The following is a 72,089-nucleotide window of genomic DNA, read 5'->3' as shown; positions in this document are numbered from 1 at the left end:
TTCAGATAATTAAACCAAAATTCTCAAGCTGGTCAGTGCGACCAGAATTCTGACGTGAGTCACAAACTCACAATCGATAAAAATATGTAAAAAAAAATTTACCAAAATCCAAAAAAATATTACAAGATAAAATAGAAAATGAAAGATTACAAAAATAAAAACAAGCTAAAATGATAAACAAAATTAACAAACTAATTATTTTTTTTTTTTTTTAAAAAAAAAAAAACTTAGAAATTTTTTGGCCTGGTGAGTCATTTGACCACAGCACAAGCCAAGTCCGCCCTGAGCTGGTACAATTTCTAGCCAAATTCCCCAATTTTCAAAAAATAAAAACAAGAAATAACCTGCATAAGAAGCTTAATTCGATCAAGCGGAGCAGTGAAAGTCTTAGCAGCAGCGCCAGCAATAGCGCCGGCGGCGAAAAGCGCAGCGTCTCTAGGAACAAGCGCAAGCAACGCGAGAGGGTGTTCGAGCAACTGGGTAGTAGTGGGTTCAAATTCTCTCTCCTCTTTCTTGGCCGCCATTGAAAGACAAGCAAAACCATAGTTGAAACATTTGGGTTTGGAATGGGGGTGTTTAAAATTAGCCATTTCGATTGGAGAAGAAGTGACATTGCAAGTTTCAAGGCCTGGAATTGCTCGGTAGGTTACAATGGCTTGATTTCGATTTGATTTCATTTTTGATATGGGGGTGTTGTTGAAATTCTTGGGATTTTGGAAATTTTGGGAGAAAGAAGAAGGGTGAGAGTGAAGATAAGGTAAGGGAAGAGTTGTTTGTTAGAAGGGAGGGAAGAGTGGAGAAAGAGAGGGAAAGATGTCAGATTTTGGGGGGTTTTACATTTCTTTTATTAGAGGGGAGGAGAGGAGGGAGAAGAATGGGCATGGGCCGAGCCGGCACGATTGTCATTTGAGTCACCGGTCGTGCCCATTTGACAATAAGTCTTGGCTGCATTATGTTCTAGCTGTACCATTGTCTATAAAATAAACATGTAGTAAAAAAATAAAAATGAACATTCAGTAATAATAAATGAACATTTAGTATTTAAAAAGTGAACATGTTAAAAAAACATTATCAATTAATATATTAAAAATGAACATGATAAAAAATGAACACTTCAAAAATAATTATGAATATTTAGTAAAAATAATTATGACACTTAAAAAAAATAAAAAAATAAAAAGAACATTTAATAATAAAAAATGGACACTTCAAAAATAATTATGAACATTAGTATATTAATTAAAAATGAACATTTATCATACAATCATAAAATAGCTAGACCACACCTAATACAATGAACATTTCATAAAAATATATGAACACATTAAATAAAATGAACATTAATATAAAAAAATGAACACATCAAAAAAATTATGAACATTCGTAAATTAAAAATGAACATATTTTTTCTATATTCAAATTCATTGTATATAACTATTAACAGGATAAAGAAAAAAAAAATTGATAAATCAATAAAAAAAATGTTCAATTTTTATGTACTAGATGTTCCTTTTTAGTGTACTAAATGTTCAATTTTAAAGTACACAATATTCATTTTTTTCCAAAAATTATACACAAATATTAGCAACTTAATAAATAAAAAACATCAAAAATCGTAATAACAAATGAATTCAAGATGCAACAATTCAATAATTCATCACAAAAACTCATCAAGTAAACTAATATTCATAATAAATTCAATTGAAATATTCTAATTCACCGGCAGATTCATCTAAAAGTTAATTGAAAGTCATCAAACTCCTCAAATTGAAATTCATCAGATTATAAAATCAGAAAATCAATTACAAATTCAGCCAAAATCTAACCTAATTAAAACTAATTAAAAATTAATGACACAAAAACTAACCTCCATTGATAATCTCTTCTGAATATCAACCAAATCCATAATGATGCAAAAAACAAAAGAAAGAAAATGTCGAATGAAAGAGAAGAAAATGGAGAGAGAAAATTGCAATCAAAATTATTATGAAAGTGAAGAAATTAAAGAATCATAAATAAAAAAAATAAAAATAAAAAAGGAAAAAACTAGAGTTGGAATTCGGGCCAAGACGTGCTGTCGTGGGCCGGGCCGTGTCGGGCTGAGGTGAAGGCGGGTCGTGCCTTACCGGGCCTTCAAATTACACACTCTAGCCCACGGCATGGCACAATCCATGTGCCGGGCCGCGTGCCAGTCCATGATTTTTATTATTAATTACATAATTTGATTATTAATTAATTTTATTATTTTTATTTTTACTATTTATAGTTCTTTATATTATTATGGTTCCTTTTATTATTATTATTTTTTTATTAATTTATTATATTTCTTTTTATTATTTTATTTTTATTATTTATAGTTTTTTTTTATTATTATGGGGGTGCCGCCCGCGAGTTCGTGCCAAATTATTATTTATTTCACGGCACGGCCCACCACTCGTTCCTCATGCCGTGCTGGGCCGCTACTTTGCCGTGCCCATGGCGGCCACGAGCCAGCCCGACCCATGCCCAGCTCTAGAAAAAAAACTAAGAAAAAAGAAAGAAGAACACTGCAGGAAGGACATAAAGAAAGACGGAAGAAGAATGTAGCTTGTGTTTTGTTAATATAGTTGCGTTTAGGCGTGATGTAGCTATCTTTAGTTGCATAAGGATGTAGCTAAGAATTTGCGCCCGTTTTAACCCACTGGTTAGCGGTTGGGTCGAGTCCATTCGGTATTAGTGTGGTTTTCGGTTTTTTGGATTTATTGTTACTCTATCCGTTCTTAAATTAACACAGTCAAACTTGAGACACATCTCTAAAGTACTAGTTTGACCTTGGATATATACAAAGTACTCCCTCCATCCCCAAAAGTTCGGCCCTTATGAGCAATTTTCACGGGTATTACGAAAGTTAGAAGTAGTATAAGTACATTGGAAAGGTAAATTTACATGGGGACAAAGTGACACTTTTGAGGACGGAGAGAGTATAATTTAATATGGGTAAAAAAATAAAAAAAATTGATATCATGAAATTTTATATTAAATGTATTAAATGCCTATGTAATAATAATATAAGAAGACTATTGAATGGCTACAATAAAATTGTAACCATAGTAATTAATTTTAATCTTGAGCCTACATTTTAATGATCAATCTTGTCCATTCATCCAATTGGCTTTAATTTTTAATTAGAAATGGGGAAAAGAAAAAAAAAAATTCTTAATTATGATTGAAAAAACAGTTTTTCAGTTTCTAAAGCAAAAAAACTGAACTTTGCCATTGACGCAGACAATTTCTAAGTTCAAAGTATTCTAATCTCCAATCTTCATTGAAAACCAACATTTGATTTTAGTTTATTAACAATAAACCTAGTACTCTACGGTATTATATATTACAAAGTCCATAAGTTTTGCATCAAATTTATCAATAAATGAATCATCCTCCATAAAAGAAAACCAGAAAAAACGGTGGAGAAAAAAGAAGAAGATGAAGATAAAAAAAATTGTGAGATTTAACTCTCCTTTCAAGAAACCAATCGACATTAAACATAAGATTTGAAAACATAAAGTGAGATAAAACTTAGAAAGAAAAAAGAAAAATTATAAGTTTAATCCTTCGACCAGATTTACAATTATGTGTGTGTGGAGCAACCATATTTAACAATTTTTTTATCTTATGTGTTGTAATGTTTATTTTTTTTTTTTTTTTTTTAATTATAAGGTGTACTAGGTTAGAACCCGTGTGATGCACGGTTTATATAAAATCTATTTTTATAATTTGTACATTTTTTTTTAAAAAAAAAGGATAAATATAAATACACCTTGTACAAAAATATTTGTAATTTTAAAATTTTAGATTTTCATCAAAATTATGATATATTACCTGTTCAATGTCGCCTAATACATATTTCAATGTAGGAGTCCATTTATTAGTGTTCTATTTACAATTATTTCATTTTTTTGGATAAATTGATAGGTTGTAATTATAATGTAGAAGGTTCTAATATTCAAATTTCAAAATTGTTAAATATGATAACTCCACACACACACAAAAAAAAAATGACATCATCTTATTAGAGTTTGAATACATTTTGTATTGAATAGCAAAGTAAGTATTTACAACTATATATAGAGAAAGCAAATAACCTACCAAAGGAAACTAAGGCCACGGTATAATTAATCAAAGGATTATGCCTACAATTGTGGCTAAGAATATAATTGACCGTAAGAAAGGTCAAGAAAGGCTAAATATAAGAGCTACAAATAAGGGAAGAGGATAACTACTAGCTATATACAAGGAGATTTGATTATCTCTTAACATTCCCCGCAAGATGGACGGTCGAGAGACGAGGCCAATCTTAGAATACAAGTAGTTAAACCGGGAGATAGCAAGAGGTTTAGTAATGACGTCCGCAAGCTGGTCATTGCCGAAAATGTGCCCCCGCAACATGGACGACCAAAGGGAAAGTCCAATATTGAAAGATGATTTGTGGTTGTAATAAGAAAATGTTGATAATGATTTTTTCATTTTTTTTTTTTTTTTTTTTTGTTTGTTGAAAAAAAAGAGAGTAGTGGGTGGGTTTCTCCATAAGAGTTTGGAAAAATAAGTTTATGCTTGACAACACTAGGTAGATAAACTACGGGTTGTCGAAAATGGTTTTGTTTCTCCGTAAGGGGTGTGGAGAAAAAAAAAATTGATAGTTGGCTATCGTTGGTAGAGAGACTACATGGTGCCGAATTATGGATTTGTTTCTCCGTAAGGGGTTTGGAGAAAAAAATGATAGTTGGCTATCCTTGGTAGAGAGACTACATGGTGCCAAAATGGGTTTGAGCGGAAGTTTGATTTGGGTTTGAAACTATCCGAGAGGGAAGTTGAATATGGTCACCATCATTTGTCGGTGTCAACAAAGGGTTTTGATGGTGTAGCCATGGTAGTAGCGGATGCGGAAAAAAGTTGGATCAATAGCTCATGATACCATATTAGAGTTTGAATACATTTTGTATTGAATAGCAAAGTAAGTATTTGCAACTATATATAGAGAAAGCAAATAACCTACCAAAGGAAACTAAGGCCACGGTATAATCAAGGATTATGCCTACAATTGTGGCTAAGAATCGTTAACTACCAAAAATATAATTGACCGTAAGAAAGGTCAAGAAGGGCTAAATATAACAGCTACAAATAAGGGAAGAGGATAACTACCAGCTATATACAAGGAGATTTGATTATCTCTTAACACATCTTTGCATTTAGGCGGGAAAAAATTATTATGAGAGTGACATGTGGACAGTGATGACGTCAGCAACGTTTTGTTTTAGTCGTATTTAATAGATTTTAAAGTCAACTAAATGGATGGATATGATGAATTTTATTAATTGGAGGGCTAATATTCACTCAGTTACATTGACCACAATTTTATTGTAGCCATTTGAAAACTGTGCTAATAATATAATTCATGATAAAAGACCGAGTATTAAAATATATTCATGGACCTCAACCATCAGCTTAAGCTTTTGGTTGAGATGGTCCTTTAACATGGTATTAGAGCCAGCGTGACATAAAGATCACGAGTTCGAATTTCATCACCCCTATATATATTAAACGCTATATACGTTGTTACTAAAAAATGAAAGTCATATGTACCGTAAAAATAAAATTCTTAAATTTATAAGAATCAACATCAATTTAAAAACTGGTAACAAAAAAGTCCAAAATCACTTGTTGTGGTTTCTTGTTTTCTATTTTTGATTTCAAAAAAGCAAAAAGTGAAAACAAAAACAAAGACAAACGACTACTTGTTTAGCATCGTTTTTATTTTCAGTATTCTGATTTTTTTTACAAAAAAAAAAAAAAAAGGGTTAAGTATATTTGTATAATCAATGAGTCCAACTTTTTTTTCTTTTTTTTTTTTGGGTTCATAGTGCAAGCTAAGATGAACACTGTGACTCTAAATTAATATATTTGTTGCCATTGAGAATGATTAAAATAGGTAAAACGAATGAATTTCTATTAAAAAAAAAAATTAACAACGGAAATAGATAGAGGCGAGTTAAGTACTATATATGTGTATAAATATTTTGATGGTTTGTTCGTTAACATTATTTAATCTCCTGTTAGAAGTGTGAGCCATGATGGTTAATTGTATTGCAAATAAACCGGAAGAATTACACTATTTTTACTCACTTTACTTTGTATAAAGTACCATTTATTTTAACTTACCCCCTCCACCATCTAACCTCACAATATTTGTTGGTAAAATAATTGTTGAAATCAATAATAAATATACAATTAGAACTTTTGTGGATTGAAGATCTCAAACTCATAGTTGCGTCCCGGAACATAATTCACTGCCTTAGAAGCAAAATACGCCACCACCAGTATTCTAGTGACGCACGCCCTCCATGTTTAACGCAACTCTCCTCATAATTTGTGCACCCGAACCCGAATAGTGAAATTACTCAAGAACTGTTCAGATCTCAAAGGGTGGGTTTGTGTTTGTATGTTTAGGTTTTCAATAATGAAAATAATGTATGTATGAAATAAGGGCTAAGGAGAAGTATTTATAGGAGAAGAAAGAAAAAAAAAACAAACAAGGCTAGCCTTCCACGCAAAGCCCATACTTGCCGCAAGGTTATGTGAGCAGCGAGCTATAGCTCACTCGCATGCTAGCTCTCGCTCAGCCCAGCCGCAAGGCATTGAGAGCAGCAAGCTATAGTAGCTCACTCGGCCAGCTTGTAAGAGTATATACTACTAGTACAATTTTTTTATTTTTAATTTTTAATTATGGATATCTTCAATTGTAAGAGTATATACTACTTATTGGTAAGTGGTAGCAAGCTTGTGGGCAATGTGGCTATTTAATTTTTCCATCATTACAACAATAAAATAATTCAGGCACAAAAAGTAGAATCAAATTAAATTAAATTAAATTGAATTACAGTGTCGTTTATTATTTTCCAAAAAAACCATACTCAAAAAAATAAAAATTACAAGCTTTCTTCCATTAAAAAAACTCTCCTTACCCAAAAAAAATGAACTTTTTTTGTGTAATATGGAGACTATAAAATAAATTCTTGAAATGCATATATATACGATTATATGCGTATCTCCTTCAGCCTTCCTTTGGCTGCATTTGTAGCAACTTTCCAATAATTTTCGATGTTTGCTGATCAGAGAGTACATTTTTTTTTCTTTTTTTGTTTTTTTTTTTAAAAAAAATATTCCCATCCTTTTATTTGGCACCAAATAATGTAGGTGAACTTTGATGAACTCCATAATCGATCCGTACGTTTAGATGAAACAATCAACAGATTCCTTTTTCGATCCTTGGATCATCAACATTGGTATTTTTTTTTCCTTGGCGCCCGCTTGGAAAAACCCTGTATAACGTAATCTCATCAATCTCTCTACAATTCTACAATGATAAATATAGAGATGATCGATATTTTCTTAATTCGAGGCCAATGTTTGAACCCTTAACTTTTAGATCATACTAAAATTAATTAGTTAAAATATTACTTCAACTTTTCATTTATATGCAATCGATGTAATTGGTATGTGATATAAGCTAATGTAAAAAAAAAAAAAAAAAAATAAAAAAATGACATACATAATGTTATAATTAATAATGTGTATCTTTGTGTCAAAAAAAAAAAAAGAAGTGCTATGATGAATTTCTATATTAATTGTTGCTTTTATGGGTGTGTGGATAAATTATACAAAAATATACAATATTCCACAATAAAATATCACATTTTTTTAAAAACAAATAAAATATTATACGTAACTACTCTTACCTCTAGAAAATTTGGTCGTTGGTAGATGCATTTGCCACGTTCATGATATTTGGTTGGCCTGTAAGCAAAAATGTTTGCACATTACACACCAAACAATTATTTGTAGTAATCATGTTTAACATACATTACACTATTTCTGTCTCTTTTTACTTGAATAAGTGTATTTAAACTCCAATTTTATTTTAGAAAAAGAGATTACAGAACTCAAATACGAGTAATTTGAGACATCTTAATAAACGGCGGTGAAAGTAATAATCTGAATTGGAGGGAGTATTCAAATTACGGGTTCATTAATATAAGTTATCGATAAAGGTGTAGACTCTTACTTGGAGGAGTTCGAAGGACAATGAAACAAGCCCCCATAACAACGTAGCAAAGCAGCAGAACTAATCCTTTCATGTAGTGAGAAGTTCCATCCTGCGCAAATCATAGAATTTGGATATTATAAATTATTATTGCTAAATTAATTAGCTAATTGGAACTTGATTCGTGCTAAATTAATTTAATGGAATGAATTGTTTTAATTACCTGTAAAGTGAAGGCAGTGACAATTATGGAAAGAGCTAGACATCCGGTTTCAATTGTGTTGAAATTAAGATCCATCTCGATACCCATTATCCAAGCTACTATAACACACAATGGAACCTGCGAGATCATAATAATAAATCATTAAGGGTAATACGAGAATTCATAGTTATATCAACATAATCTATAATTAAAGTAATTTAGTAATTGAAATAACGACCTAAAGTGTACAATACATTATTTAGGGACCGAGGAATTAGTATAGCAATAACACGGTTCTTATCTTTTAAATTTTATAGATCTATACATCAAAGTAGTGGTACATTGTTTAAGAAATGTACTTACCAAAAACATGGAAATTTGAGTAGCTGATCCAAGAGCAACACCCAAGGAAATATCCTGTTCAATTTGAATACAATAGAGTTAGTGGATTAAAAATCAAACATTAACCGTGATTTTGTCATGTTTTTATAGGAAAATACAAATTTTAAAAAAAGTTAGAAATATAATATGGATTAAACAATAATGATATTAATATAAATGATAATGTTTATAATCATAGGAAAATTAAACATACCAACTTGTTCTTAAAAGCAAAAATGACAGCTCCAGCATGTTCAGCTGCATTTCCTACAATTGGTAGCAAAATTATGCTGATGAAGCTCACTGATACGCCCCATGAAACTGAAGCAGCCTGCCATGCATCCAATTGTCACATACCACAACATAACAGCATTCAGAATTTGTCACATGCAACACAAATTTTGCTATTTTTTCAAATTTTATCTTAATTGATTTAATTTGGAACGAATTAAAATAGAAATGGACATACTACATCCATTTCATTACAGTTAACATTGTATATTACATTATTTATACTCTTTACATTTGCTAATGCAAAATTTTGATAATTTTTTATAAATATGCCTACTAGTAAAAATATATATTACCTCCGTTTCTTATTTTGTGCAACAAAGGGGTATTATTTGTGAGACATAAAATATTCCTTTGTTGCACATAATAAGAAACGGAGGTATGTAGTACAAAAATTTGTAGTTTTGAATTAGACAATGAAAGTTTTTTTTTTTTTTTTTCATTTTTTTTTTATGACCAATACTGAATTATAAGTTATACAAGTAATATTGTTGGAAGGTACACGATGGGTGATGGACCTTCGGCTAGGCTCCTATCTTAGGGATGCCGAGGGCTACAAATCGTGAACCATGGGTCCACCGCAACCAAACCCGCTCCCCCCACCCCAAACTTGAGCTACGAGTAGTATTTTAAAAAGTTATGGTTTATTTGGTATCATTGTGATTTTCTTGTTGTGTTTTACAACTATATGATATATGACATATAATGAATTAAAGTTTGGTCAAACTTATTAAAATCATGATAATTTTAAAACTTGACAACAAAAAAGTGAAAACACCTTTTTCTTGTTTTTTGTTTTTGGGTTTTTTTCTTTTAAAAAATTAAAAAATTGAAAACAAAAAACAGTGTCATACAAGTCCTTAGCTAAATACTTCAAAAAACAAGTAGAGGATGAAGGGAGCATTTTGTAATAGATTGATAAATTACCTCAATAGTGGCAACAACATACTCAGATAGCAATGCAATAACAGCAGTCATTCCAACCAACCAACCAAATCCACTCCAAAAACCAATAACAGGAACTTCTTCAGTAGTTTCTGCATCATCATCAGAATCCTAATAATAGTTTCATAACATGATCAATTAGTTAGTAATCAGAATCATACCAAGTCCTTAATTAAAATCAAATATTGGCGATTCGAGCACGAATGATTGAGTAATCACCTCTTGAGCCTCAAAGAATTGTCTGTGAGTCCATAATTGGAAGACAAGGTAAGCAAAGTAAGCCACCAGCATTACTATACTGCTTACTCTTGATAGGATTAGTGTTGAGTAGGACACAGCTTGAACAGATTTAACACCATAATTGAAGAGCAATGGCAAAATGTGGCATAATAATCCCAGCAATAAAAGGAAGCAATTTACATCTGCTTGTTTCTGTAGAATGATTAAAACAAAACCATGTTAAACAACTTTATATACATAAAAAATATATAAAACCCTAAGGTGTGGTTTTTTAGTACCAGATCTATCAATAATAATCGATTTTCCTTCAATTCTTCTAGTTTCCAAATTCTATGTGGCTTCCTCCGTTTTTTTAAGTGTTATATAACGATTTTATATATGTTTTACATTGTTCACGACTTTTCATATAAGTTTAAGTTTATTTACTTGGTAAACTACTTTCATCAATAGGACCCCTCGGCACACTAAATCAAAACAGCAGTGACAAAATTAGGTTTCCCTTTACTCATATCAACAATATAATTTATCTTTAATATATAGTCATATAACATTATATCGTTTCAATTTTATCAGATTTCTCAGAAGAGACACAATAAGGCATCATATATACGAGCGGGTTTAGTTGTTATTTACCCTATCATACTTTTGCTCCTTGTTGAGATTGGCAAGGCCACCACAAAAGAGGGAAGTACCAAGAACCAAGAGAAGGTTGGAAAGAATGGAGCCAAGAAGTGAGTACTTCACCAAGGCTACTTTATTCTGACTTAGGGCAAGAATTGCTATTATTAACTCTGTAGCATTTCCACATGTTGCATTCAAAAGCCCTCCCACTGCAAAATTCAATTTTTAATTATAAGAAAAATAAATTCTAAAGACTAACGGCATGTTAATTAGAAAACAGAATTGAATTTATAATAAAGTGAGAAATATATTAATTAAATATTTATACCTGTTGGACCAGTGTAACAAGCAATTTGTCTGCAAGTCGTAGACAAATAGACATATAATAAGAATAAATATTAGGGGAAAAAAAAAAAAAGAATTGAAACAACCAATAAAAGAAGGTGATTTAATAATACGAAGTATTTTACGATAGCAAATAGTAAATAAGAAAGCATGAAATTATAAAGGGCTAAAAAGATGTTAAAGTTCATTGTATAAACATGTCTTAATTTGTAGAGTTGGATATATGATTAACTATTTTTAAACATATAAGTAGTTAAATCTAATAAAAAGTATGCATGGTTACATTATCAGTAACAACAAATAAATAAAATAAGGAAGATGAAGAGGAGCTTACTCAGTTATAAAGCTCACACGCTCCGCGAGTGGTGTAAGTGCAAGTAAACTCAAAGCAAACACCCATTCCTGCCCACAAATATTACAAGTAAGATTATATTAATCCATATAAAACTTGGCATGTTTAAAATCAAATGATTTTTTAAACAATCAATTATATAATTGTGTATAATATTGTGCTTCACTATGCATATTATAAGTAATTAATGTTAAATGATGCAATTTTATGTCATAAAGATTTCGTAGAAGCTTTATTGCCGAATTTTAAATATTGTTTTATCGACAGATACCCATCGAATAATATTACATCGACTGAACTAGTTATACATCACAGTTAGGTTTATTTCCTGATTAGCATATATTATTAATGACACTACTTCTTGTTCAATATCTTTATATGCACTTTAGTAGGTTATTATTGTTACACTTGGCCATTGCTTCTTAGATAATGTAATTGAATAAGGAAGTGGTCCGATACAACTAAAATCCTCTGACATACATAATCTCGTGATGGGCTGTTGCATAAAACAAAGTAAAATCAACCACAATCTCCCCCATAAAAATTCTAGTGTAGTGTATTACTTGCATTGATATGATACTCTTTCAACAATTGATTATTGTAAATTTGATATTGTTGAGGAAATATATACGAAGTATCATTTTTTTTCCTTTCGTTTTCTTATAATTAGTTTCGATGTGTGGTTCTGTGTACGTTTTATCTATAAAAAAAAAGTAAAAATATTGTATGAGTCTGAATCATGATAAGACAAATATAAGGTTTTTATTTATTTTTATTAGACATTTTATTTATATTTTATAATATCTTGACTTTTGAAATTTAGATATAGGTTTTTGGAATTTATTGAACTTTTTTTTTTTTGGAATTTTATGTATTATAGGTGGGTGAATCGACTCACAATAAACAAACACACCCAATACTTAATGAAAATATTTTAAGTCCCATCATTTTTCTCTCTTATCAATTCAACTCAACGAATCAAAACATAAAAATAAGGTAAAATAAGGTTATAGGGCAAACAATTCGGGAAAGAGTAAGATTAATGAATTTAACACTCCCAACACTTGAATTAAATGTGCATGCATATTGAGAAATGGCAATTAACATGCTTAATTTGTTTATCTATATTTTTTTTATATGTATATATATTCTATGAAAATCAATTATCAAAAAAATAAAAAAAAAAGAAAAAAAAAACTTGTTGATTGGTTCTTACCCTTCCAAAATTGTAGTGATGAGCAGCAATAGCCAAAGGAATAGCAGGAAAAAGAAGAGCAAGCTTAGTACCCAAAAACACTTCCTGTAAATTCGTTAGTATATTTTTCAGCAACCCACATTGAACCTTATTAATGAGTTGAAGTTCAGATTTTCTCCTGAGAGAAGACGAGGACATGTTATGTGCCGTTCGCCCCGGGCGGACGACTTCCTTAGTCGCCGTCCCCTTCGATGCTCCATTCTCCAAACCTGCCCACACTGCATCTGGTGTACGTGATGAGGAGTCCATATTTTTCTCTTCTCTACGTTGTCGTAGTCGAATACGAATAACCCTAAATGACGAATTTACTCGGTCGTTTCTAGAAACCAAAACAACAACAACAACAACAACGATTATAACTGAATGATATAATTAAAGTTGGTCTAGTAATTAAGAACTGTTATGTACATTGATATATACTGCTACGGAATGAGTATTTCTTAGTAAAGCTTTTTCCGCGAAATTTCTCAGTTTTGTCTGTAATATACTCTGAAATCTAAATGTATATGTATATACTGCCTTATTTTTTTAATTTAATTTAATTTAATTTAATTAATTAATTAATTTTTTTTTTTTTTTTATGGATATAGTCTATTAGTCTCCAGGTGTCAACAACACAAGGACCAAGCTTATAAACTAGCTTCGTTCAGTTCAAATACGGAAGTTAGTAACTCGTAGCACACCTCAACATGAAGTTAACTGCAACTGCCAATTCACTTCGTTTTTAAATATTGGCATCAATTTGATCGGTGAGAGTGAGGGATAACTCAAGTGGTTATGTCTTTCCTTCCGATCTTAAGAAATCTTAGGATCGCTTCTCATCACCTGCCCTTGTGGCTCTCTAAACAGCAAAAAAAAAAAATCAATTTGATCGGCGCATTACTGAGGTATAATTCCGACCATTAATATATTAAATTACTAGATTATTCTCGTGCGATGCACGGTTTGAACAAATTTAGAAAATTAAATTTTTTTCAAACCAAAATTAAAAGCAGAATTTTAGAGCTCATAGAAAAATTGAATGATAAAAGGGGTACCTGAGGAAGAAAAATTAAATTATTATTGTTAGAAAGAATATACTGTTTTCGAAAATTGATACAAATAATAATATAGCTGATCAGAATTTTAAAAAAATAAAATAAAAATCATAAAATAATGACATCATTTATAGTTTTGCAAGGAAATTTTTTAGTGACAACATGACATTTTTCTAATTTTAGGATCCGATAATGTCAGTGATTGCTATTTTAGTATTAGTATATATTTATAGATTAAACTAGTTTAAATCCATGCAATGCATGTTTAACTTTCGGTTAATGTGTTTATTTTTAATGAATTGAAATTATTATTGCGTTGCTGAACATAAATTGGGTTTATTAAACAAAAATCATTTTTATTAAAATAAAATTATGTTTATTGAATTTTTTTTTAATAACGTGAAGAGAACATGACATGAGATGGTAAAATTTTTATGTTATACTTCGTATAAGACTATTCCTACATATTTTCTTCAAAATTAAACCAACTAAAATTTCAAACAATAAATTTTGATATAAAAAAAGAAAACCTCTTCTTTTGACATTGTGATTGTAAATATTACAAATTTTTTTCTCAACTAAGTTTGTCATGATTCAATAGTAATTGACATTTTAATGTATTTAGTTTGATTTTTTCTTCGTATATACATAAAATTTATATATTTTAAAGTGTAATTGCATATAAATCAATTTAGTTTATATCTTCATCTTATTTTAACATTCTATCGTTTTTTTTCTTAGAGAAACTTGGGGGATAAAGAATCACGGTAGTATATAACTTGATTTTTTTCAATATCTATATAAAATTATATCCATTGTTTTAAGTTAGGAAAAAATGGAAAAATAATCTCACCTTTTCCCCATTTTTTCAAAATAAAAATCTCACCTTTTAATTATTCCAAAACAATCCCACTTTTTATACTGGATTAAGCCTAAATATTAATGATCATTTTTCTAATCATGTATTTCATAATTTAAAAAATTTTAATTTCCAAGAATTAAATGCGAAATATTTACCTAAAAAAAAGTCTCTCAAATAATCATAAAACGTATCCATTCAAGTTTAATTTTACTCTAATACTTTTATTAAACAAAATAGTATGTGTATGTTCAATAATTTTCATGTAAAGTTACAAATACTCTTTTAACTGTAACTTTGATAATTTAAAAAAATTGGATTGAATGATTAAAGATAATCTACCTATAACTATATACTAAAGGCAAAACCAGGAATGTCATTTTTGATTAATAAATCCTGTCAAAAGAACTTCTTTTTTCCAAAGCTTCTTAGAGAATACTTAATACTATGGAATAGTATTTTCCTTTCTATTTGGTAATTATATTCCATTTATACACATTCAACAAAATATTATTCTTTTATTTAATACTATGCAATAATATTTCCCTATCTATTTCTTCGTGATGTAATGTAATCAATAATTATTTTTATTAGTCACACATGTAATTAATACTCCATCTTTTTTAATTTCTTTAGTATGATATAATTTTCTTTTTATTTTGTAGTTACAAAATTTCATCTTATTTTGCAATTAGATATAAAATATTAATTTTATAATTAAATATAATGTTATACTAATGATAAACAGTAAAAATTACCGTGTATGGTATAGGACCTAACATAGTATTCAACTATTTTAAGGCCAAGATGGAATTAGTGGTGATAACTACTTTCTTTATAGCCACACTCTGAGGGTTGTGGATGGTAAGAAATAACAGAGTTTTTGAAGGCCACCTGGTAGTCACATGTCGATGCCAGCTATTATTTCAGAAGGGTTAAGACAACAAAGCTTGTTTATAACGAAATTAGGGCCTTCGGAGCAAGGCTTGGATCATCCACTGGGATTTATGAGGGCTATTTTATAGAATGATAGTGGGGTTGGTGCTTTTACTACACCAATATTGGTAGATGGCTCGTGGAAAAACATATGCACATAGTTTGGGAATGGGGTGGTGCCCAGAACCTATGTAGATTGGTATTCAAGGAATGTTGGGGGGAGTGACCTACGTATTCGCTCAATCGGCCTTACATGTGGAGCTGAACGTATATTTTGAAAATCTTCGGAAGGGGTCAAAGTATTTATTGCAGGCTATTACAATTTACAAGGATTATGTTTCTTTGGTTAGGATACTAAGCAGTGGCGGAGTCAGGATTTTTCACATGGGGGGACGGACTAAGGTGGTGTTTTATAAATGGACAAAACCTTTTAAACATACATAAATTGTATGGACTATGCTTAATACTTATAAATAAGTTTAACAACCCGGAAATCCATACTACAACCAATAATTTAATTTTGGCAATGGCGGATCCAATAATTTTATTTTATAGGTTTAAATTAAAGCTTTCAAACCTAGGACAATTTAATTTATATTGAGATATATGATAAAATCAAATACCTTTGCCTGAAATCCATACTACAACCAATTAATAATTTGGGGTTATAATTTATGAAATTATCAAAAAATTTATGTAATTACTAAGGTAATTTAGAAGTTAGAACATGATGCCATTAAATAATACTCCGTAGTATTACTTCTAATTAAATGTGTGAAGTAAGGAAACAAGCAAAAAAGGGAAAAACTTTAAAATAAAAATAAGAAGAAAAAATGTTGGATAAAAGGATTGAACCCATGACCAAAGAGAAAACTAGTAAGCCCTTAAACCATTGAACCAACTCTTTTTCTAACTTTTCTTGCTGCACATAATTCCTTTTAACTAAAAACTTTTTTTTGAAGTGGGGGACAGTACCCACCTGGCTCCGCCAGTGATGCTAAGGGCTGGAATTAGAGGTGGGCACCGTGCCGTGCCGGGCCACAATTTGGCACACCCCAGCCCACGCCACGGCACGGCCCACGTGCCTGGCGTGCCGTGCTGGGCAACGGACCGTCACGTTAAATTTTTATTTTTTTTTTTAGAAAAAGAATTGATATATATATTTTTGATATATATATATTATTCCATGCCTGCGGGCCGTGCTTTTGGGCCGGCACGCGGGCCATACGTCGTGCCGCCCACCCGTGTCGTGCCGGCCCGTGCCGTTTTCCAAAAAAATTGTCCACGGCACGGCCCACGACTAGGCCACCGTGCGGCCGTGCCTGCGGCGGGCTCGTGCCGCCACCGTGCCGTGCCCGTGCCGGCATAGCCCATGCCCACCACTAGAACACTCAGATCTTACGTGCTCTTATGCTTGACACTGCCTGGAATTGTCACATATGTCACTCTTAGATGGACAGTAAATAATATTTGCCGAACTAGTAAGGCAGTTGCTTGGTGTAGCATCCACAAGGTTCAAAAGGATCGGAACGAGTGGACAAGACGCATATTTTCGTGACCACGACTCATAGTAGTTTATCCTCTTTTAATAACGTGATTTAGTCGGTTTGTTTAAACTCATGTCAAAAAAAAAAAAAAAAAAAAAAAAAAAAAAAAAAAGCCCGAAGTCCCTAGCCTACTTGTGGATAAGGTTCTTGTTGACCGAAATATGTAAATACATGTATTGTTTGTTACTTGTTCATTCTTAGCTTTTATATTTACTACATCATCAATTACCATTTTGCTGACTATTGTTCCACACAAATCAAATACTGTAACAATTTACACTGTATTTAATAAACAATTTATCACACAAATCAATAACGTAACCAAGGCGATTGTTTTTTTTTAGACCGAAACAAGAACTAATTTAGATTATGATAAAAGAGGATAGAGAAAGAAAGATGACAATGCATGAATCGTAAACAATACTAAAGCAACCTTATACACACGAACTTTCATCGAAATTTCATCTGGTTAATCAACAAGAAATCATGGGTCCCTTTGTCTTTTACCTTAAACTAGTTTTATAAAAACAAGCTTTTATACTGGATTGAGCTAGATTTGAACCTCGTTATCATCTAAAACAAAAGCTGGTCACATGATGCTATTTATCGTATCTCCCTTAGCTTCACAAATTAAAATAAAAGTGGCAGAAATTCTTTTTGGAATCAAGTTAATAACGATCAACTAAGTTTTACCTATAACACTTGCTTGATATATAAAAACCCCACCTCCTAGGATTTTTTTAAATAAATGCTTCAATTAATCTAGTGGGTCAAATGAGCAATGTATGTGTGTGTCAATTTTCGTTCTTAAATAAACGTCTCTTTTGGTTAATGATTCTTATTTCAAAATATATAAAAAGAAGAACGAAGATAACATTTGGTTGATACAACGTAAATATAAAGAGAAAGGAAAAAGTGCGGTTTGGTTTGATCAAATGTAAGTAAAACAAAAATTTCAGAGTAAGGTTCGATTGATCAATATAAATAAATCAATACAAATTTACAATGGACTTTTGCTTTTCAAAATTGCAAATAAAAAAAAAAAAGGTACCAAGTACAATTGGTGTAAAAAATAAATAAATTAGAGTTAAGAAATATATAGCACTACTTAATAGACCTGGCAAACAAGTTATTCAGGTCGGGTCATTTCAGGCCGGGTCGCTTTTTGGGTCAACAAATATTCGGGTCGGGTCGGGTCACTTCGAGTTTCGGGTCATCACTTCGGGTTGAGTTCGGGTCGTGTCATTTCGGGTTGGGTCAGTTTGGGTCGAGTTAATTTTTTGGACTAGTTTTCGGATCGGGTCAGGTCAAGTTCGAGTCCAATCGCCAAAGATAAACTCACTTAAAAAAATTGTGGGAAAATTCCCTCGATCTTATTTTAATTATAGTAGTAACTTTTATATAATAATTAGAAACTAAAGTAACTTTCTTTAAAAAAAACACCAGAAAAAAAAAACGTGAGTACCTATCAGGTCACTTCGGGTCACACTACAAAAATTTGACCTTTTAGCGACAGGTGAAATCCGTCACTAATTTCTAAAAATCCGTTGCTAGACTTAGCTAGCTACGGATATATCGATAGGATCACTCCATTAGTAAAAAGCTTGTCGCTAAATAGATTTAGAGACAGAAAAAAAAATCTTTCAGTAAATTTAGCAACGGGAAAAAAACCTATCTCTAAATTTAGCAACGGAAAAAAAAAAAAAAAAATACGTCGCTCATATCAGCAACGGAAAAAATTTCTCAAGAATGGCAGATGGTAGGTGTTGAACTTGTGACCTCAAAGTCACGTGCTGATACTCTTACCAACTATACCAAATATTATATTTGTTTACTTATACGCACATAATTGATAATAAGTGAAAGAAATATTAGAGACGGAATTTAAAATCCGTCTCTAGTTTACATAATTCGTCTCTAAAGTAATATTTTACATAATTCGTTACTAAAATAATTCAGAGATGGATTTAAAAATCCGTCTCTAAATTAGAAACGGAATTAAGAATTTAGGGATGGATTTTCAATTCTGTCTCTAATTTAGAGACAGATTTTTAATTCCGTCGCTAATTTAGCGACGGATTTTTCCGTTTCTATATAAGAAACGGATTGAAATCGGACTCTAGTATTCCGTTTCTATATGGACAGTTTTTTGTAGTGTCGGGTCAATTAATTCGGGTCACTTCAAGTCGGGTCAACTTCGGATTTCGGGTCAATTTCGGGTCAGGTCATTCGGGTTTTATTTCGAGCATTGAGTCACGTTCAGGACAACTCCACTTTGGGTCGTGTTCGGGTCCAATGGGTTAGTTCATGTTCGGGTCAATGATTTCGGGCCAATTTTCGGGTCACGGGTCGGCTCGGGTCAGAATTGCCAAGATTACTACTTATGAGGGTAAGGTATACAAAACCCTAAGGATGGTATTAGTGTTTAATATATTTTCTAAGTTTTTAATTTAGAAATACAAGACAAAAACACACGTCGATTGGTGTAAGAAATAATTTTTATATGTACAGCTTTAAGCGTTGTATATATCAATATCAACTTTTTAAAAAGAGACGATATTCTGTAGCGGATAAAACTTTTAATTAAGGATGAAGGGAGAAGTAGAAATCCCCAACCCTCTAATTATTTTTAAAAATGAATGGTTTAGTTGCTATATTGAGATTATTATGCATGACACAAGCTATTAAGATATTCAAGGGTGAATCCATCGAGATTGAAATTTTTTACAAATTGAATTGGAAATAGGAGAGATTCTTCGTTGTAGTTGAGGCTTGTAAAGGCCTGACCCTCCTAACCAACTTCTAAATTACGCATATAAAAAATAGAACGATGGTTATAGATTTACATTTTATAGTATAGATCGAAGGCTTTAACCTTTGTCTCCTCAACTTTTTGGTCCAAGACTTGCCATTGCTAGACAGAGCCGAACTCCAAATAAACATAAAATCACCATTTCAATTATTAAAGGAGAATAGGCCAAAATACGAAATTTGGAAGGAAACTTCTTTCATTATCTAGCATACTAAACCTACCACATTGGGATTGCTTATATAATGTTTTTGTTTTGAGCTTTGTAGAGATATATGTATATTAGTTATTATTGTTCACTTTTACATAATCTTTTTAAAAGCCATAACTTTTAACCAACTCCTACTCGATCTATATTTGTATACTTCGTACATAATAATAATGGTTGTAACAAGATTTAGATTTTTGTATTGGTTGGTAAGATATTCACTTGATCTTCTTTCCACTTACAGTTATTGGTGTTTGGATTTGGTTACTCCAGGTGGATATTATGGATACGTTATTTTAAGCCTCTAATTATTTCTTCATAATAATTATTGTATAGATTTCTTCAAAAAAAAAAAAAAAAAAAAGTAATTATTGTATAGCTAATTTAAGTCGATAATAATTAACTAGTACTCCTATGTGTTATTAATGTTATTTTAATATGATGTATCATGTAATTAGTGTATAACTCATACATTGTGATAATTAAGAGCATTATTGTTTAGTAGATCATATATCTTCGAAATGCATTTTTAAGGCTTTTTTTTTTTTTTTTTTGAGGGATTTAAGGGTGTTGTTATTTACCGTCCAATAGTTTTCCCAAAATACCTCTAATAATTAAACCCCTAACTGGGCTCTCTCTTCAAACTTATCCTTTCTCTCTCTCTTCATACCTCAGCAGCAATGGCTAAATCTTCAATTAAACCAGCCAAAACAAAGTGTCTTACGAAATAATTATCAAGTTAGAATAACCTCATAAAGCAAGGGTAATTTGTGTATTGTTAAGGAAATTAAAGTGTATTTGTTATTTTGAGCGCTTTCCCTAAATAATGTTGGAAAATTCTCAAATTCCCAAAGTACAGCCACTTTTTTTTTTTTAATTCTCATTATACTGTCCACGTCAGCTTTAGGAATAAAACCGGTTATTTTTTTTTTTCCGGTCCAGCAACAAACCGCTACTTGAAGTAGTGGTTTTTCCCAGTAAACCGCTACTTCAAGTAGCGGTTTTTGCTGTATATTTTTTTTTTTTTACAAAATTTCAGTAAATCAGCCAAAAAAATAAACCTACAAGTGTACCTTTAAAACCTTAAAACCTACTATTTTCAGCCAGCAAAGTCCATATACCATATCTTCAACACAACCACCACAAATAATAAGTTTATGAACACATTCTAATCCATGGAAGTCCAAATTGTATTAAGGTATTCTAAGTGCAATGTCAAATACTTATCAATGATAAAATATAAACAAAGTGTAGTAATACTAATCATTTGCAAAATAGCATATGTTAATGGTACCAAAATATACACCTAGCTCGTACGTTGCTTCTTCCCATGAAGTGATGATGAAGGTGATGTAGCTGTTTCCTCTTCCGGAATTTCATGCAAGCCAACTCCAACTCCAACTCCAACCTGAGACTCACTATTGCTACGCCGTCGAACTCTATGATACTAGCGTTGCACTAGTGGAGGAGATGTGACGATAGTGTCTTGAGGAGGAGGAGGGGGTGGGGGAGGTGGAACTAGTGGAGCAGAAGTAACAACTGGATGTTGAACTGTAGGAGAGGGAGAAGGAGCATGTAAGGGAGAGGGGGAAGGAGCATGCAAGGGAGAGCGAGTGGGAACATTTATTGGAGAGCGAATGGGATGAAAGGCATATGATGAATGACCACCACGATGAGGTGGTGGTCTGACCGGCCGAGTGTGCACAGTAGAAGCAGAAGAAGATAGGGAAGTAGACACTCGAGGCTGCTCAATAAGGTGCGAATGCCCTACCCTAGACAAGGTCTGCCCACAAAATGATGTAAGACTTTGTATCGTCTGTATGGCAAATGGTAGAGCCTTGTCCGGTGGCAAATCAGAGATGGTCTCAGTAGCTCCCAATAGCTTCGCATGCAAATCAGCAACTGCATGTGCCTACATTGAAGTGTAGTTTTAATGTTAGTACAATGAATTCAAAAACGAAACAACTACATTATAATTGAAATGAAATGAAGTTCATACAAGTACTAGGTTAGAGGTAGATGGCTGGTAATGACTCGGGGGGCGTGGCTGCGAAGGTGGAGTAATGATCAACCTTGTGATGCGATGGTACCAAGCCATGTACTCTGTCATGACTAGTGAAGAAGTCCCAGTGAACGGGTTACCCTGGATTACTAATGCCTCTCGTCGACTCCACTCATGTACATGCTCCGAATGAATATCCCAATTACGTTGTCCCCTTCGATCCTTCTTGTGTAGAGCAACGTCCGTGTCAACTGCCTGTGGGATCGGCTGCTCTAACCCGATTTGACGCATGACTCGGTCTGGGAGGTGGAACTCAACGACGTCAAAGCAAATCAGAGGGGCTCGTGTACGCCAAATGTGAATGTCAGAGCGACAAATATCTGGAAGTCGCTCCATCACTGCCTCAGTATATGGCTGCAAAATCATCTAATTCCCAAAACAGGTATGTTATTTGTTTTATTTTAATATAACTATTATAATGAATGAATACAAATGCATCTCCAAAAAAAACACTGATTATACCTGGTCCTCACGCTGATGGTCAAATGCATCTCGATAGTATGAGAGTCCAGAAGCAGTATGCGCACACGAAAGATGGACACGTAGCCAACTGTAAAAATTAGTTAATAATAATTCTTAATTCTTGAGGGATAGCAATGTAAGAACTAAAACTTTAAGCAATAGTTTACCTGCACGCCAAAGAGTCAACACCTCGCTCTTGCTGAGTCCCTAAAATGTCATCCTCCTCCTAAAGGTCCTCCTGCGGCGGATCTCGAGGCTTCCTTACATAGGGTCGACCAATACTAATGTGCTCCCACGACCATAACTACAGTAGGATGAGTGGGCCTCTAATCTGACACGCTCCTCTCTGACATGCTCGACATAGCTGACGGTACAAAAAACCAAGAGTCGCATTCCCCCAACTATAGGTCGAAGTTGTCTCCCAGTCTCTAAGTAACGGCAAGTAGAGTGACACATCATCGCCACTCTTGTCAGCGAAGAGAATAGATCCCATGAGAGTAAGAATGTAAGCGCGACTCTGTTGCTGAACGGTAACGTCATCATCTCCCTCTGGAATCTGTGAGAAGTGTCGTCTGAGCCACGTCAACTTCAAAGAAGATCCCTCCAAAAAAGGCTTACCCTTATCATCAACGCCAGGTCGAACTCCAAGCAACACCTCAACAAGGTCAGACCATCCCTCAAGCGGAGGATCAATGACAGGTGGGCCGTGAACTCTCAAACCTAACAGAACGGCAACATCCTGTAAAGTAATGGTGGCCTCTCCCACCACAAGATGGAAAGTATGTGTCTCCTGCCTCCACCGCACAACCAACGCAGTGAGAAGAGAACGGTCAAGAAAAAACCCTTCACCCGCTATTCTATGCACACCGTAAAACCCAACACGCTTCACATAGTCTAGTACTCCACCCTCTACCCTCCACTCACGTCCCAAGCTAACCACATGCTCCCTAATTGACAAAACTCTATCAGCTACGCCACTCCAAACATCATGACTCCTATGGGAAGTTTGCAATCGTAGAACAGATGAATCAATTGGGCCTAGTCGAATCACCGGATCCATGGGACCTACATGATAAGAGAAAATTGAATTAATTTTAAGCATGCGTAAAGAAAAAATATAAATAAACAAGAATTAATAATTAGTCATTTTAGCAATATCTAATGGTCGTCACCCATATGATCCAACACCACCACTAATTATAGGACATGTACTCTTGTTATGCCCAGGTCGCCGACAAACACTGCATGCCTTCTTGACACGATAGGGACGCTCATCCATTTCATTCTGGATTCTAGTAGACAGTCGGCCTGGGCCTCTTTTCAGATCTGGGTTGGCTACAACATTAGGCCCATTGTAAGTGGACCAATGGAAAGGATCATGAACTGGTGTGAAACACTTCGAGTATGAAAGTCCATATTCGGCGGTCCTAAAAAAAGAATCCACAAAGTCTGAGTGTGATAGGCTTCGATGCCGACAAACTGCTAGGACATGAGAGCATGGCAACTTGTATATTTTCAACTTATCACAAGTACATGTCTTTGTCATCAAATTCACAGTGTGGGAATTACCACCTTTACCAGCTTTTCTCCTTCCACGACTTGTCCTAACCTGATACAATCCTATGGCATCATAGTCAAAAGAAACAATCTCATGGTGCATGGCTTTCTCCATGTTGGCCTCTATTGTCTTTATAGCCTTTTCTGATAACTCATGGCCCTCTTCAAGTCTTCCTTTACTCCAACTTCGTCTAGTTGCAAAATAGGAGTTAACTCGGAAAAAGGTCCATTGCACTAAGGCAGTTATCGAGAGACAACGAGCCCCTTTTAAGACTCCATTGAAAACTTAGACATGTTTGTAGTCTTCACACCGACGAGCCTCTACATTCAAGTCACCGATTTTGTTGATGTAGTAATCAAACTTCTTCTTCTGCCTTGCAGTAGCTGCTTTGCCAAAAAGGTTCTTTAATACGACACTTTTAAATTTGGGAAATTCTACATGGTGGCCTCATGGTTTTGAGTTTTCTACGTGGAAGACGAAGTTTTTTTTAGCTCTCTTTAGTGGCACCAAGGTTTAGAAAAATTGACTATAGTGACCTTTTTTAGGTTTATGGCTAACCTTTGATTTTTTTTTTATTAAAAAATTATTTAAATTATATTTTAAAATAATAAAATTTAAAAAAAAAAAAAACAAAAAATTTCCCAGCCACCTATCCCCACCGTCAAACCATAACCCCACCCCTAGCCTCGCCGGAAACCGACCAACCACCCCTCTTACCCAACGAAACCAAACGACTGCATCTGTACACCACCTATAACCCATCCCTGACCTCCAAAACCACCAACCCAGCTAACCTTGACCCCCAAAACCACCTAAAGTCACCGCGTGCGCTCGTTGGACTTAGTGGTTTTTGGGATCGGGGAGGCTGGGTAGGCCGTTACGGGGGTCAGGGCTAGGTTAGTTGTCCTTTTAAAAGGCCGGCCGGTGAGTTTTGGTGGTCAAGGGGTGCGGCCGGCCGATTTTCGTTAAATTTAGGGTTTCACGGTGGGGGTGGCGGTGGTTTCGTTGGACTTTGTAGTTGTTTTGGGGTTGGGGTGGCGGTTTTGGGGGTCGAGGCTAGGTCAAGTGGGGTTGTGGAAGGCCGGCCGACCAGTTATGGTGGTTTTGGTGGTCGGGGGTTGGGCTGGAAGGTGGTTTCGGTGGTCGGGGGTGGCCGGATTCTGGCAAGGATAGGTGGCTGGGAATTTTTTTTGTTTTTTTTTTAAATTTTATTATTTTAAAATATAATTTAAATAATTTTTTAATAAAAAAAATCAAAGGTTAACCATTTTAATCAAAAAGGTTAGCCATAAACCTAAAAAAGGTCACTATGTCAATTTTTCTAAACCTTGGTGCCACTGAAGAGAGCTGGAAAAAAGTTCGTCTTCCACGTAGAAAACTCAAAACCATGAGGCCACCATGTAGAATTTCCCTTTAAATTTTGAGTTCACATTAGAAGCCAAGTGACGTGTGCAGTATTTGTGGTAGGCATTGGGCTCCTCCCAACCACTTCCAACCTCATCCATTGCTGCTAAAATGCCAGCATGTCTATCAGATATCACACACAGCCCTTTTCTATCTGTTACTCAAGCTCTAATACAAGCCATGAACCAAGACCAACTATCATTGTTTTCTCCTTCAACAACCGCAAACGCGAGGGGGAATAGTTGAAAATTAGCATCGGTTCCCATAGAAATAAGTAGAGTCCCTTTGTATTTGCCATATAAATGAGTTCCATCAATGGTGATAAGGGGCCTACAATGACGGAATCCATCAATACATGGATTCAATGCCCAAAAAACTCGTTGGAAAACATAAGTTCCAGGAACCGTGCTCTCTAACAACCTCCACTCAACAACAGTTCGATCATTTGATTCCTTAAGAGCTTGCATGTACTTAGGTAACTGTTGAAATGAACCCTCCCAATCCCCATAAATGAGTTTTATTGCCTTTTGTTTCGCTAGCCATGCTCTCTTGTAGGTTATTGAGAACTCAAACTTCTCTTTCACAAGTTGCACCATTGTCTTGATTTTCAATGAAGGGTTAACGCGAAGGACTTCTAAAAGAGCATTGCAAACAAACTCGAAAGTGAGTAGCTTATGATCCACCGAGTCGATGTCACCAACATAGTTACTTGCATGAGGGTCGTTGTACCGAAAAATTTTAAAAGTAGAAAGTGTTGGATCTTTCACTCCTCAAAGCCTCCACGAACAACTACATTGTTCTTTCCTCTTGCACTCAACAACATATTTCTCTAGCTCTGCCTCCACAACTCGAATTGTTTGATTTCTAGCTATGGAGTAAGACTTCACAACATCTTTCAGTTGTTGCAATGAGTCAAACTTCTGTCCAACCTCAAATTCCCCCCCTCCCCCATTGTTATATGTCTCATTTCCTGACCAAGTCATCCATGAGTTATTCAAACGTGGATCAACTTGCGGCACTTCATTGAAGTTTGTAGTGGGAGTGCTTTCTTTAATTGCCTTATCACGAGCTTCAATTAAATCTTCATCTTCATCATCATCTTCATCAGTATCATTCATCTCGACATCCCCAAAAACATTAACATTGTTTGGGTCAAGAGAATCGAGAATGGCTTGTGGTTGTGTGCTTGTCGAGGTTCCAACATTAGGCGATGAGGTCGAAGACCTAATCTGTGAAAGATGTTCATTCACATATTGAGGATCAACAAGCATTCTTGTGAATGAGCCTACGCCCACACTTTGATTAGTAAGGGGAAACGGTTGCTCCATACTACAAAAAAAATCCGTCCCCGGGAAGGAACCAGTATTAGTTTGCACAACTGGCTCCTTTGGAACCTGTTCAATGTACAATTGCATTGCAATAGAAGAGCTCTGAGTCACAGCAATCCACATAGCCCTAAGAGCATTGTCGTCATTCAACGGAACTGCGACATATGCCCCAGCCATAGGATACCGCATAACCACCTTCAACTCCACAAATCTAGGATCAATACTCAATTCTTTATATAGCTTGTTCCGGACGTGTGAATATGTCATCCCAGGATTTACAAAAACAAATTTTTGATTTCCACCCCTATACGTTACCCCACCCCAATAGCAATATAGAGGGTAGTTTGGTACCTCCATGTTTCATTCTAGAAAACACCATGATTAATCAAAGATATTAGTTTTGCAAAAATTTATTTAGACGAGCATGAATATACTATGCTATAATTAAGCAAAATATATGATGACATTCACATACAATTAACAGAGACTACACTCTAAAACATACTTAAACCCTTACCAATCACGGCGTGAGTATATAGTATACAGAAGACATGTACACAACACATAGGACCACAAAAAGAAAAAACTAACATGCTTATCAGAAACTATGTTGCTGAACTTTTTGTATGACTTGAACCTCAAATTGGCTAAAACAAGAACTTTTTGCTAGTGATGTAAAGTGAACCTCTGCATCTGAGGTAAAGATGGAGGCAATTGGTTTCACAAGTCGACAAAATCAGCAAAATTCAGAAATAAATTAAAGGTTATCTAATAAAATTTCACAAATACAGTAAAATTCAGCAATTTCACAAGTCGACAAAATTTCACAAATAGAGTAAAACTCACCAAACAACAGCAAACAAACCGAGTAATTCGATAATTGAATAAAAAAATAATAAAATTCACAAATGCTGTAAAATTCAGCGATTTCACAAGTCCACAAAATTTCACAAATAGAGTAAAAGTCACCAAACAACAACAAATTCACCAAACAAGAGTAATTCGACAATTGATAAAAAAATAATTAGGGCACGATTAACTTACCACTAAATCACCAAACAGCAAAAAAACCCACTACTTCTCTGTCACTGGCGTCGGCAACCAAGGGTGTGAAGAGCTCGGTGACGTCGACGGAAAAAGGGGCGGCTTTCGATGGGGATTGATGCATTGGGAGGTGATGGGAGGAGTAGTGTTGAATTTTTTTTTTTTTTTGGGGATGTTTGAGAACTGAAATTACTAAGGCACGAAAAGGGGAAAGTGAATTTGTAAAAAAAAAAAAAACTTAGTAAATACAAACCGCTACTTCAAGTAGCGGTTTCTAATAAGAAAACCAAGTAGCGGTTTGTAAAACAAAAACCGGTTTAAAAAAATTTCCCACTGAACCGGTGACGTGGACGGTATAGTGGGAATAAAAAAAAAAGTGGTTGTATTTTGGGAATTAGAGAAATTCCCAACATTATTTAGGGAAAGCATTCTGTTATTTTAGAGTTTATTTTCCTTGTCATCTCATTTTCATTGATTGCATCAACATGTGGGCTGTTAGGCCCGAGTCACCCACCCTGCCAAGCCATACGCACACTCTATTCCACATTAGTATGATATTGTCCGCTTTTGGACTAGTCCGCACGGATTTGTTTTTAGGCACCTCCCAAATAGGCCTCATATTAATTGAAGTGTGCACTCACTTATAAGGAAGTCCTCTCATCCTAATTACTTCCATGTGAGACTTAGGATGAACAACTCCAATAACACGGATTTCCTTTAGACATAAATAAAGACTACACAAAATTTTATTAGTAAAATCTTTGAAATTGATGCATATAAATAATTTCAGCAAAAGATTTTAAAATACATTATGAAAAATTAGTATCTCTTTCAAAAAATTATTTTGCATATATCTAGGTGTATCTAGAAGTGTATAATTTGCTCCTTTGCTTAAATGCTTATTTCAACTTAATTATGCTCACTATTTTATCGTTTTTATACATACCTTATTACTTAACAATACTCAATATCAAAGCTAAAGTTGTTAATGTTATTTATTATTGCTTGCTGTCCTATATTGTCAGGATAATTAGGATATGGTTTGGGAGATTGTTTCCTTAATTTTAGGATTGATTAGGTAGTGATATTTTTCTGTGTATCTTTTGATTTGATCATATCTTTTGGAGAATATCTTGTATTATATATACTTTCAATCAATGAATTGTAAGGCAAGCTTTTAGCCTTTATCAAATTTTACATGGTATTAGTCGCTTAGGTTAATTTTAAACCCTAGCAATGGCCGGTGATCAAGAAATATCATCACCACCTAAAATTGTTTTAGCTACCGCAGATTGTTGAGCAAGGGCTACGAGCACCTATACTGACATCTATTCTCATGTTAGGCTCTTGCAAGTCTTATCGATAACAAGTTTTTCGATAACCGATCAATTGATTGATAAGTTTGATACAACGAAGTGGATTGTTGACACCGGGGCATCTAGACATGTACTTGTCATGATTCATGGTTGTTTTGATACTCACGATGTCAGACATTGTCCCGTTGGACTTCCGATTGATAAATCGGTGCGGACTAGCCCAAAGGAGGGTTCGGTTCGGTTGTCGCCAAAAATTATACTACAGAATGTTCTTTTTGTTCCGTAATTGAGTTGTAACTTAATATTAGTTTCCCAATTGATTGATGAAATGCAATGTACTGTCTAATTTAATTATTCTATGTGTGCTATACAGGACCAGTCCAGGGAGCTAATTGGAACAAGTGTTAGGCGAAATAGACTAATTACTATTTTGACAACTTAGCTTCAACACAACACGTTTCGTTACACGGGTCTTCTTCTACTTTAGAGTAGTGGCACAAAAGAATGGGTCCTCCGTTAGAAAAAGTGGTAAAACGCCTACCTCTGGTTGGTAACTTTACGGGTAGTTTAAATAAAGCATGTGAGATTTGTTTTCGTGCTAAACACCCTAGAGATAAATTCCCTTTAAGTGAGAATAAGGCATCCCAGATATTTGAGAAAATACATTGTGATTTGTAGGGATCCTATGGACATCCTTCTTCTTGTGGGGCTCGATATTTTTTTACTATTGTAGATGATTTTTCTCGTGCCGTTTGGATTTATTTGCTCATTTAATTGATAAAACTGAGGTGCTTCGTATGTTTATGTCTTTTCTTGCAATGGTTGATTGACAATTTTCTCAGACAATTAAAGTGGTTCAATTAAAGTGATAATGAGACTGAATTTTATTGTGTACATGACTTTTTCTCTGCTACGGGTATATCGTTTTCAAACCTCATGTGTGGGGACTCCACAACAAAATGGGAGGGTCGAGAGAAAAGACAAACACATTTTCAATGTAGGGAGAGCATTGAGATTTCAGGCTAATTTGTCGATTTATTTTTCGGGGGGAGAGTGTTCTAGTAGCCACTCATTTAATTAAGGTAAAATTGGTTTTAATAATCCCAACTTTGACCGATTTTCTTTAAATAATCCCAACCTTTGATTATTCTTAAATAATCCCAACTTATATAGGTATCTTCCTAAATTAATCTGAAGTGTTATTTTTGTTACTTTTGTTGATCCCTTTTGGGACTATTATGTATAACAAAAATAAAAGTTTGGATTATTACAAGAAGAAACCTATATAAGTTGGGATTATTCTAGAATAATCAAAAGTTGGGATTATTTGAAGAAAATCGGTCAAAGTTGGGATTATTAAAACCAATTTTTGCTATAATTAATCGTACCCCATCTCCCTTGTTGCAAAATAAAACCCCATATGAAACTTTATTTAGCACACCCCCTAGTTACAACACCATTCGCACATTTGGTTGTCTTTGCTTTGCTCATAATCAAAAGACAAGCGGTGACAAATTTGCCAGTAGAAGTAGAAAATGTGTTTTTATCGGACATCCATTCGGGAAGAAAGGATGGAATCTATTTGATCTTGATTCGAAAGAGTTTTATTTCTCTCGTGATGTTAAATTTTTTGAAGATGTGTTTTAGTTTCTTGATCTGGATTCTTCAAATATTGTCTTGGAAAATATTGTGCCCGTGAATGTGGGAGTTGATTATGATTTTGATGATGTTGTGATTGATGGTTACGATGGTGAAGAGAGTGAAAATAACACCATGAAAGAAGCTCGGGACATGGGAGTGGGCGTTGAGAGTGGCACCACTACCTAACCTAGGGGGGCCAGCGCCCACTGCGAGTGAGCAGGCCACAGATCAGGCTGCCACTGCCCAGGTCGCTAGGGTAGCAGCGCCCGCCCAGCCGACACTACTCATACCGCTGAGAAGGCCGTAGGGGGTGGCCACGACCATGCTCGTTGGCAGCAGGCAGCACCCATACCTACAACACATATTCGGCAGGCAACAGATACACATCAAGCAGCAGTGAAGATCTTATGGGTCGTGGTATGAGACCCAAAACTTCGTCAGTTCTTTTTCGAGATTTCGTCACTCGTACAACTCTTGCAAACAGTCCATCTCATACTTCTCCTAACACATCGTCTCGAAAGCATCCTTCAGGTACTCCTTATCCTATAGGGCATTATATTAATTGTGACAGTTTTTCCACGCATTACCAAAATTTTATTGCAGCTATTACTTCTAGTAAAGAGCCTCGGTCTTTTAAGGAAGCCATGAAAGATGTAGGTTGGAGAAAATCTATGCAAAATGAAATACAAGCTTTGAAAAATAATGGCACGTGGACAATGGAAGATCTTCCTCCTTGCAAGCGTGCTCTCGGTAGTCAGTGGATTTATCGATATAAATATAATTCTGATGGAAGTATTGGATGGCTAAAATCAAGACTAGTCGTCTTTAGCAATCATCGAAAGGAAGGTATTGACTACACCGAAACCTTTGTTCATGTGGCTAAAATGGTCATGGTTTGGGCTTTTCTTGTAATAGTAGCTTCTACAAATTGGGAGCTACATCAGATCGATGTTCACAGTGCCATTCTACATGGAGATCTTGATGAGGAATTGTACATGAAACTTCCCCCGGGTTTTGAATCTTCTAATCCGAATAAGGTATGTTGTCTCCGCAAATCCTTGTATGGCTTGAAATAGGCTCCCAGATGTTGGTTTGCAAACTTGTGTCATCTTTGAAAGAGTATGGTTTCTTGCAACCGTACTCTGATTATTCCTCATACATACACTAGAGGTGCAGTGCAGATTAATGTGCTTATTTATGTTGATGATCTAATTATTTATGGGAATGATTCCGCTACTTTAAGGTATTCAAAGCGTATCTTTTTGACTATTTTCATATTAAAGATCTTGGCCCTTTGAAGTATTTTTGGGTATTAAGGTTGCTCGCAGTTCTTCAGGTTTGTTTCTTTGTCAAAGGAAGTATACTCTTGATGATATCATCTCTAAAACTGGTTTGTTAGGTTCTACACCTGTTGACTTTCCAATTGAACAAAACAACAAGGTTGGTTTAGCTAGTGGTGAAGTACTTTTTGATCCTAAAACCTATCGGAGAATTGTAGGTAGGTTGATTTATCTAGCAGTAACACGAACGGATTTGGCATACTCGGTTCATATTTTGTCTCAGTTTACGTAAGAACCGAGAACCTAGCATTAGGAAGCAGACTTAAGGGTTGTGCGGTATTTAAAAGGTACTCCTGGTCAAGAAATTTTGTTACGATCTCATAGTGATTTAAGTTTGCAGGGTTGGTGTGACTCTGATTGGGCCGCGTGTCCTGTAATACGCAAATCTTTGACAGGATGGTTAGTTTTTCTTGGTCATTCTACTATATCATGGAAAACCAAGATTAGAAGCAAAACACTATTTCACGTAGTTCCGCAGAGGTGGAATATCGATCTATAGCCACAATCACTTGTGAATTGAAGTGGTTGAAGGGTCTCTTATTGAGCTTGGGGGTTCATCATCCAAAGACTATTAAATTATTTTGTGATAGCCAATCGGCTTTGCATATCACTACTAGAAAACAGGCAATTTTCGATGAAATTTTTCCGTTAGAAACACCTTGTACATGTTTTTCGTCAAAAAATGCTCATCGGAAACGTATTTGTCGGAAAAACAACCTTTTTCGACGGAATTTCATCGAAACAGTTTTCCGACGGATTTTGGGGCGTCGAATGAGATTCTCTGGCCCGAAAATTCCGTCAAAAATTTTCGACGGAAATTCTGTAGCAAAATCCAACCAAAAAATTTAGATCCCACCACCACCAGCCCCACCCCACACCACCAGCCCCTACCCCACCTTACACCACCAGCCCCACCCACACCTCACACCACCAGCCCTTACCCAACCACCTACCCAACAACAGCCCCTACCTCACCACCACCACACACCACCACCAGCCCCACCCCACTGCACACCACCTCACAAGACCACCATTTCCCATCCCACACCAACCCCCACCACCATACAATTCAAAAATCATCCAAAAAAACAAAAACCAATAGATCTCCCCCTCACAACACCACCATTTCCCACCCCACACCACCTCACAACACCACCATTTTCCACCTCGCACCAACCCCCACCGTCCAAAAAAAAAAAATCAATGGACAAAATAAAATCGAAAATTAGCCCAAAAATACGCAAATTACCACAGAATAAATTGAAAATTACCACAAACTAATTCAGAATTACCATAAACAAGTAGATCTACATATTTATTCGCAATTTCATTAAAAAAAATTAACCAAGGAAATTTGAAGGAAATAAATAAATTTACAATTATCTAATAAAATATAAAAACTAATATTACAATTATATAAAAAATTAACTATAATCATAAATGTTGAAAAAAAAAACTAGATCTACCATCTAACCTAAATTTATACAAAAAAAACTTTCAGTGGGTGGTCGGACTTGTGTTGGTTGTGCGGTGGTGGTGGTGGTGTTGGTTGCGTCGTTGTTGTTGCGTTGGTGGTTGTTGTTGTTGGTGTGAGATGCGGTGGCAGTGGTTGTTGGTGGTGGTGTGAGAAAGAGGGGAAAAAAGAGGAGAGAAGAAAGAGGTAAGAAAGAAGAAAGAAGAGAACGAACAGAAGAGAAAAGAGAAGAGGAGAGAGAAGGAGAAGAAAGAGAAGGGGAAATAGGCGACAGAGATTCAGAGAAAGAGAAGGGGAAAGCGAATAGAAGGAGGAGGAGAGAGAAAGAGAACGGGAAAGAGGTGGAAAGAATAAAGGGGAAAGGAGATCTGGTTTTAGAGTTAAAGGGGTTTTAATTTTTTTTTTATTTATATTCCGACAGAAATTCCGTCGGAAATCGGAAATTTCCGACGGACAGTAAATCCGTCGCAAATTTTACTTTACGACGGAATATTTCGTCGGAAATTTCTAACGGATTTGTATTTCGTTGGGAATTTCCAACGGATTATTTGAATTCGTCGGAAATATCCGACGGAATATAAATCCGTCGAAAATTTGGATTTTTACGATAGAATTACATGTCCGTCGGAAGCTGGCTATCGAAAATCGGCTGTTTTCTTGTAGTGTATTGCCAGGAATCCGGTTTTTCACGAACGAAAGAAACATATTGAAGTTGATTGTCATTTTGTTCGTGATGCTAGAAATGATGGTTTGATTGATCCTTCCTATGTCCCTACGTATGCACAACTAGCCGACGTGTTCACTAAATCTTTCGGCAAAACTTAGTTTGACTATTTGCTTCACAAGTTGGGCATCTTCACTCTAAATGCTCTAACTTGAGAGAGGGAGGGGGTGTTAGGATCATTAGGATATATTTTAGGAGATTGTTTCCTTAATTTTAGGATTGATTGGGTAATGTATCTTTTGATTTGATCATATCATATCTTTTGAAGAATATCTTGTATTATATATACTCTCAATCAATGAAATGTAAGGCAAGCTTTTAGCCTTTGTCAAATTCTACATATATTTACCTTCGCTTAACAATAATCAATTAGCTAATCAATCTCATTACTTTACCACTTTGGTAACCTGTAAGTAACAAAAGACCCCAAAGCACATGACACAACAACTCTTTTGTTAAAGTGCTATGTTTTCTCTTCTCTCTCAAAAAAAAAATTAAAAAAAATTAAAAAATTAAAATAAATAAATAAAAAAAAAAACTATGTTTTCTCTTTGTAACATACATTTTTTAGTTTTTTTTATTGTTTTTTTATTGCCACTGAAGTAAACGCTACTTCCTCGGTTCCAATATTATTGCAACAACTGGACTTTAATATTATTACACAAATTTTCCTCTCTCAAATTTTTTTCTCTCCCTACATTTTCTCTATGAGAGCATCTAACACTCAATACATAAGAATACACATATCATTACCCATTTTTTCTCTCCTTTCCTCCACTTGATACATTATATTCTCTTTCCTCTACATCACTTCCCACTATCTCTATTCTTTTACTCATCCTCTTTCTTACATATTTCCAACATCAATGAGTATCCTTTTCCATTTTCTCTCTCTTATTTACATATACCCCACCATATATTCCTTCTCTTATCAATATACTTAATTATTATTAAAGTATGTAAAAGATGTTAATTATTATTATTATAAAATAAATATAAAACACGGCAACAATTACTTTATCACATTAGCACGTTAATATAAAAAATTAGTAATACATCATTCTAAATAAGTAACTAAGATGAAATAAATGAATTAAAATACATGAAAAAAAAACATGAAATACACGGATTAAAATAAAGCAACAAAAATAACATACATAATAAAAAATCAGTGAAATGTTATTAACATTGATCGGTCTTGAAATGGGGAAAAACGACATATTACTAAGAGGTTGTTGAGATGATGAGCTACTTTGAGGGAAAGAGGGTTGAAAATGGGGCATGCTATTGACATTTATCGGTCTTGATTAACTATACCATACCATTGTAAAGCAGCTTGGAATTGAGAATTACTCAGAAGGTTTGGAACAAAAGGAGGATTATTTTGATTATATTGGAAGATTGAATTATTTTGGAAATTCATAGTTCTCCTGTAATTTGAATTATTAAGATCCATGTTAAAAAGTAATTGAAAATGATAGTGAAAGTAAAATGGAGAATTATACTAGTGTATGAGTGAGAATAGAAAATTTTTGGGAATTTAGAGACTAATGACAACAATATGCTAAAAATGAAAGTGTGTCAAATTATGCACAAACTAGCTTATGGTCCCGTGTAATGCACGGATTTACCAAATTTTATAAAAGTTTGTATTTCAACAATTTTTTATAGTTTTTTTTTCTCTTTATAAATAGTATGACATAGGTCAATATTCTTTAGAAAAATACTTCTTAGTATACTTTAAGTTGTACATACCTGTATAATATATAAACTCCGTACAAATTTATACTATATTAAAAATTATGCGTATCTTTTTTAATAATAATATTTTGCTTAAATTTTCTATAAGTTGTTACAAAATTGTTTTTTTGAAATTGGAAAGGAAAGATTACCTTATATAAAATATATGGAAGATTTATATATATATTGGTAAAGTAGGAAAAATATTATACAAGTAGTGAATTAAAAAATTCCTAAGATAATTTGACAAAAAAGTAAATACAAAATTGGCGGGAAATTATTTAACCAAATTTTGCCACGTGTCATTTTTATTCGCCTTTAGTATATAGTTATTGATTATACTCATTTTATAGAGGAAAAAAAAATTATTACCATTAGTGTTTTTTGTTTTTTAAAATATATGACTGTTTGAGATATTATTGCTATATGAAAATATTTGCACTTTAAATCATGAGCAATAATACGCATTTTAAAAGATATTACCATTTGAGCACTATTTCCTCACAAATGTCTGACGTCACTGCATGCATTCCCCACCTTTTCATTTTTTTATAATATAAAAAAAAACTCAATTTGTCAAATTGTTGGCACACAAGCTGATGTTTGCATTCTTCCCAGCAAGAGGAAAAGAACAATTCCTTTTACTAAGAGTATCCTTTTAGCAATTCACACATCAATAAGGAAGCTAAAAAGGAAATAAAGAAAAGGACAACTATATAAAAGGATTTAAATCCTCTTAGATGCTAATGCTCTGATTTCTTCATCAAGCTTCAATAATGTGAATGAAATCAAATTGATTCCGCCATTGTTGAGATTTTGAGCTCAATTTCAGTTTCTAACACAGTACTCATATATTATGTTATGAGGATGAGTTATTAATTTCTAACCAAGGTTTAACAACAACTAAGGAATTGTGCAATCTCTGCGAAACAATGAAAATCTCTTCCGAAACAAGTTATCAAAACTCTCGATTTTAATCAATATGCCAACTAATTTTATTTGATGAAAGAAAAAAAAAAAGATATTTATTATTGAACTACATCAAATCGATACGGTAAACTACATCAAATCGTGGTGTTATTATTGAACTCGTTCTCTACAAAAAAAATAAAAAAATTATTCCTACATATGATCTATACAAGATTCGGACATGCAACCATAAGCTCTAATATTATATGTTTTTCCAATAAGTTATGACATATTTTATGTTCTCTTTGTCAAATAAAATTGTAAAATCTAGTGTAGAAAAGGCTTTTTGTATCGATTTTTGGGTTTTAGTGGTGATTGTAAACGATACGTTTCCTACATGTCAATTATTATTTCACAAACACACGTATGCATATTGTAGCGAATTCCTACATGTGCTGAAAAAGATGAGTATATATATTGTTATTTTTTCGTATCGATTTCATGTGGGTTCATGTCGATTGTAAAATGATACGAATTTCTCTATTATTTCACAAACACACGTATGCGTATTGTAGCGAATGTACAATTACTACAAAATAATCGATACAAAATGACAATTTTCTTGTTGTACTTACATAAGTTCATATATGTGTTTTGCCCAAATTTGTTTATATGAGTAGCCTTTATTCATTTGTGAGTAACCTCATTTATTCATAAGGATAACCCTATTTGTACATAAGAAATCCAAATTTATTTTAGAGTATTAACAGTTATTTTAAAAACGTATCCCTATAATTTGTTGATTTGGGGTAACTCCTATTCTTTAATTTGAATAATAAAAGTACACTCATTTATAAGAGTAACCGTACTCTATTTTTCCATGGAATATCATACATCCATCAAGATAGCTCCATTTAATTATCATGGTAACCTCATTAATTACTTAATTAATTGTCTTATACGTAAAAGTTGTCACACCATCACTATGTGGCTGATCACAAATAATTTGTGTTATCTTTACCCTCTATTTTTGGACTAGCTCCAGAAAACCAACATAAAAATCATGTTCATAAAGTTGCCTTCTATTTGAAACTTCATTGTTGTCATATCAATATCAATATATAATTGCAAATCTATATATATCTTCCTTGTATTTTAGAAACTTCCATTATTCATCTTTGGAAATAAATCATATAGTAGTAATTTGCAAGATGACACAATTTCTAAAATTTTATACGGCTCAAAAAAAAAAGAACAAATTATATCATCTTCAAGTTTTATACGCCATTTATATGATATGCTATAGGTGGAATTTAAGCCCATCAATCTTGTTAGCTGTTGTAAATTGGTTGCTAGTTGCTACACTACGCACTATAAATTGAGGGCTTCTTGGAAATTGTTAGTTCTATTTACTTTTTGTAATCGTACACTTGTCCGTGCGACTACCAATTACATAGTAGTAAGTAGGGATGTCAGTGAGACGGGTCAAGTAAGAAAACCGCCCCATTAGAGCGGTGATGGATTCCGATTTGGCGGGTGGTGGGGCGGGGATGGGGATAAAAACTATACCCGCCATGGGTGATGGGGCGGGGGTGGATATTAAGTTGTACCCGCCTCATCCCTGCCCTACCTACCCCATACCCACATCTATATATTAAAAAAAAAAAAATTGTTTACTTTTTTTTTTTTTTTTTTTTGTGTGTATTAAAATTATTAAGTAAAATAAAAGTAGTAAATATAATAGATTCTAATATACTTATATATTTTTTTTTTTAAAAAAGGGTGTAATATTAACAATGAATTTTCTTTTTATTCTAATCTATGTTATGTAGTATTGTTGTATTTGGGAGACGTGGATTAGGCGAGTCTTGAGTGGGGATTAGGTGGGGGGTGGATATCCAAGTGGAGGTTCGTCGGACGGCCGGCGGGGATGGGGATGAATTTTGGACCCGTCGCGGGGGCGGGGATGGGGATGGGGATTGGGATGAGTATGTTAGGCGGGGATGGGGATGGAAAAGCCAACATCCGTCCCGTCCTGCCCCGTTGACATCCCTAGAAGCAAGCCTTTATTATTATTATTTTTTTTATAATTATTTTTTTTTTAAAATAAGGTGTATTTGGTAACAATTACCTTATACTTAAAATATCGTGAACTAAAGATAGATTGTCTCTTCAAAAAGCTGTAATTTTTAGCGATATAAGTGGTAGTATATGTTCTTTGTGCTAGATATACTCATTTAATTCCACATATTATGTACTATATTTGTTAAATTCGAATATCTCTTGTAGCTATTATTGGTTGGTACACCTAGGTATACTTTATATTTGTAGGCAATGTTCTTTCCCTTTTTTATGCACGTTTTAAAACTTAGATGACGTATGATGAAATTTTCACCCTTGTAGATCTCATATAACCTTTTATAAATGGATTGATCTTACTATCTATTATCTATTACATACTACTAAAAATGAATAAAAAAAGGACACTTGTCAATATTACATTAAAAATTTTCCCTCCAAAAGTATACCTTCTTAATAAGAATTCATTGTTATTTAGGGAAAAAAAGATTGTATCTAAATATTGACATTTGTTTTAGGATTTTTTTTGTCAGAAACTACCTGATAAAACTCATAATATTGAGAAACTACCTAATAAAAAAAATGTTGTAAGAAACTACCCAATAATAGGTAAAGTGTTGTAAGAAACTACTAATAAAAGGTAAAATGTTGTAAAATACTACCTCTGCCGGATTTACACCATTGGCCCACGTCAAAACACCCTGAAACCACCTCTTTCATCCCTAAAACCAACACAACATGCTTGAATTCGCCTCCACCATGCCGAAACCACCCTCCAACCCCCGAACCACTACCTCTAACCCCAAAAATCAACATCCCGAATCACGAAACTACCCTCACCAACTTGGAACATCTTCCAACCACCCCAAAAATAACATTACCACTTTGAAAACCAACCCCCACGGTGGTTTTGGGGATGTTTTGAGGTGGGTCAACCCGCTATAAAATTAGGTCAACGGCGTAAATTCGGCCAAAGGTAATATCTTACAACAATTTACCTTTTATTACGTAGTTTCTTATAACATTTTTTTTATTAGGTAGTTTCTCACAAAATTTAGGTTTTATTAGCTAGTTTCTAACAAAAAACCCTTTGATTTATATAAAATATAATTCCTTTCCAAAAATATTAAACTCTCATTATAACTATTTACATGTAATTTAAATATTTTCTCATGCATGTTTTTATTTTTAATATACTCCATATTTTTTAATACTCGAGTCATTCTATTTATGCAATTTTTATAATATTATTTTCAAAAATATTTAACAACCGTGCATTGCACGGGATTTAACCTAGTTAAAATAACACTAAATAAATATCATGAACTCTACCTTTTACTTTGTTTTTGTTTTGATACAAGTTAAAACGGTCTCCATCAAATATTACATGTTTTACAGAGGTGTCAATTTGGACAACCAGATGGAGTTTGGGTCTGGTCTATTCGGGCTGGGTCTGTTCAGGTCAGATATGTTCGAGTTAAAATTATTCTTTTAACTCGAATCGGGTTGGGTCGGGTCAAATTCGGGTCATGGTCTATCGAGTCCGGGTCGGATATGAGTCGGGTCAACTCCAAATTGGTTCATGTTTGGTTCAGAAAAATTCAAATCGAGTTCAAAACGGGTTTGACCGGGTTAATTTCGGGTCGGATGAATTTGGGTCGTGGTGATTTTGGTTAGAATGATTTCAGTTTGGTCAAGTTCGATTTGATTAAGTTAAGGTTGATTCAGTATGTATTTGGTTAATCCTGATTCAAATCCTTTTTGTGTTTGTCTAGATTTTGGTTGAGTTGACCAAATATAATATCCAAATAAGGTCATTTTTAAACTAGAGTAATTATTGAATTTTTACCTTATTATTGGGTCGATATCAAGTCATTCATGTGTCATTTCTCATATTGTGTGGTTAATTATTACAAATGCGAAGAATTAGTTTTTCCCATTCAAGCAATTCTTGTGTAATATTTATCTTGGAGCCAAATTTAAATTGAATAATTATCAATGACTATCATACCTACGTACATAAGTGAGAAGATTAGTAATGAATTGAACTAGAGATAGATTGATAGACTGATAGATGATAGTCACATATGGTGATATACAAAAAAAATGTCCTCTTTTTAAGGTACTACTCTTCAATTGTTTAATCTCATGAGGCTACGAGTAGTATTAGGTTGCTTTAATACTAATTAAATTTGTATAAGATATTTGTTAGAGTTTTAGACATTCTAACTTATTAATAATTAGTAAATTTGTAAATATATAGTAGTATAAGAACTTGAAAAATAAAAAAGGTTAATAATAGGTTAGGTTTAAAATTATGGTCGGGTTAAAATTGGATAGGGTTAAAATCGGATCGGTTAAAATCAAGTCGGATTAATATATATCCAATGATTTCCGTGTACTGCACTTATCCAATGATTTCAAAATTTACCTCAATTAAATTAAAAAGCCTTATTTTAGAATAAAACTATAAGAGAAAAACTTTGGATCAAGTAAATTAGGATTAAACTAAGTGAGTTGAAATCTTAAATGAATTTATACCTTTTTAAATAACGGTTTTTTTTTCACCAAATACCACTAAGTAACTTGCTTATTCACCATATACCCATGAAACTTTCCAAATTCATTATATACCCCCCAAGTTTAACAATAATGTCCCAAATGTCTAAATACCTAAAGGACGTCAACTCCTTTAGTCAGTGAGGGTTAATTGTGCCACGTGGCAGCATATGATTGGTCGATTTTAAATTATTCAATTTTTAAAATAATTAATTTTAAAAAAAAAATTATTTAATTAATTATACAAAAAAATTTGAATAAAATAAATAAAAAACCTACCCCACCCATCAACCCACTCACCACCACCATCACTTGCACCCCCACTCGCCTAGCCACCCTCTCCCCCTCCCCTTCACCGCTGGCGTCTAATCTCCTCCCTCCCACTACCGAAGACTGTACCCCGATATCCCAGCCACCATCCCAACCCATCACCCTTCTAATTTCTCGACCACCGCCCACCTAGAACCCCGGCTCAACCACCGCTCTTACCTCTTTGTCCTCTGACAACGACCAACACCTAGACCGAAACCTTAACCATGACCCCTCTCTTTCTCCTCCGCCTAGATCAAAACCCAAACCCACGATCCCCCTTTCTTTCTCCTCCGCCCGGACCAAAACCCAAACCCACGACCATCCTTCTCTCGATCTCTTTCGCCCAAGCGAAACCACAACCCATGACCCAAACAACCTCGGTTTGAGTTTCGACTAAGGTTGGGTGGCCGGGGTTAAGGTTTCGATGGGGGTAAAGGTGGTGGTGTGGCTGGGGTTAGGGTTTCTGTGGGGGGTTAATTGAAGGTGGTAGTGGTGGGGCGGGGAGAGCGGCTAGGGTTTGGGTTGGTTTTTTTTTTTTAATTATTTATTTTTTTAATAAATCGGTTTTTTTACAATATACCCCTGAGTTTTTTGTTTATTCATCATATACCCTTAAAATTTTTCAAATTCACCGTATACCCCTGAGTTGTTACAAAAATTCACCATATACCCCTAATGATAACAAGATGAGTGGAATTTGGTTAATTATGCATCGAAATCACCATAAATCTCTCCCCCTATCCCCGAAACCACTCCTCTCCTTTCTCCAACCCCCGAAACCACTCCAAATCTCCATAACCATATCCGTATGATTAATTTTGAGGATGAGAAAAGGAAATTTAGGGTAGTTTTGGGGGTGAAAAAAAGGAATGTGGGTAGTTTTGGGGGTAAGGGAATATATTTATGGTGGTTTTAGGTCATAAATAACCCTAAAGAATGACGAAGTTAACAATCATTAGTCATCAAGGGTATATGATGTATTTTTATGAAAACTCGGGGATATATGGTGAATTAAAAAAGTTCAAGGGTATATGGTGAATAAACAAAAAACTCAGAGGTATATGGTGAAAAAAGCGTTAATGACCTGTTTCACTTTTACCTCGACTGTGACCCGACCCTGACCCGCATTGACCCTGACCCGATCCTAACCCACTAAATATTCATCATGACCCGCAACTGACCCGCCCCGCTAATGACCCGCACTGACCCGAACCACCCCTAATTAACGGATATGAAGGAATTAATTCAAGTAGCAAATTCAAAAACATAGATATGAAGGGATTAATTCGAGCAAATTCTGAACATAGATTCGAGCAAATTGAAGACATAACAAGCAAATTAATTCGATCAAATTAAAGTCTTACCTTTGATGGTCGTAGTGAGAGTAAAAGTATGATGGGAGTGCGTAGACGAACGGTGGTGAGGGACTGTCAGAGAGTCTAACAGTGAGAGACGAGCGGTGGTGAGAGAAGCGGCGGACGACTTAGTGAGAAAAGGGGGAAAAATTAGGTTTGCCGCAAGAGTGAGAAAGGCTGGAAGGTTAAAGATGGAAAATGAATCAAGGTTTAGGTTTATATATGAAGAGGAAAATGGGCTGGGGAATTGGGCTTAATATAATTCGGTTTGGAAATTCGGTTTTCAGTGTTTGGAAGCCCCAAACCGAAACTGATCAATCCATTTTTTTTCTAAAATCTCAAACCGATCCAAGTCGAATTTTCAAAAAAACCGAAGCAATTTGGTCCGGTTCAGTTTTCGGTTTTAATCCATATCAATTTTCCCCTATTTATCATGGAGCTACCTCCTATTTATTACAACTGCCATATATCCTGATGTTGTCCTTTTTTCATTCGTTTGATTTCATTTTTTTTTAATTATAGTAACTACAGTATTGTATTTTATATTAACGTGTGAAAGGTCATTTTTAAGTTATCGACAACTTTAAGGGCAGCCCTCAGGTATACTAGATTCCTAGATCTCAATAGGGTACCATTAATCTGACTTGTTTACATTTTTGCACTAGCAATGTGAGAAAAAGTTATAACATAATCTTTTGAAACTAGTGATGTTTTTCCCAAAAGAAACGTAAATATAAATTTGAGACAAATGAAAAAAAAAATAATAAATAAATGTAAGAACTACGTGTTAAATTTTCTTTGCGTTTGAATATCTCAAGCTAGAGTCCAAATAAGACAATCAGAAAGGTCATTTTATCAAGCTACTATATATCAAAGAAATATTCTCTTGGCTATTCTATTCCGACACACCAGGATATAAACCCTTTCATGAACAGCAAGTTTTCTTATTTTTTACTTTTAGACAGATTAGGGCATGATCTTACGAGAAGATGTCCCTAATCTACTCTTGTATCTTACTTTATATATATATATATATATATATATATATATATATATATATATATATATATATATATATATATATATAGGAATAGGATCATGTAAAAACAAGTGTTAAAGTAAAAACTGAAAACATTTAATCTGAGCCGTTCATCAAATTGTATGGCTCAGATTTGTTTCCTCTTATTTTCGGACATTACTGAATTTCTCTCTCCTCCTTAATTTTCAAGTTATTTTCTCTCTCCTCTCTCTTCTCTCTTCTCTTTCTTACTTTCTCTCTCTTCAACCAGCTTCTCTGTTTTCTCTCTCTACTGCGTGTTTCTCTTTCTTCGTTCTCTCTCTAAATGCGGCAGAAGGAGAAAGGCGGCGAGTTTTGGTGGATTCGACTTTCAGGAGAAGCGGCTAAGGTATTTTTGTAGTTTCATCTGGTATTTTTGCACGATTTGAGGTTATTAGGTTTCTGAAATTTTGTTTGCTGGAATTTCATGAGTATTTTTTTGTAGATTCAACCGGAAATTTAATATGTCCATTGTGTTTTTTCATGTATTATTTTTGTTTAATTTTGTAATTTTGCAAGTTTTTTTGTTTATTTTTTTGATTTGATTTGATTTTTTGAATTTCAACTTAAGTTTCGTTTTAGTAGGAGTATTTTATAAATGTATTTTGTTTAATTTTGCTTAATTTAAGTAAATTAGGTTTTTATGTGTATTTTTGCTCGAAATTCTACTTTTGTTGTTCTACACCTTCTTAGTAACACAATTTTTGTGTTTCTGATTTTAGTAAATTAAGTTTGGGTAATTTTAGTAACAAGCATGTTTGATTATGACGAGAATAGCTCAAATTAAGATAATCACATTTCAATTTTAGATGGTAAGAAGCTTGATTTGATTTGAATTGAGAAATAATTTTGTTTTTGTTGATTTAAATTGGAATGGAGAATTGGACAAAAATTCTGAGCATGCAGTGATAGAATGAGCAAATTTTTCGAGTGTTGCGTTTGAGTTTACTGGTGAGGAATTAACTCTGTACGAAGAAGAAAATAGCGCGATATTAGTTATAGTGAGAGTAATATGTGGTTGAGGTGTGAAGGAATTTCAAGTAGGATAGAATTTCATTACTTAGTTTATTCATTATTTTTGTCTTCAAAGTGGCTCTCAACTTCTATTTTCAGAATATGAATAGAAGAGTAAAAGGGACAAAATGCATATATGTTTTACAGAAAGTGCTACAGTTTGGTATTTTATGGATTATTACACTTCTTCACCGGTCATGGAGAAGGGGGAGGGGAATTGAAGGAAAAAACTAATGTGAGGTCTGGACTCACCTTGACTAAATTCATCATAATAATTCTAACAGTAGACCTGTATGTGACCTGACCAAACAAATCCAAACCGAGTCACTGAGAACTTGAACATGACCCGAACTAAACCTGACTTGAATAACCCGACTTTAATAACCTGTTTTCCACATACTGTTTGAGGTTCTCCATAAATGGCATATGCAAACCAAGATCCAAAAACGTTTCCACCTTTAAACTTCATTTAATCCCCTGTATCTATCAACTACCAGTTCTGCAAATTGTCCTGGTTGCTTATTATCCACCATCTTACAATAACTTTAGGTCCATGCTTCTCCTTATAGACTAATTTCAAAACTACGCAACCACCTCAATTCAATTTATTCTCAACAATTACCAAATTCTGACATCTGAAGAGCAAAACCTACCAGCTAAATGCATGTTTAATATTCTTTCTTTTTTACTTTGTGTATGTGACCAGTAAAAAAGGTTTATATTCTTATTGGTTCAGGCTCCATTGTTAAGGTTAGGTATTCAGGAGCTATCTGTTTACTTCACTTTTGTATGATATTTACTTTTGGCTCTTTTGGCTCTGTGTTATGCTGTGCTACTTTGTGCTGCTTGTTGTGTTTGCCTAGGAGCTAACTTGCTTCTGTTTGCTGCTCTCTGCTGCAAGGCTGTTTGTGCTGTTCTGTGAAGCTTTGTTTCTTCTGTCTGCTGCTGGCTACTTGTTTTTCAGCTGGGCTGTTGCTGAGGGCTGCTGTTATGCTTGGCTGTTCTCTAGTCCTGCGTTGGTGTTCCTTGATGCTGTTGTGTTCCTCTCTTACAACCTGTCTTTGCTTATTTGTGTAGCTTTGTTTGTTGCGGTGTTGTTTTGTTGTCTTGTTGTTTGCCTTTGTTTGTTTTGGTTTTGGTTGTTTCCTAGCTTGTACGTTGCTAGCTTAGTTGTACCAGATGGTGATTGTGTTTCATGTGTTTGGTTTTGGAGGGGTGTTGGACTATGTTTTTTTTGAAGTTTTGTTTAAAAAAAAAGGTCACTATGCTATAAAAAGAGGCAACTACTTTGGTTTCTTTTGTTTATCTTTTTGTATGTCTTGTTACAGGGTGCAACAAGGATTTTCATTTGATTTGGATTAGATATATTCCTATGGTGAGAACTAGAGGTGGTGCAACTTTTAAAAAAAGGAGAGGCTTTCGTAGCTCAACGGGAGGAGTTAAATTGAAAGATACAGGAGGTATGATGAATGTTTGATTTTTAGATTATTAACCTTAATATTCAATTTTTTGAATTATATGATGTTAATTTTTGAGCAATACTAACTAGTAACACCTGTTAATATACTAGTTGCTTCTATTATGATAGTCTCCTAATACTATAGAATGTAAGTCCCTATATTAATATAAAAGTTACTATATTATTAGTTCTCTATGTAGCTGAAAAAGGTCACTATATCAATGACAATGATTATTATTTTTAAGTTATTAGTTTGCTATATTATAATTGTTTGCTAGATGAAAATGAAGATAATTGTATATATAACTATATGCTTGTGTGTTTTTGGTATGCTTATTCTTATTTAGGTATGATTAATGTTTGATTTTTGGATTATTATACCTGAATATTCAATTTTTTTGAATTATATGATGTTAATTTTTGAGCAATACTAACTAGTAACACCTGTTAATATACTAGTTGCTTCTATTATGATAGTCTCCTAATACTATAGAATGTACGTAGGTCCCTATATTAATATAAAAGTTACTATATTATTAGTTCCCTATTATTATAATTGTTTGCTAGATGAAAATGAAGATAATTATATATACAATTATATGCTTACGTGTTTTTAGCATGTATCAATCTCGATGATGAAGATGAAGAGCATATTGATGGTGGAAGAAAAATGATTGATGATGATACTAACAGAGATAAAGATGCTTGTATTGAAAAAGGATTGAAAAAGAAAGCTATCACTAAGAAAAAGAAACCTTCTACTATTGAGAGTGCTATACCTTTGTCAACTGTGATAGAAGGAAAGAAGGGGAATGAGTCTTCTTCTTCACATGCTATTGTTTTGTCAGCTAAGATAAGAAAGTTGGATGAAAATGAAGGTCTTAAAGTGAAGAAAGTGAAGGAAAATAAGGATAAGAACATTGTGATTCATAGGAAAGAATATGCAATCATAGATGGTGATGTACATATGTAAGTGAATATTTGTTTCTTTTTTTTTGAAGTTTGGTTTAAAAAAAAGGTCACTATGCTATAAAAAGAGGCAACTATTTTGGTTTCTTTTGTTTATCTTTTTGTATGTCTTGTTACAGGGTGCAACGAGGATTTAAACACGTTGCAGGCCATTTCATTTAGTAGAGATGATTAAAAAAAATTCAAATGATCAAATCAAGGTTGTTAAAGAAATTGGCTTTGGAGGTTTGTTATCTTTGAAGGTGAAACGAACTGCAACTGATATGCTATCATGGTTGGTAGATTGTTTTGATCATGGTAGTTTCATGTTTACTATTGATGGTAAAAAAGATTTTGTTGTGACTGAATTTGATGTGTATGATGTTTTTTTCCTTCCTTGCAAAACATCTAAGAAAGTTGAAGAAATTTCTCGTTGTGCTAATGTCATCAACCCTGATTATGATTTAAAGGTTAAATGGAGGTCTCATTTTGGTCTTATGGGTGAGAATGATCAGATTCCTTTGGGTTTTTTGGAATCTAAGATCCCTTTACTAGTAGATGGCGGGGAAGAATTCAGACAACTTTTTATCATGCATGCTTTTTCAAGGTTTTTAGCACCTACGTCCAACAGAACTGTGGATTTGAGAATTGTAAAATGTTTGGTTGATGTTAATCAAATAAGAACTTATGATTGGTCAAATATGTCTTAGATAGACTTTGTGAAGCTGTGAAGAGCTACAAAGAAGGAAATATAGAATGGTTTTGTGGTTGTGTTTTGATGTTAGAGATTATCTATTTTCATCGATTGAGGTTTAGGAATGTTGTGTTAAATTCTACAATACCTTTAATTCAACATTGGACTGATGTGGATATAAGAGATAGAATTAGAAATGAAAAGTTGTCCAAGGGTTTTGGGTGTGGCATTCTTGAGTTTGATACATATCCAGTGAGTGAGAAGTTGCAATTTGAGGATGGACAAGTTGTTTGTAATCCATTTAAAGAAGCTCCTGTGAATCAAATTTCTAGAAAAGAATATGTTGTTTATGAAGGTGTCCGTAGCAATGTTAAGGGTGTTATTCAGTTTGAGCTACATGCTAGTTCAATGTCTAATGAGGAAATCCGTTCAATTGCTATTGATGTAAGTATTTTACCCTTTAATTCTGTCTGTGTGGGTTTTTTATTTTTTTTTTTATTTTTTATTTTGTTGTCACAAATTATTTTACTAAATCTAAGTGCTACATTTTTTTTTCACAGGAAGTTTATGAGAAGTTTTTGCTCATGAAAAGAGATTTAGAAGTGGTATCTAACTTCTACATGAATGAGTTGAAAGTCTTATTTCAAACTCGTAAACCTAATGATGCTTCAACTTCGACTCCTCCAATGTCCCAAACTGATTTATTCTTTATGGATCCTCGTGTTTATGAAATTGTTGATGAGATTGTGTCTCTTGTAAATTGGGTAAGCAAAGTGCCTAATGGTTTGGATGATGATGATATTGATTATAATGGTGCACCTGCAAAAGAGATTAATGTTGTAGTTGGTGAAGTTCCAAGGATAGGTTTTGAGCATGTTTTGAGTAATGGAAAATCTAAATGCTCCCTTGCTATGGATGTTAGTCTCTTTGGTGATAAAGTTACATATGTAACTCAATATATGAAGTCAAAGTAATAAGGATATGAAGGTTTTGGATGCTGTTGTCCAGGAACTTGTTGACTACTGCATTAGTGATTATCATGGTTTCGATCTCAAGTAAGTCATGTCATGGTTCTTTTTGTTATTTATTTTTCACATTTTAATAATAAGTGACTATGCTAATATACATGTGTCTTTTTTTTTCCTTGTACAGTGAGGTGTTGGTATCTTTTGGCAAACCATATGAGATTACAAGGAATGAATTCCTTTCATTAGGTGAACCGACTATTGTTATATCTTCTGTTATTATTGATTGTTGGGTTTTGTTGCTTAATGAAAACCAGAAGAGTAGTGCACATGGACCTCAAAAACTATATTTTGGTGTTTCTCAAAGTGTAAGTACCTTTCGGCTATTCAGTTACTATATCATTATAATGGTAGTTGTTCATTATAAAAAATTCATAAATTAATTTCACTATGTATTGAAAACAGTCACTATGATTCATAAATTAATTTCACTATGCAATGAAAACAGTCACTATGTAATTCAAGTAATTACATTTAAGAAAAATAACTCTACCTTCTAATTTTTTTTAATATTTAATTTATTAATGTTTGATCTTTTTTAGGCTTTTTTACTGGTTGCAAACACAGATAGTAACACACAAGACATTGACAAGCTATTTGACATTTGGTCAAGATGGTTATTCATTCCTTGCAATGATTTTGATATTGCAAATGTTGAGTTGGTAATACATTGCAAATGTTGATCAATCATTTTTCAACTAAGTACTTTTATAATAAGTTTTTCAAGCTTAATAGTTGTTTATTTATTTATTGCAGATATTTGTTCCTATACTCTTGAATGAGCACTTTTTCCTAATTATTGTGAATTTGAAGGAAGAAAAGCTTCAGTTCATTGATAATATGAGTTATGATACAAAGTACATGAGTGAGGTTGAGAAGTTCTCTGATGTTCTGGTAAAAATATGATATTTTGGATTTTATTTGTATCTTTCTAGTTATGATATGCTTCATGGAACCTAAAGTATTAATTTATTTTGCCTAGAGTGATATGATGAGTACTTTTCTTGATCAATGCCTTCCTCAAAGTAATGACTCAGTGAAGAACATGATTGAGTATACTTTGGAGTCACCTTCTGTAAATTGGAAGTCTGAAAACAGAAGAATAATGATAGTGGAATTTATACTATGGTCAACATGCTTTACTTTGATGGAGCCGATGTGTTCAACTGCGATGTTTTGAAAACGGTTATCTCGTCTCATTTTTTTTATTTGGCTTTCAATTTTTATTATATTAACTATTTCCTCCATGGAATTTAACTATCTTTTTTATTCTAATTTTTGCTTAAAGTAATATATTAAGTTTCAACTAGACGGGCATTGAGAGCTCAGATTGCTGTTACTCTGGTATTGTCTGATATGAACATTGTCAGAGATGAAGTTCTTGAAAAGCTATCTGAATTCAGATTAATAAGGGGTCAAGTTGCAAAAGATGTTTTTGATGGGATTAAGAAGAAAACAAAGCAAGGTAAAAAGGAAAAGAAAGTATAGGCAGACTAACGAATATGTGGATGAAGTTTTTTGCTCGGAAGTATTTGTATTTTGCACAGAAGTAGGAAATCTAATGTAATGATATAGTTTGCATCAACAAATGGATAATCTAACAAATTTGTATAAGTGTTAATATAGAACAATATGATATGATTCCAGTTCATACAAAGCTTTTGAATTGGTGGTATTGGTAGTTCTTTTGATATGTAATCCTTAATTGACATTCAAGAAGTTTAGTGAAATATATATTAGTTATAAATTTGGTGCCTATGGTATAAAAAAATGGTATCTATATTATTTAAAAAGGTATCTATGTTATTTAAAAGGTTTCTATATTATAAGATCACTATGTATTTAAAAAGGTGGCTTTGTTATTTAAAAGGTTTCTATATTATAAAGTCACTATGTATTTAAAATGTTATTAGTTCAATATGTTATATATAATTAAGTTATAATGAAAAATTGTCACCATATTCATTATTCTATTTTGTATACATATGTGACAAGTTTTCAAGTACCTATGATAAATATTTACCTAAAAATGCCTAACTTTTTTTTTTTCTCTTAAAAAAGAAAATAAAAACTTGAAAAAGATATTATATGACTTTTTATAGTCACTATGTAAGTAAAATGACATTATATGAGATAAAAATTTCCGATTGCTATGTGATGTAAAAGGATCACTATGATATGCAAGAACATTACTATGTGATTAAAAAGATTTTTATAATAATCTGTCTCTATTTAAATAAAAAGTCGAAATGTAAGTTAAAAGTATCGTATTTATATTAATCTATTCTTAAGCTATTCAATTAGTATATCAATTAAAAGAACGAGCCCCTCCTTCCCTAACTTTTTATTGGCTTAATCGATGTGGGTTAGAAGAATTGTTAAAATCTGAGTATTTTTTATAACGGTTGCTATATCATAATAAAGGTCATCATATCACTAAAAAGGTTACCACGGAATAAGGTTCCAATACGATGAAAAAAAATCACTATGATATTATAAACACGTGCTATAATATAAATTGAAGTTATTATATGCCAATATGTCACTACATCAAAATAAAAATATAAAGGTCAATAAAAAGTTAACAATAAAAGGTCACCCTATCAATAAAATTTTAACAATAAAAGGTCCCTGTTTAATATATGTGAAACAATAACAGTCACTGTATCAATAAAAAGGGCATTATAGCAATATGTTATTTCTCTCCTCTCATCTCCTCTATTTCAGCACTAGGCCGTCAGTAGCTGATGTTGCTTCTTGTAAATATGAAGTCGTTTTGCAGCCTTTCTACTCTTCTTTGAAATCCTGAAATCATGTACATGAACATATATAAAGTGAAAATCCAGTGGGAAGTAAACATAGTAAAAAATTTATTTATTTTTTTCTACAAAAATACCTCATTCAAGTTCGATTTTTTTTTGCGGACAATTCCGACTATCATGGTTTGTTCTCTGACCACAAGTTCTACAAAGTCTAACTTTCCTTTGGCTTTTCTCAATAGCTATCTCTTTGTCAGATTTTTTCCTTTTCCCACTACCACTACCTTTGCTGGAAGACTTGTTTGGAGGAAGAATATCAACAACTATGTCATTAGATCCAACAAATAATTCGATATGTTTATTTTTTGCCTCACGTTTATCAACTGGACTTATAGAATCCAAGGCTTTCATCTAATTTTCAAAAGATATTAGCTTAGACAACAATGACTCAAGGCATTCAACTTTCTCCTCACAAATACTTACACATGAAAAAAACATGTACCATAAATCACCAACTAGGTTTTGCTTCTTATCCTTCTCTGCCCCATCAAGCAAGTTGTTTAAGCCAAAAATTGGTTTCTTCATAGCTTCTTTAGTCCAACGATGCAAAACATATTGCCTTGGAATCTCAATCAAGAACTTTCCTTTCATGACAAAGAGAATGTGACGACATAATATTCCAACAGATTCAAACATTTTACAAGAGCATGAAGCATCATTAGAACACAAAACATATGTGACATGATAGCTTTTTTTCCTTGTGTTTTCAACAATTTTATATTGCTCAATCCCTTCTTCTTCTTTGATGGTAATACTACTTATAACAATTGTACAAAGCATGCTTGAATTCCTTTTGGAATATGTAAAATACATTATGAGTGTAAACAAATGCAGCATGCTTTTCCAAGTGCAGGGGGGTGACAAGTTGGGGATGTGTAGTTTTCGAAGTAGCATTCAACTTGTCTTGTGTGTGCCTTTGAGCATCTATTGCAGATTCTAAACGAAACCACAACTCAACCAATAACAAATGCTGATTGGTGAAATTAGTGAAAAAGCTATTTTCACTCTCTGATCTTTGAGTTGTCCTTAAAATCCCACCCATAAAAAGGTCACAAAAGTAGGAAGGAATCCACATATTCCATATATTATACATATTTTTAAACCAATCTTCATTCACTAAATCAAATTCAAACATCACAGACTGCCAACCAATTTCAAATTCTTCTGGTTCAAGGTCTCTATTCCAAACAACTGAGTTCAGTTTATGAAGAAAGTCAGTTTCTAAGCATAATTTGGGCCCTACCTTTTGTGGCACTTTTTTCATAATGTGCCACATACAAAACCTATGTTTTGCCTTATCAAGAACTTTTTCAATTGCCACTTTTATCGCAGGGTCTTGATATGTCATGATACAGGTAGGCTGACAATTATTCATTGCCTTTAAGAAAGTTTCAAATAACCATTCAAAGGATTCAATATCCTCCTTTGCAAGTAAGCCTATCCCAAAAGTCACACACTTACCATGGTGATCAACACCCGTAAATGGGGCAAAAACCATAGAGTATTTGTTGGTGTCAAATGTTGTATCAAATGTAATCATATCACCGAACAACGAATAATTTTTTCTACTAACTGCGTCTGCCCAAAATACTCTTGTCAAGCGTTGATGTTCATCCATACAATGCTCAAAGAAAAAGGTACCTTCACTGTTTTCAGCTTTTTCTTTCAAATTGTTTATAAACATCGAAGCATCTTTCTTTTGTATGTAAGCTTTCAAATCTCGATTAAAGTTCTTGAAATCATTCAATGTTGCACCTATATTATCATAGCTACCAAGATGTTCTTTCATCAACTTATAAGACTTGTTTGGACCAATGTTCAATCTAGAGTTATCAAAAATGAATTTTTTCTGGCCAAGTTTAAGGTTTCCAACATTTTCCAAAAAATTCATTGTTGGGAGAAGCAAGATTGTGGCTATGAGATTCATGAAAGACATAAACCATCTATTTTCCATCTGAACGTTCTCTAAACCCAATCATTGCATTACATCCAACACGATTTATGGTTCTTTTTCTAGCTTTAGGATTTTCATCTTTCTTAGAAACTTTTTCTTTAGTTTCACCATCCTTCGTAAACCCTTGTTTATTACAATGTAAATATTTCAAGTAGACTTTATCACTATCTTTAATTCTCTTTTCAGTACCTAGTCTTACCACAAACCCACCAAATCTAGCATATTGCTTATAAAAATCAACACCTTTAAGTAAGGAATCAAAAAGCATACAAAGTGTAGGCTTTAGTTCAGGGAGACAACACGGTATAAACTCTTTCGTTCCTCTAGGAGTGTAACACACACTTGGGCCCTTTAGTGACGGTAAGTTTTCAGCAACATTGGTAGTTGTAGATGTATTTGAGCAACTACCTTCTTCTGACTCCTCTTGCATTGTCTGCATATAATATCAAATATATGGATTAAAATGGGTACTATAATAAAATAAATATGATCCATTCCATGGTGCAACTAACTGAACACCAACAAAAACAGTCTAAAATATATGGTTATGGTATCATAAAAAAGAGTTACTATATGATATTAAGCAAGTTGTTAGTCATTTAAGCAAATACACAAACACCTTATGTGCAACAATTTCTCCTAGTGTTTAATATCATATATATATATATAATATATATATATATATATATATATATATATATATATATATATACAAAAACGAAAAAAGAGCATATTGTTGATGAGGATTGAAACTACGAGTTGATGAGATTGAAACTAAAAAACAGAGCACTATTATAAAAACAGTCTACAATAATCACATACAAGGATATAACCTACCATGCGCAATCAACTAGAAATTCAGCTTATATACAAGGAAATAATCACAGTTATATCGGTATTGTAAGCCGCAATCAACTAGAAATTCAGCTAAAAACAGAAATTAAAGAATGAAGAACACTTACTAAGATTATTGAGGAAGCCCCAAATTATTGAAGAATCACAAGCCCTCAATTTTGGGAGTAAATAATCAAAGTAGCCCTAAAATTTGACGAATTGAGGAATTAACGATTTGATAACGAGATGAAAAGAGGATTTGCTGAGATTTGCTGAGATTTTGCGTTTTTCAGCAAAATTAACAGAGGAATTGCTTAGATTTGCTGAGATTTTGTGTACCTTGTATTTCAAACATTAGATTATATCATTAATAATCAATGGCTAAGATTTGCTGTTTTTAGTTTTCACCATAAGCCCTGTTTTTAGCGAAACCCTCCCGTACACATAACTTATACATATATACATACATATACATACATATAAATATATATACATACATATACATATATATATATATATATATATATATATATATATATATATATATAATATATTGTTATTTATTTTGACTACTTCATATTTAGATATAATTCGATTAAAACAAAGCTTTTCAACATACTAATAAATAAAAACCTTAAAACTTATTAAAAAAAAAATCAGGTTGTTTAGCACATACTTCCTCCGTTTCTTTATAGTTGCAACAGTTCCCTAAAATGAAAATGTCACAATAGTTGCAACACACTTTAAAAAGAAAGTCTTTATGGTGAAAATTGTACTATTACATTTATTTAAAGCTCATGGCCCACTTGATTATATTTATAATAACATCTTAACCCCATTTTAAGTGTATTAAATCATGTGAGGACCACTTTTCTTAAATACCGTGATAAAGTGTGTGTTGCAACTATAAAGAAACGGAAGAAGTATACTGTTATGTCATATTTATGTTAAGTTAGATATATTTTGTGAATATATTTGTATTTATATTATTAGGAGCTTTGGGCAAATTATGTAATATTGTAAGCCTATACTTACACGATTAATGGTAAAAGCTCATTAAGTCGTTTTCTCCTAAATATTTTCTTAAGTTTAACACACACAGGACAAGGCCATCCTAATTAATGCATTGGTGTCAACATCTTGACAAAATTGTGAATTGAAAAATCAAATTTCATAATTCAAAATACAAATTACGACTAATAAAATGAATGTGCACATATGAAGAAAAAATTACAATTAAACAAAAAAGTTCTTGGGGCTTGCCCCTCTCCTTCAACAACAAAAAAAATAATAATAAAAAAAATAATAATAATAAAAAAATAATAAAAAATAAATAATAATAAAAAAAATTGAAAGTAATATATACATATTCCTTATTTATTACTTCGTATAAATTAATTCTTATATAAATGATTGAACCAGCGACCCTTAGAAAGGATAATAATTGATTTTATCCTTGCATAGCTGAATGCATTAGACCATCTCCAATGGTGAGACTTGAGGGAGTTTTTTTTTAAGAGAGAGAGAGTATTTTTTGCAAAGGATACCAATAAGTTGGTATATAAACTTAGCAACTCTTTGGAGTTGCTAAGTTTAGATACCCAATTTTGACTCTCATTTGACAAAAAGTGTGGGTCCCTTATCAATATTATAATATATTTTGAATTTATTTAAGTTTTAATTTTTTTTTTTGAAAAAAACTTACAATATGGATTTAGTGGGCCATATATTGAAAGTGACATTAGTATACTTTAGAGAGTCTCACCATTGGGAAATTACACTTCACATGAGTTGCTAAATTGAGACATGGGTTGGGTATCACCATTGGACGTAAAAAACAACTCATTTTGTATTTCAATACTTAAAGTTGAGTCTCACCAATAGAGATGGTATTATATTACAAATTCACGTTGGTTGTTTTATACGAGTATTTAACTACTTTATGTAATAAAAAAATTAAAAATAAACATGACGAGTGTTTTCCGTACCCGGTATGGGTTAGCTGCACCCAAAATGCATACTGGATACGCCGGTGGTTTGATATTGCCTTACAAGACTTGATGGGCAAAATATAAGGCACTCTCAATTTCTATTCAAACCTGCAAACGATCATCTAATTTTTAAAATAGATATTGATTTTATTTAAAACTATTATTTTTACTGAACTTAAATTATTTTTTAAAGGCGAATTTTAAAGATGAAGTAAACAAGGCCTAAGAGGTATTATACACAATCGTTAAAATAGGAAACCAGCAAGCACACATGCTAATAACAAACCGGCATTTATTATCAAAAGTAACATCTATAGTACAAGACATCCAAGTTTCATTGGTGAAATTTCATGATGAGTAAGGGCTAAAAACCCTAAATCTAACCAAATTTTAAGGTGAAGTACATAGATTAAAACAACTTAACTACAAAAGCACAACATATATTCAAACATGCTTCATTAAAGTTTATGTAAGATAACAGGGACACCATGTTGGGGTTGAAGAGCTATAAAAGAAACGGAGCATGGGTGTAAGATGGTGCGATCTCAAAACTGAAGCGCTGCAAAATCAAAGATAGAGCCATTTTAGCCTCAGTTAGCGCAAAATTTTGGCCAATGCAAATCCGAGGTCCCCAACCAAACGGGAAGTATGAATTGCTCCCTTTAGTTGCCTTCGCAATCCCTTCTAAAAATCTATCTGGTTTGAATTCTTTGGCATCATTCCCCCAAACTTCGGAATCCAAATGTGCATGGTATATTGAAAAAGAAACTGCCACCCCAGGAGGAACCACCAAATCTCCTAGTTTTGTTTCACCGTCGTATACCCTTCGTGAGGTTGCCACGACTGGCGGATACAACCTGAGCACCTCATATAGTATCATTGTCACCTAATAAAAGCATTTCAAAATAAATCAAGTAAATTAAATAATCTATATATTACAATTATTACAAGAAGTTGTTCAATCAATTAGTTGGGCTCCGACGTTTTCTAAGAAAAAAAAAATTAGTTGGGAAGAGTAGAAGATTTATTATTATTAGTATGAAAGAATAACTAAATAATATTTAAGACATGGACGACTAAAAATGTAACAACATTTATTGGTTTGATATATAAATCATATTTTCTTCGCGAGTTAAATAAAGTTGCAACAACTTGACTAATCATAGATCTTACCGTCTTTAAACGGTTGTTTAAGCCATCAAAATCTGGGATGTTCATGCCAAAGGTTTCAAGAACTTCTTCGCGAGCTCGTGTTTGCCATTCTTGGTGCTTTCCCAGCAAAGCCATTGTCCACGTTAGCAACACCGAGGTGGTTTCTTGGCCAGCTATGTAGAACAATTTGCACTCGTCGATCACCTCTAAGATACTCATTGTGAGATCAAGACGCTTCTTACTACCACTCTTACTCTCACAAGTTAGTAAAGCCTCTTTGGAATTTGAATCCAAGAGTATCCCCAAGAGATCATGTTTGTTTGGTTCTCCAACTTCCATTGCTTGCTTTCTATTATTGATTATCTTCTTCAATAGGGTTTTATTTCAACATCTGTTTTGTCCATTCTTTTCTTGCCCTTCGTTGGCAAATACCTAACAAGTACATCAAATATTATTATCAACCCAAAATGTATGTATATGATGAATAATATGCCAAATGGATTTCTAAGTTGCTTATTATAGACACCTTAAAATGTCTCCCCGACCAAAGCCCGATGACGAAACAACCTTCGTTGCCTAATTTGGTCCGGTTCGCATGATGGATCTAAAAATTATTTGAATAGACCTTTTGTTCTAGCCCACTATTATTTTCCAAGCCCATCTATTCATTTCATTAACCCAAACCCTTTTTTTTAGCCCAAAATCCAAATACCTTAACCCAATTTCATCTTTTCATAATTGCAGCCCAAAACCAAGCAATTTTGATTTTCGTGCCTCATATTTTTTATCCAAATCCTAATTGGCTGGATATCCCTTGAAATAAGCTTCCAAATGATATATCATAATCCCAATTTTGATTTAAAACGAGTAAGATATGATCAAAATACTAAACTCTATCAAAAACTGACACCGTCCCACTATTTCGGCCATATCTTAAATTATACAAAAGATATCAATCTGATTCTAATTGTGTTAGAAATTAGAATTCTATTGCTTTCCAACGATATATTATTTATCTTATTCCGAGTTCTAAATCAAAGATTATGACATAAACAAAAACTGCAAAACTGCTGACACGCGCAACGCGGTTTCTAAATTCTATCTTTTCTTAATATTCTATCTTCACTCGATTTTAAACCTACAAATACCATCATCTTTTCTGATTTTTGAGAGGCGATTTTGAAATCCCAAGAACTATATTTCCCCCCGCATTTCCCAAAAGTCTTAGACGTAACTTACTTCCATCCTGGGATATAAGAATATTTGATAAGACGAATAATAAGTTCATTCTGCTCTGTGAGAAGTTCAAATATCTTTCTTCCGTCTTCAAAGCTACTACCAAACGCAGCTCGAGATATAGCGTCCCCACTTAATTTCATAAAATACGGCCACACATCTATTTCTGAAGAACCCGTTTTAGAAACTATGTTCTCCCACTTGCTTAGTGTTTCAGTGACACTAATTTCAAATGATGGGATCATAAGCTGCACAAGTAGTGTGAAGTAGATCAAATTTTAATCAAACTAAATTATGATGTACTTATGAATATGGTCTGAATAGAATTGACCCAATTTGAATAACTAGTTTTATGTAACAACAACCACCTGACACACATTTAATCAATAAGATTATGGTAGTACCTTGAGCTTGTCCAGATGAAAAGCAGGATTAAGAATCTTCCTATGTTTCGCCCATTTGTAGCCTTCATAGTTTACAAGACCAGTTGAAAACATTTGAGTAAGTGGGTTCAGTTTTGGTTTACGGAATTCGTTCATCCTATTGAACCCTTCTTTTATTTGCTCACTCTTTGTAACAAGTATTGTTGGCACTGGACCCATCCACGTGTAACAATTTGAACCTGCTGTTACTTGTGCGTATAGGTGAAAAATATACTTCAAAAATAATGTCTCATATTACTTTTATCACTTTTATTCGACACGCTTGTCAATAATAATAATGCTAAACATTCATTATCTTTATTCTTTAGTTATGTAGAAGTAGTAATTATAAGGTAAGTTACTTTGTAATATATTAATAATTTATTTTATAACAAATTCAAAAGCATTTACTTTTATATTAGCAAAAAATAATGATAAAAAATTATTTAAGTTGTAAGGCAGATTGATCTTTGTTGCATTGCATTTACAATGTGAAGGTTTGGTAATCTTGAAAGTGGGTTATGTTTGTCATTTTAGGTGTTTCTCTTTAATGGTTATGTTTCAATAACTCTCTAGATTAAAATAATTGTTTAAAACATTTCCCTCATGCATACATATATGAGTGGCAAGTTAAATTTTTTTTTTTTGAAAGACACTCAAAAGTTCTCTCTCCTCCTCCAAAACTCTATGTTCTCTCTCCTCCTCCAAAACAAAGGTACTGCCGGAAACCTAGGGTCTCGTCGAAGTTCCGGCGCCGCAACCGGTTCTCTGGCGAGCACCCCCCTTTTTTCTTTATTTTTTTCTCCTTTATTTATTTTGTGGGCAAATCTTCCCTAATTAAGATACCCACCCTTGTCGTGGTCGAGCTCCCCACCTCTTTAAGCCTCTTGCGGTTCCACTGGCGGTGAAAAGGAAGTGGAGCCAAGTCTTCCTTACACTGGCAATCTCGTTTTTCCGGCAACCGTCTCCTTTCTTTTGGTCAATTACAGAAGGTCTTGCTATCCTCTTGTTTCATCTTTCCCCTTTAAAACCCTAGGAGCTCCAGCGCCGCGGCCTCCTCTTCTTCTTTCCCCCTCCTCTTTCTTATTCTTCTCTTGTCTTCTGCTTCTCTTCTCCTTTATTTTCATTTTCCCCTTTTGGTTTTAGGCGGCTCACACCGTCATCCTCTTTATTCTTGAGGATTTTAATCCTTTTTGGGTGTTTGTGAGAGCCTATTCCAAGTTTCGAAAGTTTTGAGGGGAGTGTTTAGATCGTCCAACTCCGACGTTGTTTCCCACCTTTGTGTGGAAGGTTTGTGTTCGCTCAAAGGGTATCTCCGCCAATGAAACAAGGCTTAAGGACTAGGCCTAACGTCGCCGTCATTAGTCATCGTTAATTTTGACCGTGACGGAAACGGTAAAGTTAGGGTTAGGGTTTCGTGGGTCCTTGCGCTGGAGGGCTAGGTCTAACGCCGCTGTCAAGAGTAGGTCGTGACGGGAACGGTGAAGTTAGGGCTAGGGTTTCGAGGCTCCTAGTGTGCGTGGCTTCGGATTTTCGATTTGGACGGTGCTCTCCTCTGGTTTGTTCCCTTTCTTAAGTATGTTTTTCCTTAGTATTTATCAGAGTTTACTTGCCTTAGTTTGTGTTATGGTATGGTTTAGCCTCCTTTGGTTGCTTTTTGGGCTATTTAATTGTTTTGGCTATAGTATCTTGGATGTTTGTGTGCAGTTAGAGTTAAGATCCTGTGTTAAGGATTGTGTTGTGGTTATTGTGGTAAGAGAGGTTATAGGTGCGGTTGTTGAGGGTTTGAACAAGAAGTTGGCCTTGGCTAAGGTGAAGTGTGTACTTTGTTGGAGTGGTATTGGTTTGGTTTCTTTTCCCTCGAATGTAATGATTCTTGTGATCATTACTCTTGATATTTGTTATCTGAAGCAGGAGCCTAAAGTTTGTTTTGGGGTTTCTCGAGCCTCAACGTTGTCAAAGCTTTCTTGCCAACAAGGAAAGCTATTGATTAGAAGGTCACTAGTTCAAGTGACCAGATTGAAGACCTTACTTGTTGATGAGTTGATCCCGCCAAGTAAGGATTTGCTCGCCATGGTCAAACAGTTTCGATCCTCTCCGTTGCTCTCTTTATGGTGTGTAGTATGTTTTTGCTCCTTGGTTTAAAAGGAGTCCCTAATCTGCGAATTATCCAGCCAATTCAAGTTTATTTTTGTTTTTAATCTCAAAATTTGTTGTAACGGCTTAAGTGTTAAAAGCCATATTTTAAGTTTTAGTTCTTGTTTTGTAGGTTGTAAACTTTGATTTTATGACTACATTTGCTATTGTCAAAAAAAAAAAAAAAAAAATGCATACATATATAAAAACTTTCCATGCAAGTATTCTATTATTTTAATATGTGTACCTGACCTTATAATGATATGCAAATATTCCTAATTACAAAAATATGTATGTCTAACCTTAATATTTGCGTACTCCCAAGTCCCAATATCATCTACTTTTAATATGTGTATTTTGCCTTAATTATAATAATAATTTTAAGAATAGACGAAATAATAAGTAAATGTAAAATGTGTATGATATATATTTTACTAAAAAGAAATTAAAATTAAGTTACCAGAATTACTAAGAAGCCGATGGAGTAATTAAGGGTTGAAGACGATGGAAGTAATCATGAACAAAAGGCATGGGATTTTTCATGGCTTCTCCACGCAATTGTGACATCTCCTTCATGTCTCCGATCAAAAATCGGTACGAGTTTCCAACAAGACCTTGCTTTCGAGACAATTTCTCTAAACTTCTAGGTGTAAACCAAACAATATTTAGTATTTTCCATAACCATTTCAAAATAAAAAGAACAACAAAACACCAGGTGCATTCACAACTACACTTAGACTCTCAGGAATAATTATCATCATCTTTGATTATGAATGAATTTAGATGTCTCAACTATAAAAATGGTGCATACCTTATATAATGTACATAATCTTTGTGATGCTAAGTTGCTAACACCTCGTGGTGCACGAGAGCTGGTAATAATGCAGTTTGATGTATTTAAATACTAATTAATGTTATGCAAAGTAGGGGTGAGCAAATTGGGTACCCTGTCAAAATTTTAGGATCCAGATCCGGAATTGGTTGGGACCGGGTCCTAAAATTTAGAACCGGAGTTGAAACCAGTAAAACCGGGTCCTAAAATTTAGGAATTGGAATTGGATCCACCAGGTACCGGTTCCGGTTCCAGGTACCCAATTATATACGTACTTGCTAATATAAAATACAAATTATAATATATTTTTTGGTTTATTTTCATTTTTAGCGTTTAATACTTATATTTTTATATGCATTAAGCTATTTTATTTATGTTAGATATTAATATTATTTTATTTTTATTTTACTAATTAGATACATTCCACATATTTTTGTTTTTTTTTAATATATATTTAGTTCAATATATATTGGGTAACAGGGTACCCAATCGATTCCAATTCCGAAAAATTGTGAATTGGAATTGGAACCGGTTGCAACCGGATCCTTAATTTATTACCCAGAATTGAAATCGCCGAGTCCAATTCCAATTTCAGGCCCGCCGATTCCAAACCGATACCGGTTCCATTTCCAGATACCCGAAATTTCGCTCACCCCTAATATTGCAAAGGGCTGCCACTACTGCGAGCAGAAAATCGATCGATCACATTATTACTCCAATTGTGGTAAGTTTGAACAATTTCGTACGTTTTTTTTACGGTTTCTTTTTTTTTTTTTTTTTTTTTCTCTGACATAAGATAGTTAATGTATTTATGAGAGATAGTCTTTTATTGTTGTTTCACAGACTTATAAATTCTTATTTACGTTACCACCATATGGGAAAATAAGACGGAGTAAGACTGTAAGAGGGAAAGTTATGAAGCTAGGTCACATTTTCTTGCAACTAAAGCAAGTACAATTCATGTACGAATAGTACAATAAGCACATTTTCTTGCAACTAAAGCAACAAATTAAAAATTTTAATTTTTCGTTAAAGAAAAAAACGCAACAACTTAAAAGAGAGTGAGGGATAACTCAAGTGGTTAAAGTTTCTCTTCCGATTTTAAGTGATCTTGGGATTGATTCTCATTACTCGCTTGTGTGGTTCTCTAAAGACCAAAAAAAAAGCAAGAAATTAAAAGGTAGGCTTCTCAGCCTCTATCACTCTCTAGTAAATTCTAGTTGTTACTATATACTCCCTTGATTTTATTTTATTTTTTTGATTCTTCGCATTTGGTATCTTAAACTATTCATAACTTAATATAACCTTCTAAATTACTTTAAATATATAAAACATAACATTATCATATTGGTACGACTGTCGCGTGTCTACCAAAAATAAACCTAACTAAAACCTCCTAAAATGTAGTAGGGTAAGCTAGGGTTGATCCCACAAAGAATTAGATTATCAAATTATTACTTGTGTATGTTAAAAACCCCTGTTTTGAACAATGACTATTACGATCTAATATATAAAACTACGGACTTGAAAATAAGCTAAGTACGGAGATATAAAATTAATAGTAAGAATAAATATTAAAAATCAAGAATGACGAAATAGGGATCGGGAGATACAATATAGCATTGGAAAATCGATTGATCATCGAATTATATAAATCATGTTTTTATCACAATGTTAGCCAATGAACACAAACAAACATTCAACACTTCCCTTAATTGCTAATAAACCAAACAAGCTCTTGGATTATTGTCTAACTAACTAACAATCTAGAACAAGCTCTCTAGACTCGATTAATTAGTAGCATTAATAACTAGGAAGTAGCTAACTTAAGCCACAAATCTCACAAGCTCGGACTTGTACAACTCAAAGGGTTGATAATCTTAATTACGACAAGTTTTAGTCACCAATCGAACACCTAATCACTACTAATGGTATCATCTAAGACAATTACGGGTCACAAGTTAATACTCTAGTCGTCAAACTAGCAAATTATACTAAAGATGGCCAGTCTAAGATATAATTGACTAGATCGTAATATTCAAACGGATTATCAAACCAATTAATAAGAAATAAACATAATACCCAAAAACTAACATATCTATTCTCACAATCCAATTATCCAATGCATAATTGATCTCCCTACCCCACTAACAATTTAGCCTGACATAACAAATATTGAGTTATCTATAATAGAATACATAAAATTCATAATCAAACTAATTAACAAAGCAAATAATGAAAATAAAACTAATAATTAACTTAATCTAGCAAACTGCATACCAACTAGAACTAGTATATTGACGCATTCAAAAGCAAAATAACAAAGAGAAAGCACTAACTTTTACTTTTATTCTCCCAAAACAAAACTTATACTACTACTAATCCAAGATAAATCAAAGGTAGACAAACGAATGCAAAGAAAATGAAAACAATTATACAGTACCAAATCTTCTAGTGAGAATCAGAGTAAACACAAGCTGAACCGAGTCGTCTCGACTAGTCCGTTTTTGCTTACCCTCCTGCTCGCTAGGTACCTCGCAAAATTCAGATGAAGCTCATCAATTTGCTTCCCTCAACCTAGCCCAGAAAATCCCCAAAAATAAAACTCAGGTCCTCACTCCAATTCGCCAGCCCCATGTATATCAATAGGAGTCTTCGATCCCTAACTAATCCGAACTTTTCGCTCCAATAATTATCCAATTTCATCTTTATCATCTCTTGCTTGACAGTTTGGTACCCATGAAAATCGCTCAACAGTTTATTTGAGCTTTACCCGCAAGAACAATGAGAGGAGTTCTCTTGCTCTTCTTTTTTTTCTTTTGTTTTGGCTGAGTAACCAGTTGGTGTACTTCATGAGTTCATGGTCCACTTGGCTATTTGCTATGAAACATTATTAGGTTGACACACATGTGAGTCGATTGGGCTTGTGAGCTTTGCTTCATTTAATCCGGGCGGTAATACAATATTAATTTGATATCGTAATCTTCCTTCCTACAAACAAATAAATTAAATAGTGTAAATTATGTCTTGGGAAGAAAATTACTTATAATGCTCTTAAATCATAAATTGTCAATATAGAATCAAGAGTTTCATATATATAAATAATATATTTTTACGGCCCTATCACATATTAAGTCTTATTTGATTTGTTTAAAGGTTAAAAATAGCTCTTGGCTATGTAAACGATACATGCCTATTTGAATATGTACGCAATCTCTATGATATATTATAAAATAGTTCACTGGGCTTCAATCTACCATAAGGTTAGATTTTGAAGTTTAGTAGGTCTAGGGCCAAGGGCTTTATTTCATCATTTTGGGCATAGTCATAGAAGGTGACTCTGGGGGACGGGATCCCAACTTCCACCAGAAGCACAACATCGCTACCATATACTAAGGCAAATGGAGTTTGCCCCGTAGCCTCCTTGGTAGTGGTACGAATTGACCACAAGATCCCGGGTAGGTCGTTGACCCAAGAACCTTTCGTACCCTCGAGCATTGTCTTTAGCCCCTTCAAGATCATTTTTATTGGCTACCTCAGCTTGCCCATTTGTTTGGGATCGGCATACAACTGAGAACCTTGTTTGAATTTTGAACCGCCCACAATATTCTCTGGTTGGCTTGCTGTTAAATTGACGGCCATTATCTGATATCAAGATTCGGGGAACACCGAAGCGAGTGATAATATTTCTCCATATGAATTTATGAACCTGCTTGTCAGTGATTGTTGCCACCGGCTCCGCCTCAACCCACTTAGTAAAATTATCAACAGCAGAAGGTGCCCATAGACAGCGCCACCTGTTTATGGAAATAGACTCCTCCTAAGCGTGTTAGGGTATTTTAAGGTATCAAGATGTCCTAGAATCTAAGTCCAATTATTGTCTAAAGGTTTGAGAGCTCCGCCTTGCTAAGGTAATTAAGTTCGAGGGCTCCGCCTTGATGCCTGAGGGCTCGGCCTGCAAAACAGAGAGGTTAGCTGCCCCAGGGGTATGACCCGAGAAAGCCCCTTTGATGCTTACGTCAGTGAATGTACTTTCTAGAGAGAGAAAGTAAAGAGAGAGAGAGAGAGTTCTTAGAGAAAGGAAGTAGAGAGAGAAGGAGAGAAAATAAGAAAAAGTTTCCACCATTAGTGGTTGGAGAGCTATTTATAGTTGTACTTTCAGGTGGCAAAGTTGTACTTGGTTGGACAAATCAGGGGTAAATATGTACTTTCCAATGATCAATGATGGGCTTGATCACGGAGGGGTATTTTCGTCATTTCAGGTCATTGGGTTTAGGACAATGGACTTGGCCCAAACAACAACAAAACACCAAGTGCATTCGAAACTAGACTCTCAGGAATAATTATTATCATCTTTGATTATGAATGAATTTCGATGTCTCAACTATAAAAGTGGTGCATACCTTATATAATGTACATAATGTTTGTGATTTTAACACCTCGAGGTGCACGAGAGCTTGTTATAATGCAGTTTGATGTATTCAATGTCATGCAAAGGGCTGCCATTATTGCTAGCATTAAATCGATCAATCACATTATTACTCCAAATATGGTAAGTGTGAACTATTTCATACATTTTTTGTTCTTTTTCTTTTTTCTTTTCTTCTTTTTTGACATAAGATGGTTAATGTATATGTTAAGATATATGTGAATATAGTTTGTTATTGTATATTAGTTTTTTTTTTTTTTTTTTTTGACAAGAAGAAAAAAGATTTCATTAATAAAAGATAGTCAAACGACACTTACAAACAATTTCTAAGAAATCTAAAATTCCAACACAAATACATATCACCTTAGAACTAATAACATTGCAGATTCAACAACGATCGCCATAATAAAAAACATCATCCGAAGCAATACAATCTGTGTGTTAGCACTAATTCGTCTTGAAATCCAATGATGCTGAGTTGTTTGAGTGATAATACTCATATGATCTTTTAGATTTCGAAAATTATGAAAACCTAGATCTTCAATTCTCGCCAGACGAACAAACAAAGAAATTAAACCTAGTAGAATAACCACCATCTTAAAGATGGGATCAATTTATTGAAAGCACTTAAAATGTTTTTGGGGCTTATCACCGGTAAAAGTGGAAGCCCTACCAAGATTCACAATTGAGATCAGGAAGAAAAGAGATGAAAGAGAAGAAGAGAAGAGGGAGAAGGGAGAAGGGTGAAGGAAAACCTTAAAAAAACTGAAAAAATCTAGCAATGAAGGCTAGAAAAACCCTCCCAAAGGAAAATCTAGAGGGAACCAGAAAAACCCTCCCAAGGAGGAACCCCAGAGGGAACCGTAGTTCAATAATTTTTTACTGTTATTGTATTTTAGTTAAGCATATATTTAGCTCTGAAACGCATTATCCGGTATATTCAAGGTACACTTAATCATGATACGAGGCGAACTACCTCTGGTTATTGTGTATTTTTGGGTAATAATTTGATTTCATGGTCAATTTGCTTTCAGAGTTATATTGTCCGATGAAAAAGGCAACACTTGTATATTGTGACAATGTTAGTACTATTTACTTGTCGGGAAATCCGGTGCAAAATCAACGTACCAAACATATTGAGATGAACATTCATTTTGTACGGGAAAAGGTTGCACGTGGTCAAGTCCGAATTCTTCAAGTGCCCTCACTATCAGATCGCAAACATTTTTACTAAGGGACTCCCGCGAGTTTTGTTTGATGATTTCAGGGACAATCTCATTGTCCGTCTTCCTCCCGCTTCGACTGCGGGGGTGTGTTAAGATATATGTGAATATAATTTGTTATTGTATTTTAGTTAAACATATATTTAGATTGATACACACATAATTAGTTCCTAAATATATGCCTTGTATTATGCCTTGTACACTGTATATATTTTGAAGTCAGTGAATGAAATTCCTTGAGGAATTAATTCTAATAGTATATATGAAAGATAACCTTTTAAGATTATTTTACAGTGTGTGTCAAAAAAAAAAAATAATAATAATAAAAAGTTTGTTTTACAGACTTACATAAATTCTTATATACGTTATGGGAAAAAAATATGGAGTACGAAGTAAGAGTAAAATTTATGAAGTCACATTTTCTTGCAATTAAAGCAAGTAGAAATTCATGTACAATAACATTTTCTTGCAACTAAAGCAACAAATTAATAGGTAGGCTTAGAACTTCTCAGCCTCTATCACTCTAATCCCTTATTTGTATACATTGTACACCCGATCAAAAACGACATACCCAATTAAATAGAGTAAAGGTAAAATACAATCCCTAAACTCAAGCATTTGTAACATTTCAGTCCCTCAACTTTCAAATGAGCAAAATGGTCCTTCAACCACCAACGAGTCACTTTTCAGATACAAATTAGCTGACTAAGCATAGTTTAGGGACCTTAGTGCACACGTGACAATAAATTTAATAATTTTAAAAGCAAATTTTAGGGACCTTTAACTAATAAGTTGGCATGTTCCCCACCCCCCCCCCCCCCTCTCCCCCCCCCCCCCCCCCCCAAAAAAAAAAAAAAAAGAAGAAATTGATAAGTTGGCATTAATTAAATTAGCTAGAAATGAAAGTTTAGGGACCTATAGGATGAGGTGGCGAATGTAATAATTATAGGCCAAAGCTTAGGGACCCATAGGGACACATGGCACTCCCATACAAGAGTGATTATAAATTTTAATCCATAATTGTAATTTAGTTCAATTAAAATAATTTGATTTCAACAAAACCGATTAATTTTAGTTAATTAAAATATTTTAGTTTATAAAAATATATAAGCGAGATATGTTAACTGTGAGATTCAAGGTCACCATTTACTTTCTCTTGCTAAAATCTGTAAAGACATCTCGCTATAATATGAAATTTGTTAGTGAAAGAAAAATTCCTTCTTAATTCTAACTCATTCAGTTAAACACAATCATTTAATAATTTAGGGACTTTGCAATTATTATCTCCCAGAAATCAACACAAGAAAAAAGAAACCTTGAAAATTCACATACAAAAAACCCAAAAAATTTGAAAACCATTTATAACATAAAGGAAAAAAAAAAGAAAAACCTGAAAATTGACACACAAAAAACCCAAAAAAATTGATACTCATTTAGAACATAAACGCATGAAAAAAAAATTGTCAGCTTGTGGGAAAAGTGGGGTGAGAATATATTTTTTTTAATCTAGTTTAATAATATTAGATTTCGAGAAAACTTATCCAATTAGGAAACCTAGTACGATAAGGATACAAAATATACATAAAATCTATCTTAATCTGCGACAAATATTATCATAACTATAATATTTATCAAACCCCAACGGTCATAATGGGAGGAGGTCGTACGCTAAGACTAGATCTAAACTCGAAAAATACGTCTCGTGGAAGGCCTTTTGTGAAAATGTCCGCTAACTAATATCTGGAAGGAACATGTAGAACCCGAACTTGACCCAATGCAACTTTTTTCTCGAACAAATTGAATATCCATCTCCACATGTTTGGTGCATTGGTGTTGTACCGGGTTGCTAGAAAGGTAGATAGCGCTGACATTATCACAATAAACAATAGTAACCTGACGAAGAGGATAATGTAGTTCCAATAAAGATTAGGAAGCCAACAAGCCTCCGAGACAATGTTTGCGACCCCTCGTTATTCTGCTTCTGCACTCGATTTAGATAATGTAGGTTGACGCTTAGATGACCAAGAAACGAGGTTTTCCCCAAGAAAGCAGCAATAACCTGATGTAAAACGAAGGGTGTCGGGACAACCTCCCTAGTCAACGTCAGTGTAAGTAATCAAACGAGTAGCAGTATACAGATATAAATGCAAGCCATGATCAATGGTACCCTGAACATAGCGCAGAATGCGCTTCAAAGCTTCATAATGAAATTCCCGGGGATCATGCATGCATAAAGAGACACACCTGTTGGACTGCATAGGCAATATCAGGCCTAGTGAAGGTGAGGTGCTGAAGAGCACATGCTAAGCCTGCGGTACAAAGTGGGATCCCGAAAAGATTGTCCTGCATCAGCACTAAGTTTCGACTTATTATCAACTAGAGTAGTGGCAGGTTTACAAGAGCCCATACCTACGCGCTCTAAGATCTCCGGAGCATACTTCTGTTGTGAAATAAGCATATAAGAGGGAGTGCGGGTCACTGCAATACCAAAAAAATAACTCAAAGGCCCTAAATCAAGGAAACTCAGTTTGCAACTGAGAAATAAATCTTGTTCACAACCTGTCAGAAGAAGTTGCTAAAATAAAATCATCAACATGTAGAAGTAAATATGCCATATCATCACCCTGTCGAAAGGTAAATAGCGAATTGTCACTTTTAGCAATGAAAAAGCCTAAACTGACCAAAAAGTTCTCAAAGCCCTGGTACCAAGCTCGAGGAACTTGCTTCAACCCATATATATAGAGCCTAACAAAGTCGACATACATACGAGGGTAATCTCCGATCAACAAAACCTGGAGGTTGATGCATATAAATAGTTTCCTGCAAATAACCATGAAGAAAGACATTTTTGACATCTAATTGATGAATTGACCACTTTTTAGCCATAGCTAAACAGAGAACTATGTGAAAAGTGGCCGGTTTTACTACCGGACTAAAAGTCTCATCACAATCTACACCAACCTCTTGTGACCTGCCATCACACACAAGACGAGTTTTGTGCCTTCCAAGGTCACCATTAGACTTGAATTTGTGTTTAAATAGCCACATACAATTAACAATATTTACCCTCGTAGGCCTAGGCACCAAATCCTATGTCCCTATTTTAATCAAAGCACTATACTCATCATGCATCGCCGCATTCCAATTAGGGTCAAGAAGAGCTAGCTTATGTGACTTTAGTAATATGGATTTGTGAGGAGTTGGGCTTATAGATTGGCTGGTCAAGCCATACTTGGGATTGGGTTTGAAAATTCCATGTTGGCTACGGGGTATGGGTGGTGAGGGCGGTGGTGGTTGCGTTGGTTGGATTGGTGTGGCACCACAGAGGGGTGGTGTGTAAATGAGTGGGCCAGTGCTTGCTGTTGGGATTGGGGATTGACTGGCGGGTGAAGCAGGGGAGTTGGGAAGGCCATGTTGTGTATGTGGGCTTGTAGGTGGACAATTAGCAACAT

The 72,089-nt window shown here is 33.8% G+C and overlaps 4 protein-coding genes and 1 pseudogene across 5 annotated transcripts in view; 1 reads left to right on the top strand and 4 right to left on the bottom strand.

Moving 5' to 3' along the window:
- LOC110719318 (probable envelope ADP,ATP carrier protein, chloroplastic) overlaps window positions 1-987 on the bottom strand; it is a 7,325-nt gene extending 6,338 nt beyond the window's left edge. Inside the window, exon 1 of the mRNA XM_021898214.1 lies at window positions 345-987. Within this exon, the coding sequence (XP_021753906.1) occupies window positions 345-677 (333 nt within the window). The 5' untranslated portion in view covers window positions 678-987. The remainder of the gene's footprint in view (window positions 1-344) is intronic.
- Window positions 988-7,188: 6,201 nt separating this feature from the next.
- LOC110719317 (vacuolar cation/proton exchanger 3-like) lies at window positions 7,189-13,108 on the bottom strand. Its single transcript, XM_021898213.1, has 12 exons — window positions 12,671-13,108; window positions 11,437-11,504; window positions 11,086-11,114; window positions 10,770-10,966; window positions 10,116-10,328; window positions 9,879-10,007; window positions 8,875-8,991; window positions 8,643-8,696; window positions 8,301-8,417; window positions 8,099-8,189; window positions 7,773-7,830; window positions 7,189-7,355 (listed from the first exon to the last, which is right to left on the bottom strand). The coding sequence occupies exons 1-11, from the start codon at window positions 12,956-12,958 to the stop codon at window positions 7,775-7,777; spliced, it is 1,359 nt and encodes a 452-aa protein (XP_021753905.1). The 5' UTR covers window positions 12,959-13,108; the 3' UTR covers window positions 7,189-7,355; window positions 7,773-7,774.
- A 31,571-nt stretch (window positions 13,109-44,679) lies between these two features.
- Window positions 44,680-51,356, top strand: LOC110719315. 2 transcript variants are annotated; one of them, XM_021898212.1, is made up of 8 exons: window positions 44,680-44,818; window positions 46,812-46,943; window positions 47,560-47,911; window positions 48,031-49,639; window positions 49,737-49,917; window positions 50,152-50,271; window positions 50,366-50,503; window positions 50,592-51,356. In XM_021898212.1, the coding sequence occupies exons 4-8, from the start codon at window positions 49,566-49,568 to the stop codon at window positions 50,787-50,789; spliced, it is 711 nt and encodes a 236-aa protein (XP_021753904.1). In that variant the 5' UTR covers window positions 44,680-44,818; window positions 46,812-46,943; window positions 47,560-47,911; window positions 48,031-49,565; the 3' UTR covers window positions 50,790-51,356. The 2 variants fall into 2 exon arrangements, with proteins under 2 accessions (XP_021753904.1, XP_021753903.1); XM_021898211.1 differs by lacking the exons at window positions 49,737-49,917; window positions 50,152-50,271; window positions 50,366-50,503; window positions 50,592-51,356 and having other exon boundaries at window positions 48,031-49,028; window positions 49,145-49,565.
- A 1,826-nt stretch (window positions 51,357-53,182) lies between these two features.
- On the bottom strand, window positions 53,183-54,319 carry LOC110719720 (protein FAR1-RELATED SEQUENCE 5-like). Its single transcript, XM_021898709.1, has one exon. It carries the CDS (start codon window positions 54,317-54,319, stop codon window positions 53,183-53,185), a length of 1,137 nt encoding a protein of 378 aa, XP_021754401.1.
- A 3,163-nt stretch (window positions 54,320-57,482) lies between these two features.
- On the bottom strand, window positions 57,483-62,929 carry LOC110719314 (annotated as a pseudogene).
- Window positions 62,930-72,089: the final 9,160 nt, after the last annotated feature.

The sequence above is a fragment of the Chenopodium quinoa genome, unplaced genomic scaffold (genome assembly GCF_001683475.1).
Source record: "Chenopodium quinoa cultivar QQ74 unplaced genomic scaffold, ASM168347v1, whole genome shotgun sequence".
Taxonomy (NCBI): Eukaryota; Viridiplantae; Streptophyta; class Magnoliopsida; order Caryophyllales; family Amaranthaceae; genus Chenopodium; species Chenopodium quinoa.
This window is presented reverse-complemented; position numbering and strand designations above follow the sequence as displayed.

Bases quoted from the DNA above. Each gene is read 5' to 3' on its own strand.
- LOC110719315 (XM_021898211.1), top strand. From the start codon at position 48,669: ATGTTAGAGATTATCTATTTTCATCGATTGAGGTTTAGGAATGTTGTG. The intron at 49,029-49,144 runs GTAAGTATTTTA...TTTTTTTCACAG, and splicing joins TCCGTTCAATTGCTATTGAT to GAAGTTTATGAGAAGTTTTT.
- LOC110719317 (XM_021898213.1), bottom strand. From the start codon at position 12,958: ATGGACTCCTCATCACGTACACCAGATGCAGTGTGGGCAGGTTTGGAG. The intron at 10,008-10,115 runs GTGATTACTCAA...AACTATTATTAG, and splicing joins AATTCTTTGAGGCTCAAGAG to GATTCTGATGATGATGCAGA. The intron at 8,992-9,878 runs GTAATTTATCAA...GATGCATGGCAG, and splicing joins ATGTTGTTGCCACTATTGAG to GCTGCTTCAGTTTCATGGGG.
- LOC110719720 (XM_021898709.1), bottom strand. From the start codon at position 54,319: ATGAATTTTTTGGAAAATGTTGGAAACCTTAAACTTGGCCAGAAAAAA.